The sequence below is a fragment of the Amyelois transitella genome, chromosome 11 (assembly GCF_032362555.1).
Source record: "Amyelois transitella isolate CPQ chromosome 11, ilAmyTran1.1, whole genome shotgun sequence".
NCBI classification, from domain to species: domain Eukaryota; kingdom Metazoa; phylum Arthropoda; class Insecta; order Lepidoptera; family Pyralidae; genus Amyelois; species Amyelois transitella.
Genome location: NC_083514.1, coordinates 6650770 through 6722858, shown reverse-complemented (window position 1 = coordinate 6722858; position 72089 = coordinate 6650770). Strand labels below are relative to the sequence as shown.

General features: G+C 36.4%; 1 protein-coding gene across 1 annotated transcript; it reads right to left on the bottom strand.

Moving 5' to 3' along the window:
• Positions 1 to 15679: 15679 nt before the first annotated feature.
• On the bottom strand, positions 15680 to 66997 carry LOC106135046 (zinc finger homeobox protein 3). The gene is made up of 4 exons (XM_013335218.2): positions 66735 to 66997; positions 29420 to 32186; positions 22907 to 25596; positions 15680 to 20759 (listed from the first exon to the last, which is right to left on the bottom strand). The coding sequence occupies exons 2-4, from the start codon at positions 32148 to 32150 to the stop codon at positions 17901 to 17903; spliced, it is 8280 nt and encodes a 2759-aa protein (XP_013190672.1). The 5' UTR covers positions 32151 to 32186; positions 66735 to 66997; the 3' UTR covers positions 15680 to 17900.
• Positions 66998 to 72089: the final 5092 nt, after the last annotated feature.

Sequence of the window (72089 nt, the reverse complement as noted above, 5' to 3'; positions counted from 1 at the left end):
ACATTTTACGTTACTTATTAATACCGAATTAGGTTAAGCCATAAGCTTTTCATGACTGATGGCTCTGTCTACAGCTCTTGTGATCGAAATAAAATTATCTATTGATTCTACTTAAAATTGTTTTCCTACGATAACAACTTTTCATTGCATATTGACAGTCATTTGATGACTTAGTCACTAACGGAAGAGTTTTATATAACTGTTTGATCTAAAAACAAATGTATTGCAATTTAAATATTCCCCACATTTTATATACCTGTCTACCGTGATAGCGAACTCATAAATATCTTCATAGATGCGTCGTTCGTTCACGACTGCGTCACGTGATTCAGCGTATGTAATAAATAATTCAGATCAATTCAGCAGCATTTTAGTTCCCCATAGAGCGCAGAACACAGATTCCCACTCAGCTTATTAACTGACTAGCATACAATGTAAAACGTCATTTGAGTAACCCCTGCATGGATACCATTCTCGATATTTGTGACTATATTTTGTTATTTTCTGTGATTATTTAAAATAACTACTTTAACATTTAGTTACGGCCCATTTTTCCTTTATAGAAAGATTTTTACACCTAGAGTGATATATTATTTGTTGTATGTAAAAATGTTGTTCGCTACAGTACTTATTATGATTACTATCGAACTGCTTACTTCTAAAGAAAGAAAGACTTCTATTGTAATTTACCTATCATGGGAACTATTTATAGGATGATTATACATTGTTTTGCAACGCAATATTACGTTGCCCAATATTGTAAATCAGCTTCCCTAGGCTCATTCTACCACAATCCTTCCGAATTGAATAGATCTTTCGTTCTAAACATAGATTTGTGTAAACAACACGCTTGATCATGGTAATTTTATAGAAAACGCAAAGTTACGTACATAATAAGCAATCGTAGACAGACTAGCCCTCCATATTTCATATATAATAATGAATACAGAGCGAGAATACTGGGCATCATGTCGCACTTTGATATTCAGATTGGTGATTTGCAGCTGCTACCATTATACGAGTAATCGATTCGACACTTTATATTCCTTGCATAATAAATGAGCGACAAAATCGTCACAAATTACCTTAAGATTTGACTGTGAGATGTATGTATGACCGCTCCTTCCATTGTTTTGTTATGTATCCATTTTTCTTTACTTGTAAGTATTCAGAGTGGAAAATTTTAGGAATTTCATGCATTATACCGTTAGTTTACCCCGGTTTGTGGGACGGCTACCTGCATGCGTGGCGTCATGGAAGTGTTGCGGAGGTCTATTGTTTACAGGTGGGATCTCACTGACGTCAGATGACGACGTCAAAAACGTAACGGTTAGTCAACTATAATTAAATAGATGGCGGCGCTGATTAAGGATACATGGCGATTTCAAAGATTTATATAAATTGTACTCTAACCAATATGTATTACGTCCAATTCGAACCCTTAGCTAGGCGTCTTACATAGACTAAGAGAAATAATATCAATTTTCAAGTACCTATATTTCATAAAATTTGAAAATAAATAGATAAATATTTGTATGTAAAATGAATGACACATAAACGGATAAAATTTTCACGGTCAGAATTAATTCGAATTTCTAAGGAATGGAAAAGTTTAAGTTGGCCACTTTACATAAAAACGTGTTGTTATCTATTGGTTTAAATTCAAAACGTGACCACGCAAGGACTACTTATACGGTAGTTTAAATCTATAGGCTCCTTTTTATCGGTATGGGGTGAGGCGGGGTCGGAATATTTTCGCAATCATTCAGATATGATACCTACTTGAAAATTTCATTGAAAATAGATATTTGAAAGGGCCCGGATTAGGTTTATTTTGACTTGAATTTCGTTGAATGTTGTCTTTTGCGGATAGAATCTAATACGTTATTGTAAAAAATAAACAAAGCAGACAGAGAGAGAGAGTGGATCTACCTTCCTATAATTATAGTACCATATAACAATATTTTATTTCTAAAAATGTAAAAGTTTTTAAGAACTCTTTAGGGTTGAGCGAGAGAGCTGGCCTGTCTAGAATTACCTACATTCAAAATCATCCATTCTGACCGTAAATTAATTCCTTTGATACAAACTTTGCAATAGCATTTTTAAGATTAAACTAATTGGTCTCTTATGCAAAATCTTGTAAAGTAGAGGCTTTGGTTTAAATTACACCTATTGTTTTACTATCTTCTACATACAAGTAGGTACCTACTCGTTGTAATCTTTAAACTATTTAAATGAAATCTAAAGAAGTTTAATTTTAAAAACCTATTTTAGTTGCACCAATGAACCACGCAATTTATTAGAATTAGATGAGTAACAGAAAACTGAAAAGTTTTGAAAACGAACTAAAGCTGGGTCTAAGAATGTATACCTATAGTCTAGGGGCGCATCGAGATTTCCCAAAATTCCCACGCGAACGGAAATTATCGGGATTTAATTTTAGGCAGATGGAGCTGCCTGCATTAGAGTTTCTATAAATCTTATCATTAATACAATTAGCAAACAATTTTTTTTATAAGAACAAACCGATAGGTCTCAGCGGAGCCCACCAATGTCACGATCCGGATAATTGCGGTAATCCCACAATGGTTTCTCTTTGTAAGAGCGGATTAAAATAATAATCACGATTCCGGGAGAGGCTTCCAACTTTGGTGCGCTCATGCTAATTAGTGCTACATTGTAGTTTGATCAGTATATGCAGCCGCTGTTGTTATATACGAGTACCTACACAATGTTCACGTCCTTTCCCCGCATGAGTTGGAAAGTAATGTAACGAGAACCGTGGAGATCGTCTGTTGATACAACTGTGTATTTTGTTACTGTGTTTAATTTCCTACTTAAATTTTGGGAAAAAGAATGAATGTATGTAATCTTCCCCGCAAGGGATAAAGACATCCTACTACTATCCTACTACTATTATAAAGGCGAAAGTTTGTATGGATGTTTGTTACTCTTTTACGCAAAAACTACTGAACCGATTACCATGAAATTTGGTATGTAGGTAGCTGAAGACCCAGAATAACACATAGGCTACTTTTTATCCCAGAGTTCCCGCGGGATTGATAGGGTTTCCATGCGGACGAAGTCACGGGCGGCCTCTAGTGATTATATAAATCAATGAATTCAAACACTCTACTTACTTCTTTCTAAGCATCTTTTGTAACTTAAAAAAAGACTATTTGATTGGTCTCGACTCTTCTCAACGGAGACAGTCAGTCAGGAAAGTATTCCAATATGTTAAAACGATACGAACTGCTAGTTGAACATACGCCAAAAGCTATAAACGACAAAACATAACCCGATATTTATAGGTCTATGACCCTACATGTTCAAATAGCTGTCACTTCGATTGGCTATGGCTTATCTAATTGAATTTGTCAAACAATGGGAGGTGTCTTTCTGGTATAAGAACGCCTACATCATGTTTCATTTTATTTATATAGCTAAACGTTGATGCGGGAAATACCTTCACTTCACATTCTAGGTGGGCGAATTTACATTAACAGTGAACAATTATTCCGCATTAAATACAAGTATGTACATATTAACAGGTACCATGAGTAGAACTAAATTAATCGCCGATGATGACTGATTCAAGCTACACACATGTATACATTCAATAAACAAGTCTTCATCCTCATTCATTCCTTATTATATTGCGAAGTAGTCAGACTACGATATAAAAGAAAACACTGTAACTCAGTGTAATAAACATAAAATATCAACGCATTAGTCACGTCCAGAGATTTGAAATTAGGCATGTAAGAGTATATTTCCTGAAATTCAGATTGAGGTCAAGCACACACAAAGTTATTAAAAAAACCTGTGGGAAGGGAAATTAAAACGGGATTTTTCACTTAAAGTGGGCGTACCCTAGTCTCGGGCGTACCCTATTCAATAATTTAAGCCAATAGTTTTTTTTAAATACCCGAGGCAGGAGTAATATTCAGAATAAAAAAAAAATCGGTCTGTTGTCTAAATGACGTTTTAGCCAATGATTTTCGCCTTTAAATAGCAAAACCTCAGAGATATGCCCTTCAGACAAACTATTTTCTCATAGTAAAAAAAAGGTAAAAGATGAGTCCATATTATCAGGCCTGCGTAAAGTGGGTAGTTTGATGGAGCTCCACCCATTGTTTGGGCAATAAAAGTTTAGAAACACACAACTTTTAGTCTGTGTCAGGCCCGAGACATTGTGCAGATGTATGCGCATAGCACCGGTAGTGTCGCACGCCGCTATTGGCAGTTTATGCCGCCATATTTTCGGTCATATTTTGGCGCCTCGTCACTTCAAGTTAAATTCACAAAAGTTTTGCAAAGCTTGATTTGAAATACAAAACAGTGCAGTGCTATTTTGATAATATTTTTTTTTATAAATAAAGATTTACGTATACAAATAATGCACTTTTGTTTTATTTTTATAACCAGCTTTTGCCCGCGGCTTCGCCCGCGCAAATGTATTTTAGATTATAAGGATACGCCATAAAATTTCACCCATTTTTTAATCCCGTATCGTGCGGGACTGTTTTAAGTTTATATTTGGTTTAAATTCATATGGCTTCTCCCGTCTTGTCCCGTCTCTTCTCGTTCTGTTCCGTCCCGTCCCAACCTGTTGTGTCCCGTCCTGCCCCGTCCAGTCCTATCCTGTCCCATCCCATCCTATTTAGTGCCATCCTGCTTTCCGCAACTGATACGTATTTTTTACTAACCAATATTTAAGTCTTCTCGCACTTCGAAACCTATCAAAAAACGAAGTTTCATACAAACTTCCAACCCTTATTTTTCGCCCTTGAGATGCAGTTTTTAAAATCCAATGTTTTAATGATTATTTCATACCTACATTCTAAAATGTCATGTGCCCAACGTGAAAATTGACGAAATTTCATACAAATTTACATCCATACGTCATTACATAGCTGTCATTTTTGTTATTCCAAGTCTGATTCTTTTTTGTATATATACACCACGTTTTATAGTGACTGAAGTTTCATGTCAAGTCACACGGGAACGCTGTCGAACGGGATAAAAAGTATCCTATGTCCGTCTCCTGGCTCTAAGCTACCTCCCTACCATTTTTCAGCCAAATCTGTTCTGCCGTTCTTGAGTTATAAGTGGTGTAACTAACACGACTTTCTTTTATATATATAGAGAGCACAATACAGATAACCTCAGCAGCATTTTTCAATATCGAGTTGGTAAGTAAGTACATCACTAGCTTGTCACCATTAGCTTAGTTTGAACGTCACTAATGACAGATGCGCTTCTATGACACACTAGTGCTATGCGCATTCAATGGAACTAAACGGTGATCCATTGAGGGTCCTATCTATCTTAGACATTATATTAATTAATATCCGTGGTATGTGTACAGCGCAATACGGTCTGTTCGGAAGTGCGGCGGATATTCCTTTGTTTATATACGACAATATACAACACTCAATCTAGGATCGTGGTCAAAAGGAGCATCCCGAGCTCCTCTTCTTAGAGGTGAGATTGTAGCCGGGAATAACGCCATGACAGACAACATACGAGATGAGAAGGGCACGGATCGGGCCTGTGTATTAGTAGGTTTTAGTCATTTTTATTGGTTCTTACAAAATCGCTCACTCGCAGGTGAAGTTCTATTCGGAACATTACCAGAAACGGTGGCTCCTTAGTTTTCAAATTGTGATATTTGATAAGGTGGTGTGATATATAATAGTAGGTAATAGTATTTGATCTCATTCGGCTAGCTTAAAATACAAGATAATTTAGATCAATAGGGGATCCTCAGTAAATTTTCTTTTGAAGAGACCTAGGCATAGACCTAATTAAAAAATAAGTGCGCAGAATTATTTTAGACTAAATTGATTGCACCGGTTAATTTATATTTTGAGAAATCACACAACTGACAGTTATCGCCTGAGATGCTATCTGATACGTGTACCATTTTCTGTGTTATCATGTTTGAAATCAGAATCGTTCCAAAGTCGTCGATGTGATAGTCTCAGTAATTTCAAATTGAAGTGACAATCAATGTTTTTCTGCTCAGCCCCCCATTGTTGGCGGTGATTGAACTCCTAATTGGCTCCTAAGTGGATCTGACAGCGGTCACGCCGAAAACTGTCACGAGTCTTTATAAAACTTAAAAAAAAATTCAATACCTATGTTAAAATGTTCAGTTTTACTAAGAAAAAATACGTTAACAATAAGGTCAGTAAGTTCACTTGAACTATTACTAATTGGTGTAGGAATCGGAGGTGGCAGCCAAAAAGCATTGTTTTTGTTTGTTAGTTACTTTAAACCTCATATTACCTGTTACTTATATGATTGATTAATGTTTGTTTTATTGTTTTTTTTTGGTAAATATATAAACTCAATTCTATTATCAAGGTAGGTAGAGCGTAGGTTTTCTGTCTCTTCAAGACTCTTGGCCCTGTCTGTCCCTTATGGAATAAAGACGTGACTATATGTATGTATGTAATTTAAAAAAATTAACCAACCATTGATTTAAGATTAACATGAGATCTTATTGTTTGTAAGCAACAAATCCTAGATTTGTGTCACAAATGCACGTCGTTGAAGAAACATTCGCAGCGTAATTTGTTCGCCGATTCTTCTACACATGCACTTCTTAAGCGTTTTGTTTATATGGGTAATTTTGAACGCCCCTAAGTGATAAATTTGTATTCATTGTAGAGAAATAACTAAAATTGAGGTTTAATTTTTATGTGCCTTCACTTTTACGATAGAAAATATTGATTTTGTATTATTTAGCGCGTCAGTTAGGACCGTTCATTTCCAGTCCGGGTTGTAATTGCGCGTGCGGTAGCGTCAACTGCTCACGACTCGATGTAGCTCATTATCTCTCGTTTGTTTCTATCCGCGGAAACCGAATGAAATCTCGTAAATTACCATATTTTCAGTAAAATTGACACTTCACCATTATCTACCGGTCGGGCACCGCAAGTCAACGCCCTCAAACCATCCGGATCTAATTACGTAGTGTCATTAACATCAAGAGACGGCACGTCCGTCTAGGAAATGGAATCGAATCATTAGTAGTTTGATTACAAAAAAGGCTTAATAGAAATATAATAACGCTGAACGGAGAAGAAATTGTAAAAAGATTGTAGAGCGTTCCAATAATAATTGGCGGTTATTCGTCGATACGGTTTGGAGCGGGTAATGGGTCGGGCGCAGCGACGTGATCGGCGCCGGGATTACAATTTAGCAGCATTTGCAGATCAATCTTAGCCGTGGACGATAGTGTAAAACGTATATCACATCACTTATCGTCACAACTTTCTGCGAATATTTTTGTCATGAGCACTTTTCACGTTTTTAGGGTTCCGTATCTAAAGAGTAAAAACGGGACCCTATTTCTAAGCCTCCGCTGTCTGTCTGTCATCAGGCCGTATTTTAAACAAAACCGCTATGACAACAAATGCAAAAAATGACATACATACCTACATATAGTCACGTCTACATCCCTTGCGGGGTGGACAGAGCCAACAGTCTGTCAGAGAATGATAAGCCAAATTCAGCTGTTTAGCTTAATAATATAATTGAGATTCAAGTAGTGACAGGTTGCTAGCCCACCGCCTAAAAGTACAATCTTAAGTTTATAAGCCTATCCCTTAGTCGCCTTTTACGAGATCCATGAGAAAGAGATAGAGTACCTAGTCCTATTCTTAAATTAAAAATTAAAACTTTAAAAACATACGAAAAACACGTCATTTGTATGGGGACCGTTATACAAAAAGTGTTTTTTTTGCTCAATATTATTAATGGTAACAAAAAAAATCACAACAAATATTAACTCGTTTATTACCTTTCAAAATAATTAAATAACAAAAGAGTAATTATTAAGGCCCTGAAATCTTCAATAGACAAACATAAACAATACGAACAATACGACGAGAGAGGAATTATTGAAGTACCTATAGCTTCCATCCAGTAAACGTTATTTTTAAGAAATTTTATGGTCGTAAGGTCGGTAAGGAGATTTGTATTTTTAACATACTAATTATTACCTTATACATACTAAAGTACTTTAAGATTGAGATTTTCTTATTATTTCTTACTTTTTAAAGGGTTTGTTTGATTAAATTTTATTGGAGAAACTACCTAGTGAAGATTCATACAATAGAACTACGTCACAGCCACGTTGTTTGTTTCTAACCTACTTCAAATTAATTAAGACGTAAGTATACTAACATAAATCGATTTTATGATTATTTATAATAATAAATAATCATAACTTAAACTTTAACTTAATATTTTCTACATCGAAAGTATACAACTTCAAATATGATCAAATATGAAGTTGTATACTTTCGAGTTGTTTGATGTGGTCATCAGGTCAAGATGTGTAGTATATACTTGGATTAGTAAGCTACCGCGTGTTAAGAATTTTTTTTCTCATTTAGTACTTAAGTACTAAATGAGAATTGAATTAAGTCGCATATGGGATAAAATATTCAAGAGTTAATAATTAAGAGACATTAACGTTTTTAACTTAAAATTTTGTTGCAACCCAGAACTGAACTAGTTTGTCTATTATCCGTTATCACGTATATTTCAATAAAAAAGTTATCTGAAAACAAATTTATTTATACAATTTTTTTGTTAGCCGGGAGGCATACGAGCGTGAAATTATATTTGTATTGGTTTACTTAACTCAGGAAAAGACGTGTCAAAGGTCGTCCTCCATTATTTTGTATTTTCAAAGAAACACATCTATATTAAACTTAACCTTTTCGATTATTTTTAGGGTCCCGTATCTACCCTATTACAAAGCTTTCGCTATCTGTCTATACATCTGTCTATCGCCCGGGCACTTTCTCATAAACCGTGATAGCTAGAATGCTCAAATTTTCACAAATTATGTATTTCCATTACCGCTATGACATCACATAGTAAAAATTGAAAAGAAAATATGGTTCTCGTATTTTTTTTTACTTTGGCTGATTATGTATTTGTATATTACCGAATGAAATAAGTAGTTAAATAACAATAAAGAAATTATTGAAGCGAAGGGCCGTTGCTGAAATATTCTGTGGAGAGACAACCGGGAAAAAAGAGAAAGTGTTTTTAAAGGGAGGCTCCCATAAATGAAACGTAACTTTAAAGCAATTTTATAGTTTAAATTTAATCAATAAGTAGATTGCAAAATGAATATAAAAAATTAATATTTAAATTACAAACGTGTTGACGGCAGGCAAAACGGGACGAGACTGTGACAACAAATACAAAAAAAAAAAATATTAAGGGGGTTCTCCCTATAATTTTAAAATAACGGTAACAGGAAGACCCTTAAAATGTTCACAAATTATTTATTTATATATTACCTTTTAAAATGAATTACTAAATAACAATAAAGGAATTATGAAAGAAAAAAAAAATCTCATACAAAAAAAGTAAATTTTTAATAAATTTTCTGGTCGATTTTATTAAGAGGTAGTTACGTGAATATAAAAATAAATATTTAAGTCACAAACGTGATGTTGGTAAGTGTGTCTGACTCGCACTTGGCCGGTTCTTTTACACGGTTCTCATTTTTTTTAAACCAATTGTTCTTTGCCTTTTTTCGAAGTTACTTACCTGTTTAACAAATACTTAATTTAGTTAGCTCAGGTTGTAACAAACTGAAACGATTTATTCATTCAACTGTTTTAAAAATCTTTGTTAGAAGAGAAAGAACAATGGCGTTTTTTTTATGTTTTTGACAATTTACACAAATTGAGTTAGCCTCGAAGTAAGTACGACACTTGTGTTACGAGATACTAACTCAACGATACTATATTTGAAACTAGCTGTTGCCCGCGACTTCGTCCGCGTAAATATCTCTATCCGTTTCAGTCAAAATACTAAATGTACAGACAAAATATTTTTACCGTTTTATAATATGTAGTATTTAAAAAAAATAAAATACTCAAACAATCCAAAAAAAAAAAATTTTTAATAAAAAAATATCTTGTTTTTGTTAGGGCTCGAACTTGGACCGCCAACTTCACAGTCTCACGCGCCAACCACTGGACCATCGAGGCCGTTGCGGTGGTGTCGAAATTAAAGTAGACTTCATACATACATATGGTCATGTCTACAGGTCTTGCGGGGTAGAAAGAGCCAACAGGCTTGAAAAGACTGAATGGCCATGATCAGCTTAATGATAGAATTGAGATTCAAAATAGTCGCCTTTTACGACATCCATGGGAAAGAGTTGGAGTGGTCCTATTCTTTTTTGTATTGGTCCCGGGAACCACACGGTACTGATGTAGACTAACAAACCAAAATTTTTTACGTGAGAATTACGCATGTTATGTGCGGCAAAACCAGAATATTATCAAACTGATTTTCACTTTTATTCATATGTTATAGGTATTATGCTATCGTACAATGATAAATGACTTTGAATTTTAAATTTCGTAACTTATTTGCAGCCAAACTCATGCCTTGAGTTCATTCAAATGTCCATAACTTTTTTTTAGTGAACCGATTTTGAAGAAACAAACTAAATGTTTTTCTGAGTTAAAACAAAGCAATTGGTGAAAGTTTTAAATATTGATTCATTACTTTCGGAGATAATCGTGATCATGCATAGAGACAGACAGACAAGAAATTATAAAAAAATATTTTTGCTTTCTTTATTCATTCTCAGTGTCCCTCTATCCATTTCAGTCAAAAATACTAAATGTACAGACAAAATATTTTTACTGTTTTATTATATGTATAGATATATTATATATATAAACATCCAAGACAACGGGACAATCAGCAAAAGTTCTATTCTCATCATGCCCTGGCCGGGATTTGAACCCGGGACCTACGGTGCCACAGACAAGCGTCCTACCGCTGCGCCACAGAGGCCATCAATTATTTTTTATGCGTTTTTTTGCAATGTTATTAAGTATATTTCAAAATTTACGTTATCTTGTTTTCTTTCTATATTCCTAAATAAAGTTCCCAAAGAAGCGGTAATCGAGCGCAAATAATAGATATGTTAAAAAATTAGGACAAGAAAATATTAGACGTCCTCAGTACAGCACTGCGGTCACACATTATCTTTGGATATGCTTAGGGGTGCCGTGTGGTTCCCGGCACCAATACAAAAAATAATAGGACCAATCCATCTCTTTCCCATGGATGTCGTAAAAGGCGACTAAGGGATAGGCTAACAAACTTGGGATTCTCTTTAGGCGATGGGTTAGCAACCTGTCACTATTCGAATCTCAATTCTATCATTAAGCCAAAAAGCTGAACGTGGCCATTCAGTTTTTTTAGGACTGTTAGCTCTGTCTACCCCGCAAGGGATATAGACGTGACCACATGTATGTATGTATGTAAGTATGCTTAGGGATGTTAACTTACGACAATTTAGAATAGAACCACTCCATTTAGTTTTCATGGATGTTGTTAAAGGTGACTAAAATATGCCTTTAAACTTAGGATTGCTATTGTAGGCGATGGGCAATCTGTCACTATTATTGAACCTCAATTCCATCGTAAAAAATCAATTTAGCTGGGCTCCACATCCAGGAAAATTTGTTTCCCCATGTTTTCACCCAAGAAGATTTTCCCATATAAAAAAGTCGCTAGTGATGGGTAATTTCAACGCCTCGACCGCTTTTCGTGGAAGGTACGCATCCGAATCATGGCAAGGGTGTTGTTTACATTTTTTTATTGTTTACTTTTTTTTTTAATTTTCTCTTTTATACAATAGAACCACTTAATCCCTCTACCATGGCTTTCGTACAAGGGATTTAAGGGCATAGGTACACATTCATCACAAATAGTACCTACAAACTTCCACTTTGGACTGGTAGCGAAGAAAAATCTGTATGTTTGCCAGCTGCTTCTCTTTCCATGTAGACTGTGTAAGTAAATCAAGGCAAAGGCTAATAAAATGGATTAGGTGATGGGCTAGCAGAAAGTCACTATTTAAATCGCAGCTTCTGTCATTTTGATACTGTAGAGCCTGTCTACCCCGTAAGGGATAAAAACGTAGCAGATCTTACGTTTATGTTCATTGTTTTTCTGACAGCCACCGAGCACAAACAATAATAACCCATTGACGAGTAAGTAGATAGAATGAATTACCTAGTAAAGAAAGTACTTCTGCATTTCACTTTGTAAGGTATGCGATAATGACTCTTAGAATTTCGGAGATAATCACGGACATTGATAACGGATAATAATGTCCTTCCTATCTTCCTTCCATTGCTATTTTAGAAAATTAAAAAAAAAAGGAGAAAAAATTTCTACTTTTCACTGGTACATTTGGGTTAATCGATATTTCCAACCAAGGTGCACAGGTTCGGATCCTAGCATGTAAATACAATGAATAACTTTTCTCAGTTACGTACTTACTTTAATTGCGTACCGAGTTTTTAGTATCAGCGAACATCGTGAGGAAGCTGCGCATTCAGGCAACTGGATGTGTAAATGATTTGGGTTAGATACTCTAGCAAGGTTGCGGAAGGGAGAAGGCAAAGAAAGAAAAATATGATTTTGTTTGTATGCATCTGAAACTTTCTGCATGACCCGTTACACTGGTGGACTGGTACGTATTACCTAATTAGTACCTATCGAAATGTGCTTAGCAATATTTTATGATGTTATTTGTTCAACAAAGATTAAATAAATGAATAAACCGGAAGTGTCATGTATATATTTCGGAAAAGAACCGAATTTCATTTCAAAATTGATTAGTAAGAATTTGCAAACTTGCATACAAAACCCTTTCGGTAACTTCCGCCGCTCCGCCCCCCGCAGGGTTAAAAGGTTTATATTCTCAGGTTCAAGTTTTAAATGTATAAGCTCTTTATTTCGACTCAGTTAAAATCTACCTATAGTACCTTGCATGCCCCTTGGGACGGAATAAACATAGAATATAATAGACGAAAGGTATGACTCACTAATAGAATGATTGTTTCCGCATTTAAATCTTTAGTCTTAAACTTAACGAGAGCCGAAATTTTGCAAGTGTTTTAAAGATGGTTAGAAGGCATCGAAAATTTCAAGGCCGCTATATAACAGCTTGTTATTATAATATACTTAAAACTATACAGCACAGAACACCAGTAACATTCAGGTTCTAAGTACTGGAATATAGTTTATTTTAAGATATACTTTATTTTATCTCAATTTCTCAATGTATATCAGCTATTATATAATTATCAAATAAAAGCGAATTTAATTCTAAAACTGTTATTAGTTTTCTTTTCCCTCTAACTAGTCTAAAAATATTAATTTTACTGAGGCTATACAAAATCTGCTCAGAGATTTTATTAAATTCAACGTAGGTACAGGCGGGCCCGTTTTTTGAAAGATAAATGAGGAATTGATCAGGTAATTCACCTTTACATCGATCTATACTCACCGACATGATATCTTTGATTCCAGAAAAAACTTCATTGTCCAATGAACAAAAAGCCTTGTTTTCTGTCGAGCACGTCCTATATATTTTATTTTACAATGAAATAATTAGTCGGTTCTGTAACGGCGTTTTTTACTTCTAACCTCTTTGTGTGTTTGTAATTTAATATTTTTTTTATATGGAACCCTCATCTCAATGGGCGCGCTTAAAAAATATACCATTGTCCGCAAATGAGGTAAAAATGAGATATCGACTACCTACCTGAATATGCAAAAACTTCAAGTTCATATATTAATTTAACCCTGAACTTATATTATGCAAATGAAATCCTACCAAAATAAAATAGCAGCTCTCGTGAGAAGTTTAGGAGTTCAACCAAATGAAAAATTGACTAACGATATAATAACAATAATTTAATACTTATTCCAAATCCAATCACCCTTTTTTTGTGAATTTTCATAAGTAAGATTAGACAGTATGTAATACCTATGCTGCTCGTGGGCAAGACGATGCTTTTCCCTTGACGCGCGATCAGTATACAGTTTATTACAACAGTGGCGGATTAACACATTTGCCGCCGGTAGGCTGTTCAAATGTTTCCGCCCCTTGTGTTGAATGTCAAATTTTATAATTAAAAAACTAATAAATGTTATTAGGTAGGTATTTTTTTATTTTTGTAAGAAAAGCAAATATTGGGTCTGTGTTTGCCGCCTCCTTAAATCCGCCCCCCTAGGCTTCAGCCTACTCAGCCTGCTGGTAAATCCGCCACTGTATTACAAAATAATTGATAAAATTTGTTTAAATTTCCCTTTCAAAGGGAAATTTTTAATTACGCACCTACTAAAGACGTTACCTTTAGTTTTTAACTACCTGTCTATGTGTTTCGGAGAAGAAAAGATGGCGGCAGAACATCAAAAATGCTGTAAGATCATTTAAAAATCGTCATGGCTGGCGTCAGACAGCAGACCCAAAAACCTTGATCATAAACCATCAGAAGAGTACATACTTAAGTATGTACGGAATATTACTTTATGTTATATACTCATTGCATTCTTTTGTTGGCGCCTTCTAAGCGAAATACATTACACAAATAGATTCAGTCATTTCTAGAGAGATGTTTCAGTTTTAAGGATTGCGTTCTTGTGTGATGGCATATTTAAAGCAATTTTTGCAAAATTGACTGCCAAACTGAAAATTGACTGAAAATTTAAATGAATTGCCCTTTTTGTACAATGAAAATAGTTTGTATGTCACATCCGTCAAATGCCTAATACGACGAAAAGCGTCTGAAGAACTAAGCTTACTAGGAGTTTCAAAATGTGAGCATGCCATTTCAAATTTGAATCTAATGTTACTCCAAAGAATGTAGTACTATCAACAAAATCTAATCGTTTATCTCTTACCTATACCTACATTTGCGTAAACATGTAAGTGTAAACTTAATTCATTGGCGACGTTCTACGGTTCATCAGTTCATCTTAAAAATGGGTGACGTATCTGCCAACAACACAATGCCAGTTTGCTTCTCAATCATGCAAGGCAGATCGTTAACATATACCAGAAAGAGAAAAAAAGGTCCCAAAATGGAACCTTGCGATAGTACATAGTTTCATAATTATAAATAGAATTTAGATATGTGGTATCACGGACTTTTTTATAGATCACATTGTATGCATTTATAATCAATCGCGTAGACATTGCACAGGATAAGCTTTTTTGGAGCGTTTCTTCCCCGGATTGCTTCATAAATATTGATTAATCTGTTTGAAATCTAATTTATTTCGAAACAAATATATGCCTAGAGAACTTTCGGGTAATGTAGCTTTCTAATAGTGATTTTTTTTAAATCGTTTCAATAGTTTTCAATTTATTTGTTACAAATAAACAAAAATAAAACTCTTTTTCTTTATTATTAGTGTAGATAAGCTACAGACTGGGATGACAATCTTTAGGTTATCTACACTTAACTTTTCAAACTGTTTTATCATAATAAAAAACGACCTCCCACAATGTAGTTGTGAGAACTTAAATATCTTTTACAAAAGCAAAAAAAAAACGTATTGTTTTAATTTTTTTTATAAAGTGAGAACAATATAACAACCCTATTGTAAACTTTATAACATTGCAAGTTGCTACAATATTCACCTGTCTTTTAAGTAATTTGTTAATTGTTCTTAGCCTGGCAGGAGACTGTGTGCCATTTTTGTTTCGTTTAACATCGACATGTGGTATAAACAATCGCCTTTCTAAATAATAATAAAAAAAAAACAAACCAAGGAAACAGGAACTTAGGAAAACAAAAAAAAATAACATAAATCAGTAATATAAATATTGCATTTATTTCAACGAATTCTGCAAATATAATAACTGTAAATAATAATTATAATAATACTATTAAGTTTACAATACTGGATCTTTTTTGTCCAGGCACTGGGTCAAACAATTAGGTAGGTATAAGATTGACGTCGTTTGAATCACAAACAATAAATGCAGTTCGCACGTCTATTATTAAAATTAAATGATACAAATAAAAATAAAATTATTGGAAGTCGTATTGGGATAAATCTGTTAATATTAAAAGTCTCATCCCGTTCGTAAATACATATCTACATAAAACAAAAAGTAAATAAAAACAACCAAAGAACAAAAATAAATACAAACATAACAAACAAATAAAAAAGCTGTATGCAAATGAGCATGCTCTAAATTTAAATCTTTTAAATCCACTTGGATCATTTAAATGGTACCCCTGTATTATATACTGGCGTTTAAGTTGTAATATTTGCATCTGAAAGTTGAATAGAGACATATCAAGGAGCTAGACTTAGGTAAAAATGTTCGTATTACAATGTCATGAATAGGGGGCTCCCGGTGCGCGTGCGCAGCAAGCGGCGCGAGCGTAGGTACGAGCGCACGAGCGACTTCTATGCAAAACATTCAAATTTGAAGAAAATATTTGCATATCGCCTAACTCCCCAATCGTGGCCCACTCTTATGTAAATGAAACTGGTGAATAGCAAAAACTGCAACCGACGGGAGCCCACACACACACTCATTATTATGTAAAGTACCACGAACTTCTAATGTTATGTCTGTATGTATTTTTAAGCTCTGGCATACTGTCGCCTTTACAGTCAGTGCAGTACTAAATAATTAAAAATACAGTCATATCACAAGTTCATAAGAAGCTACCTAGGAGACAAACAATATAATTTATATCTAACTATAGATATACCTTTCGCAATACACGGTGTAAAGCAGTGGCCGCGGATAATTTACAACGCCCTATCACTAACCCTAGTAACACTTTCTATGGATGTATACCCTAGTATCTATTTACAGTGGAGCTGGGAGACAATAATTTACAAACCACTCGGACTAAAAGGCACCTTAATTAAATAGTTTTATAGACTTCAGGCTTCGCTATGACTTTACATTATTAGAACTAAAGTTTTAAATTCACTAAAATATATAATTTGGTGTTCATTACGATGCTAAAACAATTGACATGTCACTAAACCTAATAGGACCTTTAAATATGAAAAACTAGAAGAATAATATTATGCAACAGATAATTTAGTCGATATCGCTACACAGTGTTGGTTTTCGACGGATTCAGATATATACACGGCCGAAATATAGGAAACAATAGCCATTGATGCATAATTTCCGAGAAAGTCTTCCTATTGATGTCATTTAAATAATTGATTATTCATGTGGAAAAAATTCATGTTCGCCAGATCGGTCTGATTAAATATACGACGTCCTTCACACGTCCTAACTCCTACCATTGTCGTGTTTCGTTTGCATTTGAATAGTCAACGGCGTGGAGAAGGCGGCCGGCCCGCCTATCGGCCGCGATGACAACTCCAAGACAACGCCGCATCACTTCTCGGCTCCCACCCATAACGCAATCACGAACTACCATTAGTAAACACTCCATTGCCAACCAAGCAGCCCAGCAGCCCAGCATCATACTCAAGAAATAATCTATTTCACACCAATTTCAAGTCATATTATTCCTTGCATTTGATTGGGAAATGTTTTTTACTGTTTCGGTCAGGCTGCACGCTTTGGGAGATAGAGTACTTAGTAATTATTTGAATTACGAAATAATTTCTGAGATTGAATCGGTCAGTGTACGTGCCGCTATTAGCTTTCGCATCGGCCGGGTTGGGTTGACGCATATTTATCAAAAGATATTACTATTCATTAGATAAAGTAGTAAAATTCTTTATGTTTCTCGCAATTAAGGGCGAAATATTACCGAATACCAACACTGCACAGTGACAAAATAAAACTATTTCTAATTTTACGTACATAATATATAAGACAAAAGGACTCACTAGTAGGAAAAATAGATCAACAACCGTTACGGCCCGAATGAGCTTCTCTCGAATCGAGCGTGATCGAAACATCGCTGGAAGTGAATGGAAGCGTTCGATCGAGCGAAGCTCGCCGTTGCGAGGTTCTACATAATAAGTATCCGTAACCGGCCTGTATCGCCTGTCTAAGCGCTAGGCGATACGGACCGTGGTCAAGTCGTGCACTCACCGTTGCCAGCGAGCTGCGGCCGCAGGAACGCGTTGTGTAGTTCTCCGCCCAGGCCAGAATCCAAGCGCGCTGCCATCTGCATCAGCGCGAGCGTGTTTTCATCTGTCGCGCCGGCTACAGCACCACTCTCCAATCGCGCGCGAACTGCAGCTATATGGCTACGTGTGAACACGTGGTCTTGCACCGAATATTTGTGGCTGTACTTGAAGTCGCAAACACGGCACTCCTCCGGCGGCGGCGCATCTGACACTTCTGGGAGCCCTGCCGCTAGGCGCGCTTTCTTCTCTTTGGCACGCGCGTTTTGGAACCACACTTGCACTACACGTTTAGGAAGTCCGATTTCGCGTCCGAGAGCTTCACACTCAGCCATAGTTGGTGTTTTATAGTCACCAAATAAAGACTTCATTATTTTCACTTGCAAGGAGGACATCTGAGTGCGAAATCTTTTGCCCGGCGGTCGAGGCGTTGCCGTCTGGCCCGGTAAAGGTGACGTAGGCTCGTCTTCTTCGTAAAATTCCATCGTTTCAGATGCTGTATCTGATCGTTCATCAGCATCAGATCCTGGTCTCGATAAATCAACTGGTTTGCTTAGATCTAAAGGTATTTCTGATTTCCCATGTCGCGGCGTTTCATTAGACTCATTGGTGCCCCCGTTTTGTTGAGCAGCGGCATGAGCTTGCAACTCACTCACGTATCTTTTCATTGATTCTTCACTGTACTGCTTGATAAATTTCTCCATGTCTGAGTGAAACGGCGGAAAGATAGGGGGCAACATGGGCGCCCCCGCTTGGGAAAAATTTTGCTGCCTGTCACTTTGTTGAGAGCCAAAACTGGGAGTCGATTCCGTACTTAATTCTTCATCAGGAAGAGCGTCAACATTTATTTCTCCTCGCGCACACTGGTCTGCATGTTTAGTACTTAAATGGCTTTCTAACGCACTCTTTACTTTGAACAAAGCAGGACAAAAGGGACATCTTTTGTTTATAACTTGTGCATGTGCTCGAAATTGACCTTTCCTCTCACGAGCTCGTGTATTTTGAAACCATACTTGTACCACTCGTTTTTTTAGCCCGACCTCTCTAGCAATATTCTCGAGCATCTTTCGGGAAGGATTTGATTCAATTTGGTACTTTTGATAGAGATAGTCCAATTGTTCCGGTAAAATAGTTGTTCTTAAACGTTTATCTTTTGGCTGGTCTCCAGTTGAATCAACCTCTTCAAATTCATCGAATTTCCTCTTAGCAACCTGTTGGTTTAAAGCGGCAACTAAAGGGTGACGAGCCTCTTCGTTTCCCAGCGTGGCATTTAATTGTTGAAGCTGAGCATGTTGTTGTAAAATTCCAAAAGGAGAATCAGGGGGATATGTAGGAAATAAGTTTGGGTTCATTATGTGAACCAGTTGATGCTCTCGCCATAAATCAAATCGTGGGAAGACTAGGTTGCATTTATCACATTGAAAATTTCCATCTTTTTCTTCTCTAGGAGGATGTGCCAGGGGTGTTACTGGGGTAAGTGGGGTTGTAGGCGCCGGAGACACTGGATAGTTAGGAGCAGCTGGGGTAGGAGTCCGCGGAGGCGCTGGTGAGACTGGCACGTGGGGCACGTGATGCTCTACAGTACTAGAATTTGAATCCTCACTACTCAACGTGGCGGCTACTTGGGCAGCGGCTGCTTGCGCTTGAGCAGATCGTTTAGCATCTTCTTCTTTAAAACAATGCGTTTTCTGATGTCTTATCAACTCGTAATATCGCTGGAATACTAATTGGCACTTCTTACATTGATAGTTAAGCCCCGGTGTTCTTTGAAACCTGTTTGCGTCATCCGTTGCTCCCGCGGGGGGCTCAGCAGCTGGCTGATTTTCATATACTTTTCTCGCCTTTTGTCTGGCATTTTGAAACCAAACAACTATTACTCTTGGGCTGAGTCCTAAAAGCTTTGATAAGTATTCAAGATCATCATCTTTAGGATAGGCGTTATTTTCAAAAAATTCTTGGAGGACCTTTATTTGGTAATCAGTAAATCTAGTTCTGTTGGCGCGTTTGCCAGAAGACCCCGAGCTGTTGGATCCGTTCGAGTTGCCCCCGGAAAGTCCGAAATCGGCCGGTCCTCTGCCAGGACTGAGGCTGCGATTTGGGGTCAAAGGTAGGACGTTCGGGGGCGCGGAGTTTGGGGACGTGAAATTCGGATTAAGCTTTGGTGGCAGCATCGATGGATGGGACGGCTGTGGTATACTTGTAGCCGGTATGGAGTCTAATTGAGATTGTATTAGAGAATTTAACGACAAATGCGTTGGAGTATGTGGTCGTGACATGTTATGTGGAAGATCAGAATTTGAAATTGGGGCAGGACTCTGCGAAGGAGCTTGTGGGAAAATAAAACTTTTATCTTCTTGATGCCTATCATCATAAGAGTTGTACTTTTCCTCCATGGTGGGTTCATCATTTGGTTCTGCTTTTACTTCTTGATGGCTAGGATTCAAATGAGACAAATCTTCCGTCTTTGCCTTTTTCTCTGGCGGTGGCTTCCCTTCATCAGAACTTGCAGAGGAATCTAGAGGTGTGACTTTGGCTTCACCAGTTTTCTCATACTCTTCAAGATTCAGTGTGGTAGATGGCGGATTGTTGAAGTTGTAAGGTGAGTCTTTATTACGTTGGCGTTCTTTGAACAAAGTGTTTCGGAACCAATGTTTAATTACTTTGGTAGCCAAGCCAGATTGTTTAGCCATTTTAGCGATAGCTTCGTCACTTGGTGAATTATTTATGTCAAAGTGAGCTCTTAATATTTTTAGTTGCTCATCAGTTATCCTAGTTCTAGCTCGTTTTTGACCAGCTGCAGCGTTCGCCTGTAAACAAAGAAGCCCAATGAATTTCCGCCTAGAAGATAAACCTCAAATATAAACCTAATATATCTTTTCTTTTTTCTTTTTTTTTTTTTTTTTTTTTTTTAAATATATATTATTATTTATTTATTTATTTTTTACACAGATTGAGTTAGCCTCGAAGTAAGTTCGAGACTTGTGTTACGAGATACTAACTCAACGATACTATATTTTATAATAAATACTTATATAGATAAACATCCAAGACCCAGGCCAATCAGAGAAAGTTCTTTTCTCCTCATGCCCTGGCCGGGATTTGAACCCGGGACCTCCGGTGTCACAGACTGTGCGTACTACCGCTGCGCCACAGAGGCCGTCATCTCTAATCAAGTCGTCATCTAATCGATAATCATATAATAGTCTAAAATTCTAGACACAAATATTTTGAAATGGTTAAAACATAATTAACCTTCATTCGTTCAGAGGGTAGTATGAGCAGGTAACTTGAAATAATAATACTGACGTTGGTATTAATACAACCCTAGAGTTGTAACAATAAACCCTTGGATTTTTTTGTGCAAACAAAAGCCATGTTTAAACCGCTGAACTTATTTTAGAATAAAATTTGTAATTGGAATTAACGATTGATACTTTTTCAAGTTTCGCTGTTTATAAATACTACAGGTATTAAAAGCGCACGCAACGTACCTTTATTTTATCTCTGACTTTTCGAATCATGTTACAATGATACGTGGTCACCGAGCGACTAGAAGGTAGGTACTCGTTATGTGACCGTTAAATATCTGTAGTATTTATAAATAGTACGATTGAAAGTTGGACGGAAATAATAACAAACTACTCGAGCACACTCTGCTTCTCCCGCGTGAAACAAAAATCCCGCTAATTTCAGTTGCCGCTGGAATTTCGAGTAAACCTTTGCACATCTCGACCATATATGAAACTGCCATGCCAAATATCAAATGTATATGTATATAGGCAGGCATGTCAGTCAATCAATCAGTCATGTCCTTCACTCTATATAAGAAGATGATATTAAGATATGATATTACAATTATAATATCACGATTATATTTCTTGCGGGGTAGACAAAGCTTTACGTGTAAAGACCCAAACGCTACGCTATAATTAGTGAACTTTCCTAGATATTTGTCAATCATGGTTGGTACCTATGCATTATATTTTAAAATAAGGTCTGATGGTATTTTTTTGTGTTTTGTTGTCACAATACAGACAAAACTATTCCGAAATAATATGAAAAAGTATTTTATTAAACAAAAGTATTTTATTCTAATCAACAACTTTTTTTTGTGCGGATTTTTATTAAAATACAGACAAATTTATCTTTTTTTAAAAGAAATCCTAACTAATAATTTCACGCGTTATACTGAAATAATCTTCAAAAAATTTTACGAATAGGTATATTATAGGTCCAAAATTTTTTGACGTAACATTTCAAAAATCTAAACATTGCAAAAATTAAAGGTGCCGTGTGGGATTACGGCATAAGAACTTTCTTACTCTTTTCTTATGCCGTAATCCCACACGGCACCTTATATTTTTTTCAACCACACCACATCATCTCGTTCGAATGGATGTCGTAAAAAGCGACTAAGAGTTAGGCTTATAATTTTGGATTCTTCTTTTAGGCTATAGGCTAGCATCCTGTCACTTTTTGAATCTTAATTCCACCCAATGACTCAATAGTCAAACAGCTGAACGTGGCCTATCAGTATTTTCAAGACTGTTGTTGGCTCTGTCTACCCCGCAAGGGATATAGACGTAAATATATGTATGTATATATGTTGAAACACGACCATTAAGTACAATACAAACAATAAACACATATTAATGTGCCCTATGGGTCGAACTATGGGTCGAATGTATATTAAAGCTTTTTGTATGAGCAGATATGTATTGTGGTTGTAAATATAATGTAAACAGCTGAACGTGGCTTTCAGTCTTTTGATCACTGTTGGCTCTGTCTACCCCGCAAGGGTATATACCCGCATAGACGTGTTTATATGTTATGTTACTGTAATATCTATGAAAGTCAATTGTTAAAAGTTATAAACTTATCATATGAGATTTGTGACTATTTGCTCTGTCAACCCCGTAACGGATAAAGACGTAACAAAAAATTCACCACTGACCTGTTGCTGCTGCAAAATTTGTTGTTGTTTCATCTGAGCGTCGTGTCCGAAGGGCATCCCGTCGAACGGTGGTGGAGGCAGCATCAGCGGTACCAGAGGTGGCTGCAGATTCATGGCTGCTAGTGCACCCATGTTCAGACCTAGTGGTAAACCCAGCGATAGCATCTGGGCGACCATCGGATGTAGTTGGCCCAGTTGCTGCTGAAGTTGTAACATATTAAGCGCAGCCTGCATCTCTTGTACTTGCGCAGCCAGCAAAGCGCCGGCTTGCGCCTCACTCTGCGCATTTCCATTTTCATTGAAATTCGAAGCACTATCACCTCGCGGAGAAGGAGACCGGTCGCCTTGCGGCGCAGGAGACGCGGCACGAGGCGAGTTTGGTGCACCAGATTTCCTTTCGTATTCCGATTTGAACTGTTCAGCAAATTGCTCTAAAAACTCCAAGGGCACTTTGTCCTTATGCACTTCTTCACAATGAGTCTTTAACACAAATACACTAGAAAATTCCTTGTTACAATGTTGACACGTCGACTTCGTTTCACCATCTGGAGGTTTTTCTTCAGGTGGTGGTGGCGGAGGACTCGGCGCTCGCGCCATTTCTCGTTCCTCTTGTAATTTTCGCCGTTGATTTTCATTGTATTGCATGACGAGATCGAAACCAAAGGTTTCAAGTAATTGTTTATACATTTGCGAGTTTCTTTTGGGCGGATTGCCCTTGGCAACCATCTCGTCAAGAACAGCTACTTCAGATTCACCTAATGGCGAGTGCGCGCGCGCATCGTTAAAGGGACATGAGTTTGTACGGTGTGCATCGAGAAGGTCCCCGTTTGGGAATGAAGCATGACAACGTTCGCACGCGGCGTTACCTGAGCGGGGGGACCGCGGGCTACCTGGCCGCGCGGGGGGTGAGGAACGCGGACCCCCACTACTTGTAGATGAAGGTGATGTATTTTTCGGTGACAACACGTCTTGTAAAATTTTAGCGGGGTCGTTTCTATCTGGCTGCTCTACTAAAGGCCGTGTCAAATCAACGTGTCCGGCCGCGGCGAGCTCCTGTAACTTCCCGGCCCGCGTTTGATGTAGCACCGACCGCATGTGAATATCAAGGGTGCTACCTTGCGTGTAAGCTACTTTGCAAATGTTGCATTTATAGCGTTTTCGGTCATCTTCCTCGCTCGATGTGCTCTTAGGTGTGAGAGTCAAATTAGACGGCGCGGAACCCGCCCCAGGCGAAACGGGAGGGTTATTATTATTTTGTTGTTCTTGCATTGCGCGCTTCAATTTGTGCAAATGACTCACACTGTTGTAATGCACCAGCAAAATATTCTTTTGGGTGAACGACTCTTTACATACGTCACACTTGAATGGTCTATTAGGGTCAAGATACTTTTCCATTGGGTATGTCAATTTCTCGCCTTTCCTGTGCAGTAGTGTTTTGTTATGGGCTGTCAAATAAGATTGTCGTGTGAAAGCAACTTTGCACCTATGACATTTATATTTTCGGTTAGGATCATTATATGAATCTTCGGCCATAGCCTGAGAGTTCAGATAGTCTTCTAAAAATTGTTGGTCTTTGTAAACAATGGAATCGTCAGAATTTTCGGCATCGTTATGTGCAGATTCATCGGCGACGGTTGCGCTTGAATCTCTATCTTCCATATCCGCAAGGTCGTCATCGGGTGTTCTTAAAGCTTCTTTGCGAAACAGTTCAGCAGTCGCATTGTCCAAAGCCGTACCTTGAGCGGCTTGAAGTAAGGGATTCGATGCAAGGCTACGTTTAAAAGCGGCTAATTCCTCCTCTGAGAGTTCAGGGTGTGAAGTTTCAACATGTTTTTGAAGCGCCAATACTGATCTAAAGCTTCGACCGCATAAAACGCATTTGGTGGCATCTCTTATCACGTGATATTGTGAATGGAGCTGCAATTTTTCTACAGTTTTAAAAGCCAAACTGCACTGATTGCATCGGTATTTATACACGTGTTTTTCCGATACAGACATGTTTGCAATAGAATTTCGGGCATGTGCCTCTCTGAAATGATTTTGTAGGGCGTGTGCGGCGTCAAAGTAACGATTGCATCCTTTTTTCCAACACACATATCCGGGGCCTTGCGGTGTTTGTTTTAATTCTAAATGGCCGGATTCATTCTGATGTTGACAAAGTTCGTCGACATTCCGGAATGTGCGGTTGCATGTTGAGCATCGTTCCATCTCGCCGTCTGCGCTGCCTTCTGAACGAGGCGAGGATATCTCCCGGTCTTCATCTCCTTGTCTTGATTCATCTCGTTGTTGAGTTCCACCATTTAGCCAGTGACTTTGATCGACAAGTAACAACAGCCGTTGTAGACCCTCTGAGTTGACGGAATGAATTTGCATTACATGTCTCTCAAGAGCCGGACGCTCCTTGAATGCGTCCTGACAAAGCGGGCAGATAAAATGCCTTACTGTGTCGCCATGTATGGTAGATACATGGGCATGTAAGCGAGCCTCAGTACCACAACTAAAATTGCAATATGGACATGCATGTGGTCCAGGCGTTTCTCTTTCATCTTCTCTATCGCCAGGAGATTGTTGATTTTGTTGTTGAGATTGTTGCTGGTGCTGCTGCTGTTGTTGTTGATGTTGTTCCAAAAATCTCATCATTTTTTGCTCTTGAGTTAATTCAGGTTTCTGATCGATAGGTTCCTTTGTTTCTGTTGACAAAATAAAAACAATGTCAAAACTTAAGCTCGTAATAAATGCACAAAATTAATGCAAAGCAAATTCATACAACGAACCTCCCTCAACGAGATCTACGGCAGAAATGGGCGAATACAAATTTACACCGTAATTTTATTTACGTCCACATGAGATTTATCTACAAAAAAGATTATTTCTATAAATGAAGATCCCTATTGTTCGGTTTGAACGTTTGTTACTTTACTGAATTGAAGTTAAAAATAAAATTCTTCGCTTTTATATTATTAGTAGGTCTCTTTTTGTTTGCGATGTCCCGGCAAGACAAAGGTATCGTATCCTATCCATCCCATACGCACACATTCAGCTGTATTATTGCTAACGTAACAAGTATATTGTAATTTTGCACACAAAGGAGATACAGGACGAGCAAACAATCATTGTTCATTATTACAAAAGGTTTCGAATATTTCGTTTCGCATCGTATCAAATGCATTCGGGAGAGTTGATGTATGTGGCTTAAAGTGCGAGTGAGACAGTTGTATGGAAGATATGTGAGAGTGCAATTATTATTTGACCAGGGATAAGTCCGCGGCAGCGTGTGAAAGAAGCTGGCCCTTATTGTTTACGCTCAAATAAGGAAGGTGAAAGAAACCGATGTGGGGAGCAGATTCGTTAATGTAACGCTACAATTACGAGTATATTATTAGAGCAGTTGTCCATCCAGCTTTTGTATTATTTTAAGTAAGATTTTAACAAAAAAATCTATGAATACGATGAATAAAGTTTTCCATTCTCATTTAATATCCAAGAAATTGTTACCTGGATAATGCATGTAGTCTCGTTCGGTTCTAACAGAACGGAATCACATAGTTAATTCCTACTTATTCATAAACATCGTTTATTTATACCAAAGTTCTCTGAGGAATTTGCTAGATATGGTAATAATATAAAATAATTAATTTTAAATAATATTACAGATCTAATATATTAATTCTTTGACTGGTAGAGAATGCTATATTAGCATTAAGTTCATCGATTGTACCTTTGAGACACAATAAAGTATTAAAAATAATAATAATATTCATCGTATCATCTGCTATCTCAGAAACAAATGACAATATAACACAATAAGACAACAAAAAACATGCAAAACGCCTAGGGGAATTAATTTTTTTCAATTAATTAAAACACGAAATTATCTCACAGTCCAGCAGACTTGAAACCAGTTGCCCCTGTTTTGGAACCCGTTCTATAGTTTTAACAGTCGCAACGGTTACACCTAATGAAAGGGAGGGTTAAGTAAATCCCAGTAATAATAATCATAGCGCAACTGACCCTTATTCAAGATTGACCAGTGAGTAATTTATTTATGGAGACTCGTCGCCCGTACATCTGGTAAGAACGGGCGTAGAACAATATCCAGGTAAAGCAAGGACTGCACAAATACGATCACTTTTTGTCAATGGAGGAAGACCCTTCTCTTAGAAAACACCACATCGTTATAGCGTCGTAAAGTAGGTATTGTGTAGCGATTTTTGTTGCGCGAGATTTAGGTCAGAATTTTTACAATGTGGCGTCAGTGATACAATAGGGCTGAATATTTTACTGTCTTTCAGCTCTTCGGATATTTAAGACTGAATATTAAAATTTTAATTTAATTATCGTTGTTTATGTTTTTGGGGTCTCAAAATGGTTAATCTTGCTAATGAAAAGTTATGTTTTGTTGAGATAGGACATAGATAATATTTATGACTTTTGTTTTGTGTAGAAAGAAGAAATAGTTAGCAAAAAATTTTGTTTTGTTGATATGCATTACGGTACTTACAGCGGCCAAACCGGTTTTATTAGTTTCTCATTGAATTAATGCTACGAATAGAACAAAATGTAATGAATAATTTCCGCCCAAATTGGGGTGTTTTATAAGTTTGACGTCTCTATTCTTGTTTTCTAAGACTATTCTAATGCGGATTTTAAAAGAAAGTGTTGTAAATAAGTTACGATTTAAAAATTAAAATTTAATACCGTATCGAGAAACGCTTACAAACAAGATAGTTAACCTGATACTTATATTACGTAATTATATAATTTCATAGGATAGATTAAAACGCCCATAAGAGTTTCAAAGATTAGTGTTGTGTGGTTTCTGGCATTTTTGAATAAGACCCTTCCCTCTCTTTTTCATGGATGTCGTAAAAGGAACTAAGGGTTAGGATTATACCTAAACATGGGGGTCCTTGAGTTAGGCGATGGGCTAGCAACCTATCACTATTTGAATCTCAATTCCATCAATGAGCCATACAGCTGAACGTGGCTTTTCAGTCTTTACGAGACTGTTGGCTCTGTCTACATCGCAAGGGATATATGTGTGTGTGAGTGTGTGTGGTAGAACCTAGTCCTTGAAAAAAATGATGAAAACATCGACACTTAAATACTATATTGACAGGAAATCAAATTTGTAGAATTCAAATTTACTTCTAGAAATCGACTTTAAATGTTGACTTGCATGTGTGTAATTTTGGGTACCATTTACAGCACGGAGAACCTCGCTCAATAAGGTGAAAATAAGTAATAAGCATAAACATGAAGTGCACAATGGTATAAGCCGGATTTCTTTCGCCTCCACATTTCTCTTGGAGTTTATCGTATTTCACCGTAGCCATAAACATGCGACAGAGATGCGGCCGCGTGACATTGTGCGATGATGTAGCTGCCTCATCACAAGGGGCAATCATCCTTAATGCGCGACGGCCACATACGTAATACGAGTCATTGTCCCGCGTGCGGTACTTATGGAAAATTCGCGTTCTCAATTCAAATCTTCTTTCCGTCTCCCTCGCTCGCGGGGCGGAGTCGCCTCCGACCAATGACAGCAACCGACTCTAGCGACACCGTGTAAGGCGTACGTTATTAAAGAAACCTGTTCTAATGTTGCGCGCTTTAAATTAAATTTTGTCCGTGTGTAATTATCTCATTATTGTGATTACGAATTCTCTGCTAAATGCTCATCGCTCAAAATGGAGATTGCTCCTTAGCTTGAACACGTAGTGATGGTCACGAGGCGAGCGATAATTAAGCCTTCGATGACGAATATGGCAATTCAATAAACCAGTAGCTACACTAGTATACGTACACGTTCCACAGTATTTATAATTTAATACAAAGCACATTATTAGTTATCACGATCCACAGAAAGAAGTTCAGTTTGTAAAAAAACACAGAACAAAATTGATTAAGGAACGAATCGCTTTAAATTGGAAACCGATAGTGACGTTTCGAAATCACATTCATAAGTCGATTCTGTATTACTTTATCGATACGAACCACGGTAATGGTTTTGCTTGAATTAATTTTAATGGGATTTTTACGCTTTATTGAATAAAATGTTATGAAATGTTTTTAGTAGTAAAGTAATAAATAATGTTACATTTCTCCTAAACCAATATTGATGCCAGCAAAAAATAGAAACAACGACATCTAGTTAGACGCTCCGGTAAAACGGAACTAATTTCGTGAAGGTGTGAGCGCAAGCGCATCCAATACTTTTATTTATTTCTTGTCGTTCTTGGACTTTTTTAAGATTTATTTGTAAAGCGCTAATTGCAATTAGCTGTGAGTTACGCAGACAACGCCTCGAGGAAGTTGGTTTATGATGACAATAGAGAAGTCACGCTTGGCGAAATATTACCTAACAAGTAAGGAATTATTAGGTGCCACTCTAGACAACATGAAAAGACAAATATCTGAAGTATAAAAAGAAACAATAGTGATTTTATGTCAATCGTTTAAGGAGGTTCGATTGAGTTCTTCATTACGAACTAGATATACAAGGAAACTTACCAGTCTCTTGTTGTTCGAACGGACTCGGCAGTTCGGTTGGTTGAGGGATGACTTGGAATAGTTCAGCGACATCAGGTGTTGGATCTTTGCCTTCTGATCGCCTCTGCAGTTGATGTATTTGTTCCATCTGTAGATGTTTGACAGAACGAACATGTTGCAAGAGAGGTAGTCGGTGCGGGGCACCGAAGCCACAAAGAGCACAGCGGTAAACTCTAGGTCGTTCTCGAGGAATTCGCGAAGCACATTCACGAAGATGCCTCAGTAAAAGAGCAGCAGCCTCGTGCCTAGCACCAGCGGCGTGTAATTGTAGTTTGTGTGCAGAATTGGTATAATAATCACATGCACAACATCTCACTTGGACACCACCGACGCCAGCACCGCCAGTGGTAACACCACCACAAAATTTCAATTTCCACTCATTCCGTGGACCACCTTCTTTCACATGATTTACATGCTGTAACCTTTGTAAATGCTTATCAGTCTTGCAGTGCAATTGGAAATTTGCTTTCAAATTAGTTTTGTATGTGCAAAGTTTGCAAACGTAATGACCGGCTACAAGTGCCAAAATCTCTTGTTCTCTTATCTTGGTTCTGTCCTGCGCTAAATGATGACCGAGCGCTTCTAGGGAATCGGTAGAGAAACAATTGCATATACAACAATGGAACGTTCTCTCTGGTTCAGGATCCGCTGGTTCTGGCGGTGGTTCCATGGCTTCTGGATTTAAACCAACATCTAGGTGAGCACCAAGTTCTGGTGGGGATGGACCCGGGCCCCCAGTCATAAGCTGAATCATCAGGGCTTGGTTGTATGCCATGTCCGCTAATGCTGCTTCGGGATTTGGTGGAGGAGCATCACTACTGTGAAAATGCAATAAACTCTCAAGTTGTTGTTGACTTTGTTGCCTGTGATGTAATGCTGACAGCGTCTGCATGTGTTTTACGTTTTGTTGTAATACAAGCATGTTATGCGTATGCTTCTCTGATGTCATGTGTATTCTAAGGTTACGTGCCACATTTGTTTCATAATTGCAAACATCACACCGAAATGTAGGTTTCGGTTTTTGCCCTAATGGCGAATGATGAGGAAGTGGAGGTTTATGTACTCCCGGTGGAGTATGTTGAGGAGCTGGAGGTAGACTGCTCTCACCTGGATTGCCTCCATTTTGTAATTCCTGCATATTATTTAAATGCTTATCTGATTGCATATGTATACTTAGATTACCCTTCGTCGTAGTTGAGTAATTGCACACTTCACAGCGGTAGGGTTTGTACCCGCAGGTGTAAGTTTCACCGCGTGCTAGCCTAGGGTGCGGTTGACCCGCTATACAATATATGCAACTCGTCTCGGCCTCTGGATGTTTTTCCTTCATATGAATTTCCAAGGTTTCTTGGTATTTGTAGTGCCAGTTACACTTCGGACATTTCAGCGTTTTACATGAATTTCTACTATGCATGCCAGCTAATGGCCCCCCTAATCTTCCAGAATTAAGAATCAGTTCACATTTCGGGCAATCAGCACCAGACGGCCGCCCTCCGAGATGGTCAGGGCAAACTCCTATCGTTGTGCCTGACAGAAAAGCTGGTGGAGTCGCTTGGAAAGGCGGAGATGAATTAGGACTAACCCTTTGTTGTACTGATGCGTTAATTGTATGAGGATGAGCCACAGAGATCAAAGAATGTTGGGGTACCATCGATTCGGCTAATGATCTTGGCGGTCTCCAAGTGTTAGGGCTGGGCCTTCTATCATCACATGTACCATTGGGTAACATCGAATCATTGTCTCTATCCGGAGTCATCATGTCTGGTCGTTTATCGATGGATGGACTTGATAGTTCAGACATATTTGCAGGGCTTCCAGAAGCAGATGCTCGAGGAGGTGCTGCAGCACCAACAGGTTCTAAAAATGATACTAATGGTTCTTTATCTTTTCCAACACATTGAATTATAGCAGAAGCATTTTCTCTTGATAACGCGTCCCTTTCAGAGTCAAGTAATGATAAACTGTGGTCCGATTGTGCATGAGCCACAAAGGATTTAGCATAACCAAAACTTAATTTACATATAAAACACATAAGAATAGGTTTGACTGGCACGCTGACAGGACACTCTGCAGGTGGAGATGGTGGCCTAGGAGCGTCTTTCCCTCCACGAAAACTAAACACTCGGTAGCTATGCATTACAGGTGCATCGGGTCTCGCACGTGCTCTTTCTGCGGCCAGTCTTCCATAGAGTGCTCCATATAACGAGGGGTTCCGTGATACATAAAACGCGCTAGCTATTTGAGGAAATTCAAGTTGTTTCTCGACCACATTGCTGTCGCGACTATCGACAATGCACCCAGGCTCGATTTTGGGTAAGTCTGGTATGCTAGCTTCGCCCTCTGACAGTTCTGGGTCTTCAATGATGTAGGCAGATCCATCAGGGTTGTAGACGATTTTGCCGTCAAACCGCTCTACGTCTGAGGAGAGCGGCGGCGAATCTCGTCTGGAAGTGAGATCGACTGCATCAGGGGCGGCGGGTGGCGATGTGGGAGCAGGAGCAGAGGATGGCGCTGGCGTGGGAGCCGCAGGTGCCGCCGGTACGTTGCGCGGCTCCTCTTCGGGACTCATGTCGCCGTCGTCGTCGTCGGGCTCTAGAGCGGCTGAACTCTGCGGATCGTCGCGCTTGCGGCGCCGCTTGCGCTCCGGGGGCGGGCCGCTAGCGGGGCCGCCGGGCTGCAGCGGCGTGGGCATGGCGCCGGGCGTCAAAGGCCGGCATCACATGCTCTCCTGTAACAAGACAGACTTCATTGAACAAAATTATAACAACATGCAATAATACAAATATGTTTGGTGAATAATCTTCAGCTAAGGGGGTCATATGATTTTAATACAACAGATTTTAACAATAAACTAGATGTCCTCGATTACTCTTATCAGACAATCGAAGCCTCTTCTAATGAAAAAAAACCAACGTCGAATTCATATTTAAATATTGCTACATTGTCGTGAGCGTATTAATGAGAATGAACAAGGACATCAATGACACGTGTTTCATTTTGCTAACATGTCGTTCCGAAGAGTAAGCACAGCAGAAGTGGTTTCTCACGGGTCAGATTCGCCCAGTTAGCCAAAGGTGACCATTCAATACTATTTGTATCGAGCAGTCGCACCGGAAATGGGTGGGTCAATCATTTGGCTTTATCGCTCGTTTTGTTTTCCCTTGTTTATTTGTTATATTGACCCCGTAAATTTTCAATCGTTCATGATCAATCAACGAGACCGATGTTAGTGCAAAAATTAAATACCATACATACATATAATCACGTCTATATCTCTTGCGGGGTAGACAGAGCTAACAGTATTAAAAAGACTGATAGGCCATTTTCAGCTATTTGGCTTAATGATAGAATTGAGATTCAAATAGTGCAAGGTTACTAGCCCATCGCCTGAATACCTTTATTAAAATTAATTACTAGGTACAAATCTGATATCAGACTTAAAAGTACAAGTCTATTACATGCAGTTGAAAAGTTTAAAGACTAACAATTACGAAATATATTTCCGCATATTTGTACAACACTTATTAATTTGGTACCTACACGATACAATGATTCCCACAGTAAAGTACCTATCTAATCTTATTGGGTAAATATCCCGTCTTAAATTAAAATACCCGATAATCATTGCTTATCTATCTGCTATAAGCACAAACAACTGCGATCATTTATACGAATGACAGCTGTCAACCATGTCAATAGTGACATATTTACAATTAAGAAACCGACATACCTACTTGAAACTTAACAAAATATGAATTTGCTCTCGGAAAATTGCCATTCTATTTTAAACCTTACTACAGAGGCATTTAATCGAAGAACTGTGGATGATGCCGGTTTGATAAAATCAGGTAATCTAGAATGAAAATTCGTTAAAAGGGTAAGATTAAGCCGTCATCTCTGTTATCTTAGTCGCTATCATATACATGTTCCACAAATGTGTAACGAGGGTACAATAATATATTTATTTAGTTGACAGGAAAAGATAATCATTGAAGCTTGTCACATGATAGATGATTACTCAAATCATCAACATAGGTACTCGTAGATAATCAATAATAAGAAATTACGATCACGTATGGAGAAAGTGATCTACATTAGCCGTGAAATTAAAAATTGTAATAAATTTTATGAGCGTGAAATTGATCTAACATAAAATATGAAAAACATTGTATTGCTAAATGTTAAACGTATAGGTTCAATCAATGATCAAATTATTTGACCAAGCCAATGACTCACAGTGATAAACTGTCATATTCTGTAAATCGTTGAAAATTTTCCTTATATAAAAACAATTAAGACATTCGAATGAATTAAGTTGAGTAATAGACTTGCGCAATGCATTAATCACATCACATGGACTAATGAACGATGCGGACGCGATAATACATGAAATTAACACCAAAATTAGCATTGGACAGGATGTGGACAACAATGATAAACTTTGAATTTAAATTAGATAGGCATATATCATAAGTCCTTGCATGTAATTTACATGGACGACCGCACCTACTGTTTACACATTTAACCGTCGCGAGGCCCTTGAAATTATTGATAAATAATCGCTTATGTCAATATTTACCAGAACGACTGTTGATTTGATACCCTGAATGAAACACCTTGTTCTAGGTATCAAATCCGTTGGTAAATTGATTCGTTCTGTAATCAATTTACCGATGTTAAAAACTGTTTCTCTCATGAATGAATGAACTGTAGTTAAATATGTTACTCTATGAAAATCCAGTCTCTATTAATAGCGAATGTCATCAAAATAGTTGTATTCATTTTTAAATCTATTCGTTATAATCAAATATGAAAACATATGAAGTATATGGACGAAGCATAAGCGGTTAGACAAATAGGATCATATAAATATGTGCAAGTAGGTTACTTCCTTACGCGGGGTAGATCTACGTGTTCAGAGCAATAATGGCACAGGACACAGCTGACTTTAGTAGTCCTACTTACTTGAGCCATAAAGTCATTGGTAACAATAGAGACATTGGAACTACTTACAAAAAAAATGTAACACCTTTTTTATTATTGGTTTGTGATTGGAGTAACTATTTTCAACAAATATTACCTGTGTTTGGTTAGAAGGAATAGGCTACCTGATTGGCCTATCGGTATATGGTAGTTATGTACTTTTTTCTTCATTTACCTGTTATGCATATAATATTTCTGCAAGACAAATTTTTATGAGGTTCAACATAAAAAAATGCTGTTTAAACTTTAGAATGTAACAAAAATCACATAGGATTCTTATGAGTTTGGAAGTATTATTAAAATGATAATAAAAATTGTTATACTGAAAACATCTAGGTACATGATTAAAAAAGTAAGCACTCAAGATTATTATACAGACATAGATGGGAAGAACAATTACGATGAATTATCAGGTGACAAAGTAAAAAAGAGTAATAATTACTTCGGCATAATTATTGTGGTTCTCGAACGTCGTGGCAATCTGTAGATCATTTCGCTGTGCTAATGTGGATGGAAATTATGCAAAGAGCTGGTAATTATCCTGCGAGGTGAATGGTCGGTAATGCTATAATTTGCTGATATGTTTTAAGTGTAGATATCTAGATCTTATTGGACTGCGTTTTGGCTTCACAATTGATAAAGAATCCATTACAAATATTTCTAAAAGGAATTAGAAAATTTTCTTATAAGAATAACATATCTTATTTACTCGTTTAAAACAGACTGCGTTACAAAAAAATAAATAAATACGAAGTACTATCAGCTTTTCAATTTACATGAGAATAATTCCTTTCGAAATCTTGCTTTGTTTTGAAAAGATCACTCAAGCATACTGTGAAGTAAGATTCTTATGTTTGGACGCCGGATAACAATAGTACGAGTATGCAATTCTAGCATGATTAATTTTAATAGTGATTTCCTCAAGAAAATATTATTAGAATCTATTATTATTAATTTGTCGTATAATAATACGACAAATTAATTTGAAGGAACTCTTTTTAGTAATATAAAGCTAGGAACTGGTGTCGCTTTAACTATAGGAGTGATAGCAACAAGAAACGCCTACTTACGCGAAAAGTGTATAATGAAAATAACAAATTCATAATCAAAAGGGCAAAGTAATGTGACTATAATTTGTATTTTGCAAGTGGCTCTAAGTGGCATTCAATGTAGTGAATGTTTAATGTGGGCACACGTGCTCAGATTCCCATCGTTTCAATCAGTGGTGTTGTCAATTTCCACCAATAGCCCTATTCCTGCAGAACTAATTTCCGATAAACTCGCACACAAACAAATGTTATAACGTCGAGTGCAAATTACACGTAAACATGAGTGTGTGAGCGTGAGAAAACTACGGCGGAAATTATTGCGGGAGTGTGCGCCGACACTGACGCAATTTGCCTGTATCGACAGTGCGCTTACGCACACATTGAACATTATGCGCACACATTGAATGCACCCGCATCAGTATTACTCTTCTACAATAGTTATCAAGTTCGTCATAATGAAGATGTGCGCTTTTCAATTCATTAATGAGGCTCCCACAATGTTATTGATAGGTTGATAGGAACGAATGAATGTTGCTTTTGTCAATGTCCAATTTACGAACAGTAATCAGCAAGATCACATACTAATCCAACTTGTTTATTTAAAGAGAAAGCTAATCAATAATAATTTTACAGATGATACTTGACTTAAGGAAATTCAATGGAAGTGAAATTAAGACCGTTATAACACCAAAATGGTTTAAGCCAACATAAAATAATATTAATCTTCTAATTAGAGGCAACTTACACATTGAATCAGTAGTCTTATTACTGCAATAGAAAGGGGAAATCGTGAGTCACAGATCACATTCGTATTAGAATTTACTGTATTTGCTAAGTTACTGCGACATTTGCTGACTAGTCCAGTCAGACTTCCAGTTTAAGTTTAAAGTACAATTAATTGGCTGATACATTAAACTTAACATAGTGATATTGATTAAAGAATCATGAAGTTTGATGAAAATAATATTTTTAAGAGCAAACAGTGAACTTTGTAGAGACCGGGATGTGCCATAACAAGAACCGCGGTAAACTACGTCCATATTAATAATCGTCGGTTATTATGGGGCCCTCATTAACTCAGCGGCCGCTCGCCCCACGAAACCGCAGAACACTGCTAAATAATTACCCCAGACTGCTTTCTTCACGAAACATCGTAAAAGCGCATTAAACAACATCTACTAAGTCGGCGCGAGGAATTACAATAAATAAGGTATTAAGCCGACGTTGTCAGGCACCGTACCGAAAATGTCGAAAAACGATTAATGGAAATAAAATTGAGCGAAGTCTGAGAGAACGATTTACTTAATACATTGATAATAAGTGGAGAGAATGTATGTAAAACGCGGTACGTAATGGAGGTAGTCTCGTTAGACGTGGGAAAGATGGAGATGCTCAGCTACTACATGGTAAGGATCGCTTCTGACAATGTCCACCGTTAGGGTTTAACTTTAAACCTTCATTAATGGTAATAGTTCTGAACCCAGTCGATGGGAATGGCCCTTTTTGCAGCGAATGCGCTGGCTGAAGCGCCGACGATGCAGTAATAGCTATGTTCGACACGAATCTTAAAGGCAAGTTAAGAGTAAGCGAATCTCATTAGATTCCTTAAACGTCTTTTGTTGTAAGTGAAATTCCAAGAAGAATTTTCGCAACCAACGACACTCAAAAGACACAAATTATTTAGTTGTAGTCTCTGAATTAACTAATGACATTGTACTTCCGTACTTGTCATTAGTTACTTGACTTGTCAATGTAGGAATAGATGAAAAATCTTTAAAGTGAAAGCTATAATTAAAACTCTCTAATTACTGACGTAAGTGACAATGCAAATTTGTGAAATTGTGTGTTTGTAATTACAATGTGTTCGAGACATGTAATGCGAAACGTGTGTGATTAACGAACAGCAATTTGGCTTGCCGCTAATTTGGCACTTTAATTAACCCAAAATGAGTGTTTGCGTATTCAACAAAATTTTACAAAAGAATCAAAGATTTAAAAAGAAAGGAAGGGGCAATGTTGGAATTTTAAGCTATCGTTCAAGTGATAAGAAATTAGCCAATTATTGTCTAGTTGAAATAAATATTTCTAAATGGTTTTTAGTCTGGATCTAAATCGTTTCTAAAAATCTGGATGTTCGTGAGTGGAAGCTTAGAGGACAAGCATTGCGTGAAGACTGCAGGTAACCTGACAGGCGCCATTCAACCGACTCTGCTTAGGAACCGTCAATTTTCGCCTGTAATTATTGGACCCTTCGATACTTATTTCTATTTTTTCTTCGCTTAATTGTTGCAACAGATGACTTTTTTGTCGAAGAACTCAAAGAGAGCGGAAAGGCATCAAACGCTGTGTTCGAATTTGGAAATAATTATACATAAATAGTCCCTTGAGCGGCCGATTAAGACAATTTCCGAGGCAAATTGCCGCAGACGAGCATAATAGCACACGCGCTCTCCGTCATAAATAAATCTGGATTACGTTTCTGTACAAGATTAAGATTGATTCGATCTCGATGCTTTCTGCTATTAATGCCTACACGGGATAATGCTTCGATCGTGTTAAAATTTCGAAATTATTATTCGTTTTTTTCCGTGTGATTTGTTGGATAATTACGATCGACAAATTGTTGGGAATCATTAAGAAGGTAACGTCTGGATGCGATCGGTCGGTCGTCTGTAATTAATGATCGATACTTGTGAAATAATTAATTAGTGACCGAGGTCGGATAGGATCTCGATGCCTCGGGGCAGAGTATAAAAAACAATGACGTGCGGTTTTGGCTGCGCCGGCGCCACACCGCTCCGTCGCGCGACATCCGCCATCCGCGCCGCTTCATAAGTCTATAATTTTCAAAGACTTCAAATTAGTTCTAATCTTATTTCTCTGGGATGAGCGTGACGCCGACTGTAGGTTCAATGTGTCATTATCATTAATGTTAATTCCAATGATTGCTTTATTTTTAATTTTGCTGAGGTTTTTTTACCAATAGTAGATGTTACCACTTCCTATGGATCATTTGAAACAAGAAATTTTATCTGAACCTTCGAGAAGCGATCTTGATTATATCTGCTTAAGATTTTCACTGACGTCAGCAAGATAACCTTCCTTAAGAATTTCAGATATTTCTAGTTTTACGTTTTTTTTTGCTTTCAGATGTTGCCCAACAATCATCAACAAATTGTAGTATGGGAACAATTATGATGGAGATTTAAGACGAAAATTCAATCGTGGCAGATAATGTGTTCAAGCTATAATGACTCTCTGAAGGGGGGTCCACTTTATCTTCACTAGCAACTGTAAAATTAGCTTACTTAACCATTATTTAATGTCATTTTAGGATGGGAATGGGGTGAGTCTTAATTGTGGGAACTCGGCCGAAATCGTTGACAGAATTTGAATGGATAATTATTTAGCCTCACCGCTCGCCACATTCTAAGTTGTTACTTAATTTGCAGTTGACAATAGAATTAAATTTTCCTTCCCCGTCAATGATTTTAATGTGTGACTGGGAACGCCAGAATATGTTTGACTACGGTTTGGTTGTCTATAGTTTGATGGAATTTTGATTCCAAACTGAATCTCAATCACCGGTAATGAGAAGCCTTTTCGGCTCGGTTTGGTTCGTAGTTATCGTCCGAAAAATCAATAAGTAATTAATGTTCTCACGATTTTCACGATGCAGGCTCAAATCAGTGTGAGAGGTCTAACTCGCCATCGGGATGCGTGTGCGCAATTAAAACGAAACCCACAATCAACCGCCATGTTTGTACACGGACGATGTTAATAGCCTTCTGTAATTACATACCAGTATCGTAACAACGTTGCTTCTTGGAAGGTTCATCAAATTAATAGAACATATTTTAGACGGACGATGAATTGTTTCAAATGTTTTTCAAAATCAGTGACATGATAATGTTTAACAATGTTTATCTAGAAAGAAAGGGTACAGTTTTGTCTGTAGATCTTGACTTTTACGAGTAATGTGATAAAAACAAGTTTTAGCTAGCATCACAGGCATAGAATTAGATGTGATGTTCGTGCTAATTTTAGCAAAGATAAACATACATACATACATACATATGATCACGTCTATATCCCTTGCGGGGTAGACAGAGCCAACAGTCTTGAAAAGACTGAATGGCCACGTTCAGCTATTTGGCTTAATGATAGAACCGAGATTCAAAGCAAAGATAAAAATCATTGTAATTCTGTTTACCTAAATTATACATTAGGCCTTCAACTCATCAATAAATTAGCATATGACAATCTCCATTATATTCTATGCCTGGTTAACTAAACAAAGAAAATATGAATAGAATAACCCTAGCAATAATAACATACGACACAGTCGCGTCGACTCGAGAATTTCATATCGCCACATTTACATGTTTCCCATTCGCAGAACTAGCGGGCGCCTCCCCAGTAACCCGGAGGAGAATATCTAAATTCAATTACAAAAAGGCTTCTTTCTCCACGAGGTGTGCCGTTGCACCCGCGCCTCCTCCGAAAAGGGTGTATAACAACTCAATTTCTCCATATTATTAAGACGGGGTGCGGGTAGCGTGGGGTGGCGAACACAAAAAGAATGCTAATTTAAAATTCTTATTGCTGTTTGTATGCGCGCGCGCTTTATGTATCATTCGCGTAACAAAAGCCGCGGAGCGAGCCGCCCGAGCGCGTAATTTCAATCTAATATTCAATTTGAGAAGTATCGCGGGCTCAGACATCTTTTATTTATTTACGACGACTTAGTATATGGTATCCATGGATCCGCAATGTGCTGGTGGAAGGGAGATATGTCAAATTAAGAGTTCTGCGTTTTATCTTTCAGCTGAACCATGATATTGTTTTCTTGAAGAGGTAAAGCCTTAAATTCAAGAACATGAAAAAAGGGTGAATTGGTTTTTATTTCAATATGTAATTATTAGTGAAACGAGGAAATACGTTAAAAGACATTATTTATCAAAACCTATCGTTATTCTACCGCAATATAATTACCTATTGAAAATGTGCTAAATAGGCAACGATTCCATTCATTCCTTGACAAAGAGTACTAAATACGATTTCAAAATAATGTAAGCGTAGAAGGAAACCTAAGTAAGTATTTGACATATTTTTCTAGCCATCTAGGTCATCTTCTATATAGATCGTCAATAACAAGCAATGTGATGGAAGATATAGGTATTTAGATTTACGATAAAATTTAATTAAAGGTGTCTTTGTTGATATTCGATATCAACAAAGAATACAGCATTAGCCTATGTTCTCTATATTTTGAAATTTAAATCTTATCTCATGGCGGTAATTGCTATATTCCCACGAACCGAAGAAAATAAATCCTCGTCACAATAGCTTTCCCTTGGTTAACGGAGGATTTGATAATACCGAAATCGTGATGAACTGATGATGCTGGCTAACATTGACCCTTTCTTCTATTTTAACTTTCTTACATATCTTGTTTTAAAGGTAACATTTATTTATTCACATATTTACATCTATCTTAGGTACCTTTATAAATTTTGTGCCGTACCTATTGGCACTTTGGAATAGGACCACTCCATCTCTTTCCCATGGATGTCGTAAAAAGCGACTAAGGGAAAGGCATTATAAACATGGGATTCTTCTTTTAGCTTAATCTGAATTTCAATTCCATCATTAAGCCATACAGCTGAACGTGGCCTTCCAGCCTTTTCGAGATTGTTTGTATTGAAAATATTTTACAAATCTTTATTTAACATTATAGGTATTTATACATGTAAACTATTATAAATGTAAGTGTATTAACCTATTATACATATTTATAATTAGTATTTATTTTACTGTTATCGCACCACCCCATACATACATACATATTATTTTGGTATTAAATCTTAGTTTGGTACAAAGGTTGGACTCTCACTTAATGCTTTATGGCATTTAGTCCCTCTGTTTTACAATTTACATGCATAAAGTTTAAATATATAAATAATTAAGAAAAAATATATTTGCTTCTTTGTTTCCGACCAGATTACTATTATAAATGCTAGGTTCAAGAAAAATCTTTCCAGATCTAGAGCCTTATCAAGTATGACGAACTAGGGTATGGCAAATTAAAATTTTCATTAAAAGCAATACATCAAATGTGTATCAAGACTCGTAACTGTACGTAAGTTGTACTGGGTATATGCTATGGATAAAGTAAAAAAAAATAATAACTTAAACTAGATTCTGTAAAAAAAAACCGCCCCAAGACTTGTTGAAGCACTATAAGAACGGAGCGGCCACACACTTTCTAAGATAAATGCTTTATTAAATAGACATTGTTTAAAATAGATCATAAGTCAAGGATGATGATTTCAATTTCGATTTGACACGATCACGACCACGGTAAAATTTAAATAGATTCTTAAAGGGAAGCGAGTCAAGGCGAATCGTTGCGAAAAAAATATGTTTTAAATGGTAATAAAAGTAAAACAATTGTAGTTGTACAAATGTATGTGGGTGCTATCGATGCCAGCATGTTATCGGGTGTAAAAAGCCAAGCCTGACCTAGATATTTGAAAGCACTACAAGGTTTCTCTCAACCACCTAAATTTTGAGAGACACTATGTCACATTATCAAAATTTTTGCGATTTCTTATTTTAAACAACTAGGTATGTAGGTACTTCGAATTTAATACTTAAATTTTTCACCATAAAGATAGATCTTTCTTGAAAATAATAAAAGTATTAAAAAATCATGAAATAAAATTGTTATTTAATTGTCTGAATAAAGAGAACATTTAATGTCCTATATTACATGTTCATTTCAGCGTTGCGATATAATAATGTAATAAAATGTATTGTAGTTTAGGGTTGTTATGTCGCTAAGTATAATTTTTAGTATGTGCAGAAAGCGTGCGCAGGCGTCTACTGATAATTTGCTACGCGTCGCGTATGCTCCGTTGCGTACACCGTAACCCCTTATTCAAACGAGTGCGGAATAAAAATGTGATTGTAGTAGAACTGGCATGAAAAATAGCGTAGATACAGAAAAGTGCTTATGGAAATTCCGCCGAATTGGGAAAAGTGTCAGAATGTGGTCGCCTCTCCCTTAAAACCTAAGAACAAGCAAAGATTTGAGAGAGGGGAGAGATATTTCTGAAACATATTGGTCTGGGTGTTCTAACCAGCATCTACTCAAAGCATAGTACTCCTTAATGGAATGGATACTGATAAATGCATTGAGATTGTGAATTTATGAAGTGTTTAACTTGGGTTATTGTTCTGTACTCTTTACTGTCGTACAGTGTATGGGCCAGTGCACACGATAGGCAAAAACTGCAAAACTTTGACAAGGAAAAGCAGTTTCGCACGTTTTTTAAATTATTTATTTTTTGTTTGCATAAATCGGATTTTGTTTTGACGGGTGTTCGGGCCGCGATACTGCATTTTCTGGAGGGGTAGGCAGAGACTGCATCTTCTCACTTCCACACCACACCAACACATGTTTGCAGTGAAAAGCTCGTGTTAAGACTGAAAAAGTAATTTCTAACTTTAATGGCACTGTCAGTGAAATAGAACCGAAAAAATTAGTTAGTCTTCAATCAGATTGCGAATCATAGTATAGCTATATAACGCGATTAGAAAATCCAAAGTTGAGAGAAATATAAGACTCAAATATGATATCAACTAACAAAGAAATATAAGGCCAAAACTGAATTAGGTATTTATAAAATTACGTAGCATTATGAAACCAAGATTAAAAGTTATTTTAATTATAAATATAGCTCTAAATCCAATAAGTGATTTACTTTAAAGTCAGTAAGAAACATCAATTCATAATCCCGTCGCGAGCACAATGAGAGAAAACAATAAATAATAAAAAAGCACCAGATTCCAGATAAAAACGACGCTGTCGCATGATATACGAGCAGATTTAAATTTAGGAACCAAACTTAAGGTCCCACCTTATGCGACGAGCCCGTTTATAATTATAATTAATATTCTCACAGAATTAAAGTGGTCGACAACAAAAAAAGATCGAAGCGAGAATTAATAACAAACAAATGGGCTACCTGCCGCGTTTTTTGTGGCCCCCACAGGTAACCGTGATGATGAAAGGAACTCATACGCGTCTGTCTTAGTTTTTAAACAATGTGTTCCGATTTTAACACGGTTGCAACTTTTTATACGACCCCGAGTTCATTCATAGGGAGCGACTAGCAAAAAAATTAACCCGGCCGACTCCGCTACTTGCCGACAGATGGCAGAACGACGGTATCAAATTTTTAAGCAAACACAGTAAAAGCAGTTACAGTTATTTGAAATAAAGCGCACATACAGGTGAAACGTTGTATCAATAAAATTAAAAACACCTTGTATCGTATTTCTGTGCCGTTGCACTTAAAAAAAAGACGAAAGCTGCATTCGAAACAAGAAACCGCCGAATCGAAATCTTGAACAAAAGAGAGGAACTCTCTTAACGCGACACCATAATGACAAAACAGAAATATGATTTCGATTAAATTGTGTGAACGAAACGGCTTGATTGGTCATCTACGTAGGTGTGAAAGGGAAGACGAATATGGTTAATAATAAAAATATTTTATTTGTATAGTGGGGTAAACACCCCCGCTGTGGGCTTGGGATAGCATCCATCATCATTATATTAACCGATTTAACACTTTTGAACGGATTCCTGTGCCAGTTGGTGGTAAATACATTTGTTTAGGGTAAGTACGCGAATGAGCGTATTTTTTTTTCTTAAATAATAAAACAATTAGCTATTGAATATTGCTTGTATAACCAATTACGCTTCAGCTACATAGCTGATGGATGATGTATAGAGATGGCAGTGCTCATTCCAAATACGTTTAATTCCATACGTGTCAATAGAATCCGACCCAGTTACCATTACGTTACTTACTACATCCTTATTGGGCGTGCTCTGATATGGCAATTAATTACAGTGCAAAAGGATTTGGGGTCAGACGAATCGGAATCACTGCGATTAAGTCGTCATACCAACATCGTGAGTTTATTATGACGTGTTGCTGTATAGATCTTACAAATACTAAGCGGACTTGGCGTAATAGGCAGAAAAAATGTCCGTTTTTGGTAATACTGTAGACTTAAGCCGGCAACATGTTTAAGGCAAACCCGCCACTATATTTTATTGTAGAACTGTTTTTACGTCAATTATCCACATTAATTGACATACAGTCTACGACTATAAATATTTAACAGTTTACAGTATTTAAATTGACGAAATGCACATTATCGGAGTTGATTCAGGAAATGCAATTAAATGAAATGATGCGTGTCGATATTAAAATACGTATTGATATGCAAAGCCGGGCATTACATATGTATGCGGGCTTGGCTCGTAGCGCATGCTCTGTTTGCTTGGGATTTTTGTTCGCTAATCAATAATGACCCCAAATCCAATTACTATTCAACTAACAATTGTATGCTTACAATGGCCATGTACTGTTTATAATACTATTGCAACAGTTACTCGGACATGTCCCACATTTATGATCATCATACTACATCATACTCCTATTGAACTATTTGAATCTATAAATTTGTTTTATTTAACATAAAAGCATTTATAGATATAAACCTTCCTCAGAAAATCCTCTTTTAAAACAAGAACAAAATCCATCCACATTTTTGCGAGATTAGCGCGTACATACAGATAGAGAAAGAAAGGGGGATTTTTACTTTAAAAATGTAGTGATAGTTATTATCAAATATCACATCTTTGTACAGTTTAGTCTCTTGAACTCAGTTATTTACCATGTTTTTAGTTGACGCAAGTTAAAACGATAGATTAACATATGAAAACGAGTGATCAATCAGTGCCCTCGGTAATAGAGAAACAGTCTTGGAGTTAATTGTTGCAATTACGAGTATCGATGTCGTACAAGTAAGTCATGGCAGCGAGAAGGGCACATGTGTTCGCGGACTCGAATAACCTAACCCAGTAATTACAACCGTGATTAGATCCTGCGATAAAGCTCATTCCGCTAATTACTCCCTAAAGCTACACGAACGACTGGACTCGCTTTTTGCCATCGACATAATTTAATAAGCGCATTAAACCAGGCCGATGCCATAGATAGTACGCCGCCGCGAGCGCTTCTCGCTAATACCTTTATAATATTTTGAAAACAACCGAGGGAACTTTATAGACTGAGTCGAGACGATTTCATTGCGAGGTCAGAGAGGAATGACCATGTAAACGTTTAATGAGAGCCAGAAGATGTCCCAGACTCGAATCAAAGTTGTTCAGATCTCGACCACATTACAATCAATTTAAACGCTCATGAATATCAGCACTACGAGATTGCGTCTGGGCTGCCTGCGTCGCGTGTGGCGATGCATCCCTAATTCAATGAAGCCGTCATAAGAATTCGCTTCTTTAATGCAACTTCATTACATGTAGATCATATCTAATCAACTTAATGAGAGACCCATGTGAAACTGTAATAAAACCAGTGTCATTGGACCAATAGAAGCGATCTGACCTCGATGAATGGCTCCCATTAGCATCTCATAGGTTTAATTAGGGTAGCACGCATCGGCCGGTCGCCCACGTCACAGCCGTGTGTGGGCAATCGAATTAGAGCAGACAATGCCGAGTCGACCGAACCACCCCACGACAAAACGTTTTCTCGCAATCTTCGATCACCGGATTAAGGGAGTCCCGTCTCGCACGTTTTATCTCCGATTGTCCGCACTTAACGCGCACTTTACGCCGAGTGCCCCTCAAGAGGAAATTGAAAGCGATCGCTTTCCCTGTATCTTATCTGTAGTGTTATACTAATTAATCGAAGTGGCGCGACGAGATCGTCGTTAGAGGTAAATAATGCTTGTATTGAAACGGATTTGGTGATTTATCGCTTTGAATAGACAAAAGTGTCGCGGGCGACCGGCCGGCACAATGGGGAGGAATGCGCTTGCATCTCAGTTGCTTCGCTCGCGTCTCTTGAATGCGGATTATTAATAACGCGCGCCGATTCATCGACGAAAGACCGCGAGTCGAGATTGCTGGTGTCAGTTCAGAGGTGTGTGAAACGTTTGCTAACGCTGAAGTAGCATAATTTAAAATAAAAAGAATTTAGGCAGATAAATTTTAATAAAAACGCCTTTGTTCCGTATCTTGAAAGTTTTCACTAGAAATATCAAGTTCACGCAATCTATAAGTAGCTACATTAATTAGTTTAATAAGAAATTTATTTCTAATACGACAAGTATAATCTCGATATCTCTGTAATATATTTTGATCTTTCTCCGGCCAAGCACCCATGCTCGATGCCTGAAGCGCTCCCACCTGTGCAGTATGACCGCACCTTAATTTATTCACGGCAACTTTTAATGACCGTATTGATGCGCGATTCCAAACACGTTTGGCACCGATCGAAATTCCCGATGTTTTGCGAATGAGACTCGTAATCGATCAAATCTTTGGAAACTAAATTATTATATTCACGAATAGCCATTGTCTCTGGCACCCTATCACAGCACCCCACACTCCACAATAGCAATTCAGCGGATTATAACAAATTCTCCAAATTCTGTGGGTTCATATTTTCGCTCAACAATATGACAACATAGTGGATAATGTCACATGTGTCTACAATTTACCGCATTTGGAACTAATTGTTATATTCCATAATTCGGCGATTATTGAATGCAACATCTGCCAAATTAAAAGTTAAATCATTTAACCATAATATTCCATTAGCATTAAATAAAGTCTAAAACAAATATTACATATATACATACATACATAAAATCACGCCTCTTTCCCGGAGGGGTAGGCAGAGACTACCTCTTTCCACTTGCCACGATCTCTGCATACTTCTTTCGCTTCGTCCACATTCATAACTCTCTTCATACAAGCTCGGCGGTTTCGGGTACTTTTGACCTGACCCTTTACCAGGACGTCCTTAATTTGATCAAGATACGTTCGTCTAGGTCTTCCCACTCCGACCTTTCCCTCCACACTCTCCTTGTATATCTGCTTAGTCAACCTGCTTTCATTCATCCTCTCCACATGACCGAACCATCTTAACATACCCTTTTCTATTCCTGTAACTACATCTTCTTTCACATCACAACATTCCCTTATCACGCTGTTCCTTATCCTGTCACTCAATATTACATGCAAAGTTAAATAAAGATCTTTCTTTGGTGACTTTAAATCGGCATTAATGAACATTCATTGACATTTTCTTTTATTGCGTAAATCAAGAAAAAATAGTCTGCGGGCAATGAACGGACTGCTACAAGTACAAAATCGCAGAAGATTCAACCGAACGGAGTTTTTAATCGACAAAAAACAATGAAAGTGGAAAGGGCAAAGAGCTGGTTAGGCGTGTCAAAATGCACTATGAAATTACCTATCACGATTCTCAGATGCCGGTGAAACTAAATGAGTTCATTTTTTGTGTTTCGTGGATCTACTGGGCCCTGCGTGGCCACGTCCGAGTACTTCGCAACACCAAAATTAAATCGTACAATGCTACCGTCACAAATGTGAAAACTGAACTGACAATGTAATAGCAATTGTTCCACTGTGACCCAAAAATTGTGTTTATTAGATATTGTTGGCGCAAGCTTCGTGATTGCGTTAATATTCAATGTTTCTGATTTCTGTGTGTGCATTTATATCGTACTTAAAACTATAAATTTTAATGTTTCCCGAGTTCAATATTGTTTTTGGTTTAATACATTGATGATGAGACAAACCCCTATGTGATATACAAAAACAAAACGTTAGATGCTTAAACATTGATTCATTTGCCAATTTAATGCATTGAATTATATTTTAACGTCTATCTTTGGACAATTTTGTATGTGTTCAGTGTTCACCTCACGATTTGTTGTTTTTTTTTTGCCTTTTTCTGTCGTCATTTATAAAGTAGTCGTGTCGTGAGTGGCGCGATTCGTTACCGAATCTATAATTAGTTTTACCGTTATTTGATACTTTACATTTTCAATGGGTGGGTTTATTGATTGCGACCACAACAATGAGGAGCGTGACAACTCATTTGTTTATTTTGAGAATTTAAAAATTGACGCCGCAATAGCACGCAAATTTTTTCTTTTATCAAATGGAAATAATTTTGATACTTACATCAGATATAATTTAGTGCCATAAAATCATGTCAATGCCAAAACTTCGTTATTAAGTAATGACAAACGAATTTGTAAAAACGTCTCCAGCATTCAAATTTGTATCATTAACACATCTTGGCTAATTGTTCTTCGTATCGCAACTAAACTTGGTATTCGTGTAACACTTATTAAGTGAAGACTCTCAAAATTTAATTATCAACATTAGGTTGACACCGAAAACGGCGACGTAAAATTAGGTAGCAGTGTGGACAGCACAGACACAAGTTGTTTGCAAAACTGTTAACCGGAAAACTACAATTCAGTTTCAATTTGTAGAAAGTCGATAATTGGAAGACGAAATGACCGAGACAACATTTCCAACATACAATAACAATAAAACTGAGTTACCAACTTACCTACAAGTGATTGATTATATTATGAATGAGTAAAATTTAAGTCAACAATAATGGTAGAATATGGGATGCATCCATGAATCGGAACGTCAAATTTGAACGATGATCTCTCACATTTGTCCAGGATTCCATTTGGACTGTTTCAATAGACAGGAAAAGAACAATTGGAATGCTTCACTGGAAATATTATGATAGAACTTAACTTCATCAGTTTGACTACTCCTGCATTAGAAGAGAAACTGTTGCTGATGGAGATATTTAAAGTAACGTAAGTGATTAATAAAAATAACAACAGAAGCCAGCTTAAGCTAACATCTTGAGTACACATATTTGAACGGAATGATGAAACCGTTGAAGCCCAGAAAAATAAAATTAACATGATCACTCAAAGACAAATAGTATTAAGTTAATTCACAAGTCGCAAAGACGTAAAGACTATCAAATTGTGACAACAAGTATTTGAAAACGTCCTATTCGTGATTGTTGAGTTAACACTGCGTCAGCCAATAGGATGGGCCTAAATAGGATTGTCATCTTTATGAAACACCTAATTAATTTTTTAATTTAAAACTTGTTGAGATTCATGACGGCATGAAATGGTAAAAACAGTCAAATAGCTTTTACAGGTATCTTACAAATGGAAAACTACTAATTAAAGTACTCTGAGCTGACTTAAATGGAATAGTGTACACTTTGTCGTAAGATGTCTAATTAATCAATCTGATGCAACAGCTGGCTTTTTTCTTTCCATTAATCTATCAAAGCAGTTTGTTCAATTGATTCGCTTTGTAGCAATAAACAGCGTAATTTCTACTTGTTTGAGCTTGAAATTTAAGGTGTTAACGTTTCTAAAGATCAAAGAATTGATGATTAGCGGTTCACTTATGGATATTGTAATGTAAATGTAGACACTAATGTTATTAGGCACTCACATGTTGTAATTGTGATGTACGATTTAGCACATCTTTGTACCAAGGACGGATATAACATGAGATGAAAACATTTATCCAAATTATAAACTATATCACAAATTGCCTGAACTCACTCGAATGTAACGTGACCAGTAATGACACTAAATTGTTATAAAATTTTAAAGGTGACGCCATTAAAATCGGTCCAAATGAGACAATGTGCCCCAAATGAATAGCGTACAAGGAAATTATTTACGCCACACGCTGCGACACTGCTACAAATGTTGATAGACATAAAAGAAGATGTAGAAATCCGGCTAATGATGTAAAGTGAATGGACAACAGTAATTACAGTGTACGAAGAGGCTCTGTGGTGCGTATCCTCTCAACTATAATTGAACAGCTTGATATAATAATACGGACTTATAGCAATCAGCTTTCTTCATATAAAGAACTCCAATCACATTCCTAGGTGACAGCCATTATGATGCTCATAAAACAAAATATGTTGTGACACAATGGCTCGTGGTCTTGATAGATCCAGTTTAAACATCTCTTATTGTAATAAAGAAGACGACATTTCGAAGACATTAAAATTCCCTGGATCGTATAATTACAGATGACACATTTTAACATAAAGACACCCACACACGTTCTATGTTGTGCCTCTAAACTCGTATAATTTGTGTTAAAGCTGTAATATATGATACTTTAGGAGTCCCTCGCGCTCAGCGTTCCGTGCATTCGATCGTTAATAAAATTATCAAAATCTAAACAGGTTTTATGAGTATCGCTCGTGCGTTCGTAAGAGCCCGTGTTTCGGTCCAACTTATGAATGGAAATGGATTTTGGTATTTTTAAGTGTTTATAAAGGTCATAAATAATTTATCGCCGCGTGATACTTCCGTTGGATTTCAAATGGATGAGCGCGCCAACTCAAATCGCTACTGGATTTTAAAACGGCATCTAGATAATAAGCGTGTATGGTTATTTTATAATCCAATTCTGAATTTATTATGATAACTTATGACATTTTGCATTAATAGATGGAGACATTATTATTGTTTTTCAAGCCAATATTTTTAATGGTTTCTTTATGTCTATTTTAGACTTTTAATACCTTAAGCAAAATACCGTTCAGTATTCTAAAAACAACATTGAAATAGTTGATATTTCCAAATTGTAAGTGCACTTTACGATTGATAGATATAATGAGACAATTTTTTGCTGAATCGGTCTCGTGCCGTCGTTCGGTGGCTGAAGTTGCGTAAGCGCTCGTGATTCAAACTCGTCAAAACCACTTAGGTTCGTACAACCCGATCTGTACTAAGCCGTAATTATTCTCAGCACACGTGGACATGCTTTATGGCCGTGCATGGTCTGCTTTATAAATGTACAGCATTTTGTTTTATAGGTTAACGACATGTATGACTTCTTTATGCCAATAATATTAGTGACCTCTTCATGATAAAGAGAATTTTGTTAGATGATGCCTTGCTTGTTATAATGTTTCTAAATTGTGTCTTTGTTGTACAAAAAAGACCAATTCCTGACAAATGTTGCTAATGATAATGAATTGATTTGATATTTATATTATAGACGTTGTTATGGATACATATTCATTAATAACCGTTCTTAATCGAGCAAGAGATATAATCGGAATTCATTTGAACTTATTTCAGAATTACGGACAGAGTAACGAATAAAGCAGATGTTTTGAATCGCTACAAGACAAACCTTTTTAAGAGGACAATGATGAAGCCATTAATTTTCCCGATACAGAATCAAACATATTTGCCACAAATACATGTGTGGAACGAGATGAGTAATATCGCAGGTGATTTCATATCGGATTGCAGAATGCCAGGAATTAATTTGTTACCTTTTTGTGTCGTCTTAAGGTTGTTTTGACATCAAAAACTTGGTATAGATAGTGTCTTACCGCTAGCTTTATAACTGCTATGGATAGATCACTCAGACCGATTTTAAATTATCTTGTTTGACGCGATAAAGACTACTATGAATTTGAATATTATGAGGTTTAGGGATAAGATTGGTAAACGGCTCAAATTGACGAATAAATGTTGAACAACAAATAACTATTTAATTTTCTAAATTTTTTTAATCAGATACAGTCTGGAATTTTTATAATTCGTATATATTAATTATCATAAAACTAAAGTGCGTTAGATTAACATCTTCGATACGGTATAATAATGAAAAAAAAATCTAAGAAAGTAACAACTGACAAGTCCTGAATAACGACCAAAAAAAAAAAGCCAAGTAGTTGGTAGCAAACGGATACCTAGTCAACAATAAAATCCAATAAAAGCAATAAATGAAAATCCATGTTTTACTCTGAACCAGACCGTAACAATCGAGCATCAAGAATCCGAGATTGTACAATCAAGAATCAAACAAAGCACGTGAGTTTCGACAAATGACTCGGACGCTGATAATGACCAGAGTAAAACCAGTAGTGAGGCAACATTACATTACTTAGCAGAATCTCTTTCCAATGATTCAAACGTTGGAAGTTTTAATTAATTTTCTACTGGATTATCGACTGTATTATATGTTACGTTATTTATGTACAGAGCAGCTACTTTCATGACTCTAACGTCGTAAATTGCTTTTTAATCAAGTCATGCTGAGATGCTTATTTCATTAATTTTTAAATGAAAATCTTCGTTTCTCAATCTCGTTAATTTATTCCTTATTCATTACATTAGTTATGCAGAAATGACAAATTTTATAGCTTTTCGTATTATCTGGATACGACGGAACAATAGAATATTTATTATATCATTTGGAAATTTTATTAAAGAAATATTAAGTGGTTTCGGTTTGAATTTTAAATAATTATCTCATTAAATTCCGATCCACGTCATTGTTATCTTTACAATAGCAATTCCGTTGGGATTAATAATCCGGTTATTCCAAACTAATTAATAAACATCTCGTAGTTAAGCCTTGAACTTTTGATTACTGAGAACTCCACAATAGCGCTTGTTACAAATGTCTTACTTACACAAACATCGGACAATCGGTGCGACGGCCTGCCTATCTAAGTAATTAATCGTAACTTATGATTGATTAAACACATTAAAAGCAAGCACGATTCCTATTTGAATATGAAATCTATTAGGAGAGTGACATAATACTTAATACAATTTTAATCTGACTTATTGCATAAAAGATACGACATTTACTTTTGGAAACAATATGGGCGGTTCATGCATAATGCAAAGCAGTTACGACTAATGGAAAACTTATTGAGATTTTATGTAAAACTAATAACAATAGTTTAATTGTAGAATAAAGATACTCTATCTAATGTTGAATAATTGACTTGGAAATCAAGGTAAATAGCTGCACGCATGCTTTGACTTTTAAGTGCGAAAATGTTGTTAATGAATGACTTAAGTGGGGACAAGAGCCAAGTTTAATGAATTTCTAGTGGAGTTTGTTTGTTAAGGTAACAAGGTAAACGCTGATATTTATCGACATAAGGCAGTCGAGTGGGCAACCCTTTCCGCGTTCACACCCGGCCTCGGCTCGCGGGTGCCAGCGTCGACAAACACGTGCTAGTGATGCGTAACGCAAACTTCGATGTCGATGTTTACACGGCGACAGCAAACAAACTCGATATTTGTCCACTCCCAAGCTAATGGTGATCTCTCTGCTTGTTTGCCAGTAAAGATTCACACAACTGCTACTGTAATTAACGCAACTGGAGAAAAATATTCTACATTTCACATTTGTGTAATTTAAGTTAACATATATACGAGTTTGAAATGCATAAATGTTACCGAGTATTACTAAAAATAAAAATAATGAAGCCAAAAAAGGAATGAAAATGGAACGTAAAGCCATAACTTCATTTTGAATTCCGTTCGGCTGTTCCCGTCTCACTCTGAACGCTCCCAGCAGGGGGCGCCATCGTTCTCACCTCACGACGCGAGTGGTAGCCGGTCTTTAATAAGTATCGATAAAATATGTCGATAAAATATGAATATAGTATGTATAAATATTTTCAATACTTATATCCTTATTAACTTCAATGCGCATTGGTTTCGAGAAATGAAACTATCTCCAGGTAGTATTTACTTCAATTATTCAGAAGAATGTTATTATTTTAATATTAATTACCATATTTGGCGCCCGTTTATAAGTACAATTGATGTAAATTATTCAGGTATTTGCATTGCCCATGCAATGTCAAAAATATCCGAGGACTCCAAAAACAGGTTTTTGAATTCAATTTGTACGTGTTTCTCCGATTAATAGCCGACAAAGTGTCACGCGGACAGCACTAATTAATCTCTTGATGGTGTCTCACATTAATTAAGCAGCTAACATTACACTCACGAGATATAATGAAATCAATTGGCATGCACGCAAAGACCATTTCAGATTGCACTCAGTATGTATAGTACACTACTGATATCACGAAGGCTATCATAGTGTGAGGTCTGTGCGTTATTTTTTCCAAGTTATTTCTTTTTAACATCGCGCACTTAACCATCGAGCAGAATTCATGAAAATTAAATGTCATCTCACAACAATGGAGAGGACGCAATTAATATAAAGCGAGGTTTACACGATATGATCTCCAGTTAACTCGAGCCTTCCGTGAGCCACGAAATTACGTTTTTTCAACACCAATTACATAAGCCTAAATGTGACCGAAAGAAAATCGCTGTTCAAACGAGCATTAGTAAACAGTCAAACGTTGTCAGAGCGTTAAACAAACATGGACATGTCAATAAAATTGCCAACAGTTTCGTAAAATGCAAACAAATTGATGTGAAATGACTTTCTGTCTGAATTGTGATGCTAAAATAACTAAATGATGTTTGGCTTCAAGTTGGAATTCCGTTAAGCGTTGGAAACAATGCCGGCAACATAAATGATAGGAAAATTGAAGATTGCGTTAGGTTGCAATAAAATAGTTTAGAATACAGACTTCAATTTGGTCTATAAATAGTCTCGTTAGGTTTCGTTTTAACAGTCTGTCACGTGCCTTACAGGTTAGTACTTACTAATATTCCATGTTTAAATGTAGCACGAAATCTTATAGTTTAGTTAATCGTTATTTAGTGACAGTGTAGTCATGTCCACGTTTTTACGACCGTAATCAAATCGTGATTGTCGCGCATTCCCAAAAAACTGACTTAATTGTGTCGGGCGAGTGTTGATGATATAAACAGTAATTACGTAGTCAACGTTCGAAAACGTTATTAAAATACGCTTAACTGACGCGCTCCGGTGCCACTTGCAAGGGACAGGCTTTTGTTGATACGCAACAGGTACACAAATCTTCTTGGGAATTGTTCGTCAAGTATTCGTGTTATCAATAAAGGGTCAATGGCATTTGTAGCAACTGTCATGTAAAAACTTATGGGCAAGTCGCCTTGCTACCTTATTTCTTCAAACGGTTTATATAAAGTCGTATTGTAAGAAAAATAAGGTTTTATTTCCAACCAGTAAAGTAGCTACTTGTTCTGAAGACAAAAATAGATTGTCTAAAAAATAAATTAAAAATAAAGTAAATGCATTGTTCACAGAAGTTTATTAAGTGCAATAAAGTTGTAAATTTATATATCTTAACTAAAACGTGTTTTATCTTCGTTTAGCAAACACTTAAAATTACAGGAACATTACTCAAAAAGCCATGAAAAGTGCCGATCATAAAATGCGTTCTTTTTTAATCGTTAAAACCACACCTGTTCCAGCCAAGAAGCGTTTTGAAGCGGCGTATTTTCTAAAATAATTATCGGTCATATCTCGTGAGGCCCGGGGGTGCCTTTGTCTTAGTAAATTTTTATTGCTTTTAGCAACCCTGAACAATGGAGCTGGGGTAATGCCGTCGGATGCTGGATAGCTCGTGGCGTTCCGAGGACATGTGCAAGCTTTATCTTTTTATCTTTTAAGTATCTTTTGTACTACACAGAAAAATTCGCCCGAAGGGCGTAAATATTGCGGGCGTATTAACTGTGATTTGTTTGCTGTAACGTGATTTTTATAGCCGTTTTAGAACTTTAACTGAGGCTCAGTCAACAGTTTGACTAGACGCAGTGAGGATTCATGAATTCATTGTTTTTTTTATGTCTGGAGAAATATTTTTATTTTCAGACTTGATAGTAGGTAGGTACATTTTGAGTTGTAAGATAGATAACAGGTGCCATAAATTTTATTTTCAATTAAAACAAACAGGCTTTCGTCTAAAGCATAGAGAACTCCAAGTAATTAAGTGCCTTTTTAATTGTGGCAAATAAAATAATTTGGAAACAAATATATATTTTCACGGCCACAGTTTTATTACAACAGATATGGCGGCATTAAAACACCTCGATACCATTAACGAGCCAATATTAACGTGTAATTAAATCATAAACTTAGATAAAAACATAAAACAAAACCGCTAATCCAATTTGATTTACAATTACTCGTAATTACTTCTTCTAATTGCGGTTATTTTAATTATCTAGATAGGTACTTATAGTAACTGCGTTTTAGTTTTAGCTGATTATATATTTTTTTATTAGGCAAGATATATAAAAATTTATGGAATATATCAAATATGTATGGATATAATCGATTTATGGATGGTGAGTCATACATTTGATCAAGCCTGAAAGCGAAGGGAGAGACTGCATCTTTCCAATTGCCACGACCCATGCATGCTACTTTTGGTTCATTTTTTTTTATCAATATTTTCATACAGTTCGGTACTTAAATCATGTATTGACACAAGTATCGTGTATTGAGTAACAAGAACTTGGCATACTGAGTATTTTAAGTTATACCCATAATTTAAGTTTTAATTAAGACAAGACAAGAATGCTGCTCAGCGTGTCTAGGTTTTTCTTCTAGAATATATAAATGTGGGATTAAAGTAGAAAGACTTTTAGTGACAACGGTACGAACTTTCTACCTAATGATTATTGTGTAAATGTAAACATTTTTTGAAATAATTAAATTTGTAGTGAGTACCTACTAGGCAACAAAAAAAAAACAACACAAGGTTTTTGTTACTTGTTGTAATGCGTCATCTAGTTAATTGATTTTTGTAATTTAGTGATGTTATCTGTACTAATTGAAATAACGATCTTCGATTAATCAATCTAATTAATAACTTATCAATAATTCCGGCCACATCAAAAAGATTCACAAGGGAATTTCCCTCCACATGGGGTATTGATTAAGTCACCTATACATCCATGTTCCAGGGTAGACAGAGCCCAAATTTTTGTCAAGCCAAAGCTTAGAATGACCTTTCACCCCAACTAGTTTTTGTTTATATTACCTATGAGTCTGTTGGTACTGGTCTTCTCACTAAAATAAATAGCGGATGACATAGGTTAACATTTTACTTTTTGAGGATTGTTTGACTCCAAAATGTCCTGAGAGTTATTGGCACTCAGTATGTACTCTTAAAAAATTGCAAGACAAGATAGATAATTCATTTATTTGATTTGCTACACACAATTTACAATGAACATATGGAATACAAATTAATTAGGGTGTGAGTTGCAGCAATACAAAAAGGTCACAACTCAACGAATTTATTGCTATAGAGCAATACGCTGATTTTCAGTTATGACCTAGGTGCTAGTGCAGGTCAATCTGCGTACGTAATAAGATGGTGTTTTAACCCTATTAAACTGCCATAAACTGTAGCTTTATTAACAATAAGGAATTTTTTTCATCACTACTTACATTGAAAAGCCATGATGTTTGTAATACGAGTCGATACACTATACGTAGAGTTCAACTAATAGGTAAGGTAAATTTCACCGATCAGAAATTATGATTTATTTTTGCGTAAATACTATATTGAATATTACTTACAGACTAAAATTGAAAGGTTCAAATATACCAAAGGTCAGAAAATGTTAGCAGGAGGACCTTTTGTTTACCAATCATGATCACTTTCATCGATAGGCAATGACTCTTTATCGAGTCTGATGTGTATCGATTATTTAATAGCAAATATTGATAACGATTCGGCTGGACATTTTATCGATTACCGCTAATTATTGGCTGATAACTGCGTTATTACAGAAGTGGAGTGTTCTTATCCTAATCTTTAAGTGCCTTTAGAACCCTAAACAGTATCTATGATAATTTTGAAGTTAGGTACTTCCTGTCAGTATATTTGAGTTACCTTCTTTCTCCTGACTGAAGTCCTAGTTACATTTTTATCACTCTGGTGACAAGCCCGGGGGATTCCTTTGACCATGAATCCTGGATCAAATTTGTACACGAAGTGACTCTCATCTGACCGCCACAAGCGTCTCAGGTACTACAATATTGGATCAATCATGGTTACACATCCACTTGCCTGAATGTGCAGTTATCTCACGATGTTTTATCTCATCGTAAGAGCATCAGTTAGTATTCAAACTACTTAAATGATATCTCTCTTGGAATTTATGTTGAAGAAGCATAAATAAAAACGTAAACAAAAGACACTTCAAAGAATCAAAATAATGCCAATAAAAAATCAGCAAAAAAGATTTTTTCATTACAAAAGGAAAAACGTTGTCCACCGAAATACTGTGAAATTCAAGTTACACGCCTCCATCATCTCACCTCAGGCGTTTTTTTTTTCAATAAACCTGACCAATTATACTCAACCGCGCTGACTTTTCATAATTACTACGAGTTAAGTGAAATTTAAGGTGAAGACCGTCTTTAGCTGTATGAAATGCAGCTTTTAAACGAGAAAGTAGAATCTTGATTGACTTAAATAATCTGTGGATATAAGATAAAAATCATCACTGAAAAAGAGGTCAATGAAAAGTTTTATAAAATACGGAATCATAATGGCACAACATAAGATTCTCGTATGGTAAGATGTAGAACAAAAAGGGTGGATACATTAGTAGAGGACGATAATGCTAGGATTATCGTAGGTGATAATATACTAGCATGTGGGTATTGCTAACAAGTGTAGCAGACTAAAAGCATACTTAGTATTAGAGCATGTGCAAGAAACCTGTTCCTACTACCTTCTATTGACGCGTAATTAACTCTTAATGCCAGCCAATATTTACTACTCACTATCATTATCATTTTGTTCAATAAATTGAGAGATATATGCAATATGCATGATTCGATAAATTAAATTCGTAATAGATAAATATTAAGAATTAAATAAATAGATAATGCCCGATTGAAACGTTCTGTTTTCAAACAAAAGATAAAATAAAGCCATATATTTGTGAAGACATCACGTGAAGAATGCGAATGTGTATTGTATGCGAGTGTTGGCGAGACCGGCGTGGTGCGAGAAGTCGAGAGCGGAATAAGCAGGCGAGCGGGCAAGTTCGACGGCTGGCCTTGGGGAACCAGTCTGTCTCAGCCGAAACACCTCTCAGCAATTATTCAATAAAACAAAGGCACCATCCCGCTGTTTACGCCACGCAGCTCGGAACTCTCGCGAAATTAATTCACCTTAATTAGACAATTTCACCTGCTCGTTACTACGCTCGCATAAATTGACTGCGCCGCAGTACTACAACAATAAATATCTACAAAGTAAATAATGGGACGCGAAAACTGGTTGGCGACATTGTTCTCTCGCCGTTCGTCTAGGATACTTTTCTTGCGGTGACAGTTTATTTTTAGCCGCAAACCGAAACGAGGCTTCAATTTGAATTTGATGCATTTTAACTAGGGTACCTTAATAGGTAAACCAAATTTTTCAAACCCATCGAAGCAGCAACGAACCGTCGCGCCTGGCCATTCTCCACGCACGTGCGTCACGAAATGAGCCCTATTATCACATGTCCAAAAAAATCGAGGCACGAGCCTCTGAAAAATGTACCGAGAAATTTGATATGGTAACTCTATCTTTATTGAAACCGCCGCTCTTCTCCCGAAGCTTTGTGTGCGGTGAAGGCGCGAGCCGACAAAATATTTCAAATGCAAATCGTGCTAACGCTATGAATGTAATAGTTTGTCGTGCGATGCGCACGCGCCGCATACACCGGAAACAAATTATCATAACCATATAAGCATGTAAGAAATCAACGAAAATCCTATTGACGCCATTCTACAACTGATAAATTGTGCTAAATGAGAAATTGGAAGTAACCGTTGGAAGACCGGTAAAGATCGACAGAATGCTTCGACAATATATAGGCGTACCCAAAAGATCTTATGGACTTTTATGTGACACGAAAATGCTTTCATTATTACTCTAACGGTTGTAACTGGCGGTTTTCATGGCTCGTTTTAGAGTACATTTTTGGTAACGTGATACTTTACAACCGACATTGATACTGTATACACTTCAGGTTTGCCAATATTTCAATGACCGTTAATGAATAAAAATGAATATGTTGGAACTCGAGAAAAGAGGTTTGGTATTTGTAACATAGTCAAAGAGATAGGTCATTTAATTTTATAAATTTTTTCAAACGGCTCTGTAACCTTAATACGACCAAGAATTACTTCATTTATAATGGCCTGATTTGCAAAGTTTCATAAGATAAAATCTCAACAATAGTGAAAAATCTCGAACTACATCTACATTACCCATCAGTTATGCAATGACACGGTCGTAAAGGCCGCATTGTAAGAAAATAGCTAAGATACGAAAGCAATAAATTTGTTTAGAAAACGAGTTCTCAACAAGAGAATACCAAAAGAACTGGTTCCAATCTGCTTGTTTAATGTTGTCAGTTATAGTGAAATATATCTACTTAATATCTTTTTAACCTGAAGATACAGATAATTTAATGAGCAAATTGATTAATGACAGTCCACATTTTAGGGAACCTATATTTAACTTAGGTATACCTACTTTTAAAATAACAATACGATAGTATCAGGATTAGTTGTGTGTGTACTTTTTTTTTTCTTGACATTACTGATAGACAGTTATATTCATGCCTACTTACCTATATCACTTTTTTTTTCTTTCACAGGATAGAAAGAACTTAAAAAGCTTCTTATGCCACGATCTGGATGGGTTAATTTTGTATTAAGTCTTAACCGTCTAAATAAAATACTACGTGTTGTTAAACTTATATCTCGGTGTCATCAGTTTCAGCGAGCATATACCTATCAGATATCTGAATAGTAAGCGCCATTGTGGAATAATACTATGTAACTAGGTGAAGTGGCGCCGTCCTGGCAGGTCAGTGACTCAAGAATTTTTGACACATTCTTTATATATTCTTTTGATAAAAAAAAACAACAACGTAGATGTTGCTTCCTTTTTCGTTCCGAACACAATAACAAATTTAAATTACCGCATATATTTTGATTATTAATAATTAAATATATTTTTTAAATAGTTTGAACAAAAATAACTAAAGATTTTTTAGACATTAATTTCATTCTCATAGATTAGTTAGTAACTAGGTATACATAAAAAGTCACATAAAATTTATTCTACCACTAGCTATAAAATTGTTGTCTTATTATTTTAAAACCAAAAAAATCAGTAGGTATACTCACTTACTACATATATTTATTAAACCAACCAAACGTTTCAAATTAAACTCAAAAAGTAAGCTTATCTAACATGCTTATAAAATATATGATAGCGTAGCTGATCGCTCAGTGTCATATGGGTTTTACACATCGGTAAAAATGCCATACTAAAAGTAATAAGTTTCATAAATGGCGTAAAATTGGCATACTTATAAGTCAACATTTGTAGATAAAGGTCAAATTCCGATATCGGTTTCTATTCAAAAATTTCCCAGACTTGAAAATAATGCAATGTGAAATATCAATATTGTTGCTTTTATTATTTTTGGCTCTCAGACTTATTCTTTGTCAAATAAAACAATACAACATTAAAAAACCAATATAGATAAATAAAATTCAGATTGTAAACATAAACAGGTAGTAAAGTTTATTTCTTCTTTCTTTCATCACATTGCCAAACCAAAGCCACTGAATGAACACGATCTCGGCCGAAAATAATTAGTTCCCCTACCGCATGACAGATGTCGCTAGCTGTATTGCCAGAACCTCAAAGACTAGCCAGAATAATATATTTACAAATGCAACTTTATAATAATAAATACGTTATGTAAGTGACACTTAACATTTTGACATCACTTATTATATGCATTTACCTAGCTTTGTACCTACCTACCTTATTTCACACAAGTCTCGCACTTACATCGAGGCTAATTCAATCTGTGTAATTTGTCCCGTATGTATTTATCTACAAAAACTTAACTTATATGGACCATGCATTGATGAACAAAAGTTCTAACGAACAATAATATATTTTACCTTAACACCCTTTATTGGATAAAACCCAACTTATAAGAATCTTATCAGAAAAACTCGACGTACAAGTTTGACTTGATCAGATTCTTAAGAAAGTTCCTGTAAGTACTAATTGTAAATAACTTATCTTACTAACATTATAAAAACATTGTAGGTATGCATATTTATTACTATTTCACTCAAAATTTTTTTATTAGAATTTGATGACACTTCAAAGAAATGTTTACTTATAATGAGTACAAGAAATTAAATAAAAGAATAAATTACAAGAATTAAGTCGCGGGAGGACGCGGGGACGCATTTTTCTTATATCATAAAAACAAAGAATTCTGTGTTGAATCAATCAATCGTTTAACTAACCATCAAAAGAGAGGCAACGTTTAGAAAATTCCTGACTAGTGATAGCATAGGTAGAGTGAGTGTTACACTCCGTATATTTCTTTAGCAGAACTTTTACGTCAAGGTATTAATAGTGTAAAATTTGAAAGATAGGGCAATTATTTTTTATCCAAATAAAAAATTTGGAAAAGCTTAAGATCATCTAATTAGATGAAGCCTAGCAGTCTTACTTGTAGGGTAGAATTAAAATTGAAAACAAATTGGCGCTAAAAAGGCCTTTTAATTAATGTTAATAAAAAAATACAACCAAGCCTTTATTAAATAAAACTCGGGTGATTGCATATAAGGTAATAAAATGACATTTGAAAGTCGAATAACACGTAGGATGTCGGTCGGTAGATATTTTAATCTATTAAGCATTCTAATTACAAAAGAAATTTCTATGTCGACGTTGGCGCCGTTATACCTACCTAATTCGCGCTGCGCCTACGCACCTAAATCAATTATTGACTTGTGATAAATTAAATACTGTTTGCGAGCGACGAGATGATATTGATCTAAGGTCTTTTTGATTAATCGACTTGGTCGAATATCGGCCGGGAAATGTCTGAGCCAAGATGGCCGCCCGCGCCCTGGTGAGAGGGAATGGATTGGATACGTGTGATTGTTTTACATTTTCTTGTTTATTGATTTGTTTGTGTGTAGACACGTCTATTTATTATTTTGATTAAACTATGTGTAAGATTTTATTAATATAATTAGGTTAAGTTAGCAAACAAGTAACCATACCTAAATTTTTTTTTCGTTAGTGGGAAGGTACCTACCTACTTTCTGAACTTTTACCAAGATAGGTAAGAAAGACAATTGAGAAGGTAGGTATATGTACCTACTAAGTGCAAGTATTTTTTTTCGTATCCTTGCTACGTTCACATTAGGAACAATAGGTGGTATAGGTACCTAGGTACTGTTAAAATAATTTTAAATCTAATTATAAAGGTGCCTGAGAAAACACCTGTAATTTTAAATTGTTTAGCAACAAAATAAACATTTTTTATTGACTTGTCGAGTGAACCAAAACAACTTACCTGCCTGTATTTTTAGTACCTACCTAGGTTAAAGCTCTGTAGCCAGGCAAAAAACTAAAATTACATTTAAATACCCACTGACGTGAATGGATAAATTATTTACCTACTTATGTTAAATATAATTAATTTTGATTCCTGATATAAGATATATACTTAAGTATAATAAGTAGGTATTTACAGCACTCAGTCACTTTATTTTCTTTCCGTGATTATCAGATTTTTCATCCTACCTTGCTGCTTGGTTCTTAGGTAAGTAGGTAGGTAACCTACCTATTTGTCTTGTTTATCTTAATATATGTATAGTAAAGTAAAGTAAGTAAAAAATTCATTTATTTTCTCCAACATAATTCTCAAGTACAAAGTATAAACTAAGTATGATTACAACTATTACTAAAATTATGCAGGAGACTGGTGCCTGTATAAGGCGAGGCCTGTGTCACAGTGCACCAGTGCCCTCTCCACTGGATAGAATTAAAAGAAAGTTATACATAACTGTTAACCAGCGGATACACTTATCCTAGAAACAAATACGCTTACTTAGAGTAATAAAATACAAAAATAGTAAGTTTTTCATGTTAAAAATAAATGTTTGTCCAAATGTGGGAAGGGATAGCCATGCTAAATGACTCAGATTGAGCCGGCCCCAAACTAAGTTCGAGACTTGTAGTATGGAATACTAACTCAGCGATACCACGTACCTTCTATAACAAATACACATGTAGATAACACCCGTGAACCAGATCAATCAGGAACAGTACATTTTCCATCATGTCCCGATTACGACTCGAACCCGTGACCTCGCAAAATCTCGACTCAAAGGCAACGTCGTTACCAACTAGGCATTCGTCAAAAAGCGCGGTAAAACGTTAAAAATCATATAAGTGGAATGAGTAGGTTTTCGGTATCATTATAGTCTAGAGTATGAAGGTATCTAAAGAGAATTAATTTGCACGAGTATTTGGGAAGGGAGAAGATATTGAGCATACCGTGGAGTTTATTATAAAGAAAAGGGCCGAAATAACAAAAGAAGTGATGGGCAAATTCTGTGTTAAAGGCAGAGGAAACAACGACAAGACGGTTTCTTCTCTGCAGATTTCGATTAAAGGTGGTGATGCTGTGTTGCTGAAGGACGACGTTCAAGATAAACAACTGGCGAACTGTGAGCACTTCGCAAAATTGGTAAAGTTCGTGTGTTGGGAATTGAAAATGTTTAAATGTGCATACTTTAAGCAGAGCTCTCTGGGCTCTTTCAAGCTTTAAGAAGGCTGTTTTACTGGTTCCACCCCAAGATGTGATGCAATAGGTTAGTACGGATTGGGCGAGAGCGAGATAAACCATTTTAACTATCCCGGGATCAGCCACATTCCTAAGGCGTTTAAAGATATAAATTAGCTTACGGATTCTACCAGCAGTGACATTTATATGTTGATGAAAATTTAAATTTTTATCTATGATAACGCCCAGATATTTAGCTGTCTCAACAGTTGCTAGGGACGGACAATCACAGGGCGAATTTTCAGTGGTGGAGTGGGTGTGGGCAGTGATGGATAGATTCGTTAGTATAGATTTATTTGTTTGAAAATTGTAAATAGAAAAATTAATTACGTAAGATTTATTAACATTTAGGGTCAGACGATTAAGACGAAGCCAGTTTGAGACTTTATTTACACCGTTTTGAGCTAGTTGGTAAGTCTCATGCCAAGACTTTGCAGAAAATAGTAAGGCGGTGTCGTCGGCGTAAGAAATTATTTTACATTGAGGAATTTTTAAAGAGAGAAGATCGTTGATATAAACTAAAAACAAGGTTGGGCCCAGAATACTTCCCTGAGGTACACCGTGATGAATGGAAAGCTCAGAACTAAAATTGCCATTGATAACAACACGTTGCGTGCGGTCTGTTAGAAAGCTCTCGAATAGTTTCAACTGGATACCTCTAACTCCGATAGTTTCAAGTTTTTGAAGGAGTATTTTTGAAGAAACCGTGTCGAAAGCCTTCGCTAGATCGAGGAAGATGGATAGACATTTGTTTCCATCGTCTAAATTGCGGGCAATAAAGTCAAGTAAAGTATAAGATACCTACTTCATCTGTTTATAAAAAAACAATTAAATAATACTATAAAATAAATGAGCCTGTTTCGTTTTCAACTCAACATAATGTACAGTTTATTAAGTATGGTACAGCAATTATAGATTAAAATAAATCTCTCAACCGAGTAGAAAGTACTATAAAACAACACCATAAGGCAGGTATCACTACATAGTAGGTATAAAACAAAATCGCTATTTTAGTCTGTTTGTCTGTATGCTTAAATCTTTAAAATTACGCAACGGATTTTGATGCGGTTTTTTGTAACAGGTAGAATGATTCAAGGTTTTTATGTATAATAACATCTATTAAATAATGGAGAAATAGGTACCTACCTACCTATTTTGATAAATAAACATATTGATTTTTTCCGAATTTTGCACCCGTGCGAAGCCGGGGCGGGTCGCTAGTAATGAATAAACTAAAACTAAATAGGTAGGTACGGGTACCTATTTTATAGTTTTTTTCCAACAAAGCAGGAAAACTATTTACCTAGTTTAGGAAGTTACCTACAACGTGTTAATCTCAGTGAACCTAAGCTCTAAGTAGATACCTACCACAGAATAAAGAATAGAACTTGGCGTAGATAGTAATACTGTGTAGATGATTCAATAATCTCTAGTTCATAATTTTTCGCGTAGGTAACTCATTCGCTCTGAGGATCAAGGGGCCAAACTCTAAATTTCGGGAAAAAAGTAAACAATTAGGTAAACAATTTTTTATTATTTTTTTTAATTAGGTTGGTGTAGCACCTATTCTAGTAAGATCTTTTTTATAGACACAAATCAGACAGTGTGTCTGATGAAAGTTTTCGCAATATTCTTAGGTATTCGAAACTTTTTCAAACATGAATTTAATTACAAACAAAATATTTTTTTTATTGAAACTTTAAAATTTGATAACATTTACCGAGAAAGTTACGCATCTTTTATGCTATGGCTTTGATTGGCAATGTTTACCTGTATGCACGAATGTAAAATAATAAAAATATAAACTTTCCAATAAGATCTGTCAAAAAACTAAAAAATAAACAGGAAATCTTAAAGTAAATAGTAACCTGTGAGCATCGCCCGCAGAAGACTGCTAAGCTCTTAATTGCGGCATAGCACGCACAGTCACTTATTAGCACTTGTCCAATATCCAAAACTAGTGTAAACTCGTACAACACTTCAAGTGTAATCAGTCTAAACACAACAAACTGAGGTTACACCAAAACACCCACTGTAACTGTTAATGAGGAACTTAGTTGTTTAAGGGTGTTGCGTTCGAATTGTAGTCGGCGCGGCGCGCGCGACGGTTCACTGTCAACGGTCGCCGGCACACTGCGCGTTCGGCCGCGGCAGCCCCCCGCCCGTTACCGCGGAGCCCCCCGCACCCTTCAGGAGGCGGGGCCACCCGAGAGAGTCGAGGCGAGGCGAAGGCTTAATTACGCTGGGCAAAACGGGACGGCGATAGCGAGTGGGCGCGAGCTATTAGCACGCGAAGAGCGGGACGACGCGCGTCTTAAGTATTTTGTATAAGTAATGAGGGGCGCGGGCGCGGGGCCACATCTCCCGCCAATCTTTAATGTTGATTACAGCCGCCCGGTGCGCCCCTCATTAACGCTCGCCCCGCCTAGATTTAATTACACGGCCTTTAATTGACGATTCGCGATCGCAATTGTTTTTTGTTCGAATACCGTAATTCGAATTTTAAATGGCGTGCTATGTTTTGTCAGCCTGATTGTCTCGTCACATTGTTTTAATTGGCCCATACAAGAGATGAGCAGCCAATCAAATTGTGGCTCACGTTGTCGTGTTCCCAAGTAAACATTATTTATTTTTAACAGGATCGTCGTATAAGGATGAATATACTTATTTATAATTTTTAAATTTATCTAAAAACATACCAAAGTATACCTATATAATAGGTACAATTTTCAAAATAGTATAAGTTAAATTGTCGGTAAAAGAACAATTAATCAACACAACTACACTTAAAACTGCTTAGGTATTAAGAACTTTATTTTTCTTATTCCAATATGAATCTCAAGTTTTTAAATATGGCAATAATAATATTAGAATGAATGGGATTCTTTTAGGCGATGGGATTGCTATTCATCACTGAGCCAGAGTGAATCTTAATCTTAAAATTACTAACAATATATGGATTATGTCCGAAATAAAAATATTATTCAAATGCAAATTCAAAAATTTTATTTATTATTATAGGATACTTCATATCTCTTAATAATTGTCAAAACGATTGGTTTCACAACATTGGTTGACGTCAAATTAATTAGGTATATCATAAGGCCATCCAGCTGATCGTGGCCTTTTTGATGAAGACGATGTATAAAGTTCACATATTTTTAACACTAATAAATCTATTACTTTAACCAGCTAGCACAGAATTTTATTGAAAACTAGAAAAAAGACGGTACTTAGTAGGTAGTATATAAACAAGGACCACACGCAGCGCACACGCACGCAAAAAACAAAGCTACCTGTCCTGTTTGCACGGGGAATTAAATATACTTATTAAGTAGCGGCATACAAAACGCATGCATATTTATTTAGTCACTAGGTTTGATCTGTAATTGGAAGGTTATAAAACTGAATTTAGACATGAATAGAAATTTAACCGAACTGTCAATAAGGGCGCTTTATGTAGGTACTAGGTATATACTTCTTTAATTTTATGATGATTAGCTGAGATTTAGATAAGCTGTCAAATTAATTATTTTAAGGTGAGGTATTTCCTTGCTTTCTTTTTTTTTGCTTTCGTATCTTGTGACGTCTTAATGAGCAATAGGTACTATCAAATATAAACCTACTTACTTGTTTGTAGAAAATGTACCTATAGGTATTCATAAAAGGAGCCATAAGCAACAATGACAACAAGGTTATGCTTAGTGCTTTTCTGTGAAATTACCAACTTAATTATTTAAATTCGCTTTTTAAGCAGCAATACGGCAAAATCAGCTTTATTTTTAGGCAAATTTTATATGCCTATTTACTCATCTGGTGAAAGAACAAATAAACGTGGTGGAAATGAAAGCATCAATATTGAGTCGCAAGTTATAAAACAATGTGATAAAGGGATGTTGTGATTTGAAAGACGATATGCCTCGTGGCAGAATTGAAAAGGTACCTAATGCTTACTTAGGTACTTAGGATAAAGTTTGGTCAACTAATAATAGATTAGTTTTTATGCTGGTCTGGAAGCGAAGACCTACATATGTCTTCGCTTGAGCCTTGAGCCAGTTGCTTCCTTCCCGTTAAATTTACTAAGTGGTTATCTATTTAGTTTTACTTGCTTGCAAGCTATTATATTTGTGTAATCAAACTATCTAAAATTTACCTAAATAATTCCGTTTAACTATTTCCTTGGATTACCTATGAAATGACAACCCACTGAATTTAGACCATGAATCTGAAAAATGTACCTACCTAGGTGTGGAAAGTGTAAAAATATTTGCGAGTCATAAACCTTCTACGATTTATTTTCTTTCAAATCAAATTTACATAGATAAGTATCTATGTATCATCAATAAAAGGTTGTATTTTGCGAAAATTCTTTTTTGATACAAATTGTTCTCGTTAATATGACTTCGTTTATTCATAATAGTACTAACTTATCCATAGTTTTATTTTTAAAAATGAGTAAGTACCTACTCTTTAAAAATACCTAGTCACTGCACATCAACCATTTAATTTGTAAAAGCCCGAAGCACCGCATTCAAGACGAGACCTACTATGCAAATACAAGCATTAACCTTTACTTCCAATGCGATTTCCAAATAAAAATAACAATTCAATGAATATAGTCCCAGTGACTGTTTCTCACATAATTGCACCTACTTTGTGTTAATGCCAAGGACAAGATGAATAAGGAATGACAGCCAGCTTTCTGCATACAGCCACATAAGTTATTTACCACCTGTACGGCTGTTAAAATCAATTAAAAAGTAAATATATTTATATTACTCTCCGACCGTGTATGAAAACGACTGTTCGAAAAGGAATACTTAGCCTTTAATTTATGGTTATTTTAGACGATTCCGTTATTTCTCGTCATTGTGTTAGCTACTGGATCTTTAATGATGGCTACAGATAAAACTTCAGAACCTAGCTACCTAGTACCACTAGTAAGTACCTACATACCTACATATTTTTTAATGAGGACATTTATGAAGTCCTTTTGAACAGCCAGTATGTCTATTAGTATTTATAATAAGTATAAGTAGGTATTATATTCTGTGGTACCTATTAGTTAGTATAGGCTTTCTTGTTCTCATAGTAATGTAAGTAAGTAGTACCTACCTATTTCATAAGTACCAGTTTCAAATGCTGCTTTGTTTACGCGTAAGATTACCATGCCAAATCGTTAGATTTAAAAATAAGTTACGAAAGGACTTACACATTACCAAGTAGGTACCAACCTAAATATAACAGGCAGCTAAGAATAACAAATCATATAATAAAAAAAATGTACTTATTTGAGCGAATCGCAAGGAATTCTAAATTCGAATTTTGCACGAGGAGTTTGACCTACGTAAGCCTATTCGGTTACAAAAGCGGTGCGGGCGTTGACCCGCGCGTGGCCAACCCCTGACCTTGGCGTATCGTAAACTGACGTAACCGTGACTCTTTCCTACTAAAGGCCACATGTGTTTTGATGGTACATTCACAGACATTGCCTTTGCGAATTTTCATGTGACGTATTTTTAAATATAGAACCGATCATGTTCGACAGAATCAATTGGTAGTCACATATTTATTGACTTAAGTTTATAAGTAGGTACCTACCCGATTGTCTGTTATGTTCTTTATATTTGAAATTAATATTTTATTTATTTACTATCCTGTTTGAAAAAATATGAGCCATGTCATAGGTACCTTCTATTAATTAGCGGTTAAAAAGATAGTATCTTCAGACTTATATGCCTATATAAGTCTGAAGTACTGGTAATACCTTAAGAAGGTACCTTTCTACATATCTACATTACATATACCTACATACATATAATCACGTCTATATCCCTTGCGGGATAGACAGAGCCAACAGTCTTTTAAAGACTGATAGGCCACGTTTAGCTATTTGGCTTTAAGATAGAATTGACATTCAAATAGTGACAGGTTGCTAGCCCATCACCTAAAAGAAGAACCCCAAGTTTATAAGACTATCCCTTAGTTACCTTTTACGACATCCATGGAAATGAGATGGACTGTCCTATGCTTTTTTTATTGGTGCTAGGAATCACACGGCACTTGATTGAAAATATATTTATTATCAATCAAGTGCCAATTTTTTATACAAGTAGTTTTTATACTAGTGTTATGCTCATAATGTCTAATCCTAATCGATACCTAAGTATATTATGCATTAAACTCTTATAAGTAGGTACTGTGTGACTGACGGCACTGCACTGCCTAAGCTTCTGGGTCTATAGACTGGAAATTTGGTGCCTACGAAGTTTCTTTATGTGGTTTATGGGTGCACTGAGAAAAGATTTCCTGCAATTCCCACGGGAACGGGAATTAACAGGATTTTTTGTTTTACGCCTGCGAAACCGCGGGATGTTCTCTGTTTTATATAAACTTTCACTTTTTTTTAACCAAACGTAGGTAACTAACTAAAAGTACTTTTGACGGTTCTGACACAATTTGCAGATTGCATTCTCATTAAAAAATATACTTACTTGATCAATCATTGCTTTAATTACTAATCTACATAAAAAATGTGAATGACGTTCTTACAAATTCCCAAATCAGAATGCTACAACAAGGAACTAATACCGCCCCCTATGCGATAATTGCGAAACTATTAGCACAAGAAAAGTGCGCCCTTTTCACTTGAGGAAAAGCCAAGAAAAACCCCACACATGCGGCGCGCGATATGTGATACCTCGATACGAACCGGCGACCTAACACGAACCCTTTGTTTTCTTAGCACCGTGCTGCCATCTTTTAGCGGATAGACGAGTAACTTTTATTTCTTATTATAAACACCACGGAGTTTTTGTTTAGTATCAATATACATATTAAAAAATAATTTAAAATAATTTGTGTTTAGTTTAAGAAAGTCAGTCTCTTTCGGTAGTTTTAGAAAGTCAATGAGAAAGGCTTTACTAACTTGGGTGTCATCTTTGAGGCGATGGTCTTGCACCCTGTTACTGTATATCAATACCATCTTTACATTTTCTAGATAAAAGTGGCTCTGCGTAGCCCGTGTGGGCTTTAAACGTGATATGTGTGTATGTGTTTATATTTATTATACCTCGTTATCCACAGCATACCTGAAACAATAGATGAATGGTAAGTTTTTATACAAGGAATTTAATTATTTTCTTAATAGAATTAACAATTACGTTCGCTTATAAATACATGATTATTATTAAAGACGATTTCATGGGTTACCGCACAAGGCA

What these genes read in the sequence shown, in the direction of transcription:
- LOC106135046 (XM_013335218.2), bottom strand. Translation starts at nt 32,150, where the DNA reads ATGCCCACGCCGCTGCAGCCCGGCGGCCCCGCTAGCGGCCCGCCCCCG. An exon ending in GTTCGAACAACAAGAGACTG is followed by an intron (nt 25,597 to 29,419) that starts GTAAGTTTCCTT and finishes TTTTGTCAACAG; the next exon opens with AAACAAAGGAACCTATCGAT. An exon ending in AAATTTTGCAGCAGCAACAG is followed by an intron (nt 20,760 to 22,906) that starts GTCAGTGGTGAA and finishes CTTTGTTTACAG; the next exon opens with GCGAACGCTGCAGCTGGTCA.